The following is a 72,089-nucleotide window of genomic DNA, read 5'->3' on the forward strand; positions in this document are numbered from 1 at the left end:
CAACTATACAGTTATACACACCTTACTTATTCAAACATATACTAAAACATATTTACTCACTTATACAATCCTGGATACAAGTTCACAATGATCCATACAGCCACTCACACATTCACTGGCTCTTATGCACAGTTATTTATATATGTCAACTCTCACATGTACTGTGTTTTACATATGTACTTACTTTGACATGTAGCACTGAGATATCCATTCACTCACCAATACACTCATGCACACAGTCAACCGCCCATACAGCTGTTTCCACATGCACTTTTGAACCCATACATCTAGTCAATCAACTGCTCACACATCTATGCAGAGAGTCATACACCTCCCAGCCACCCACACACACACTCAGTCTCCCATACAAATGCTTGGGCAACCAATCAATAACCCATACAGTTAATCATATAGCTAATGATCAACACATGCAGCAGTTTACAGAACAACAGACATAATGATGCACAAATTAAGACAGTTTAGTCACTAACCCATGCACTCAGTGAGACACATTTAATCAGTCACTCATACAGTCAGCCATGCCCCTACTAAATCCTTCATCAAGACACTTATACATCCACTCATTCTTCAATATGTAAGACATATTTTAACTTTACAGAATTATACAGTCACTGGATGTAGTCATCAGTGATGTCATTTGAGATGTCATCAGTGATGTCATCAGTGATGTCATTTGAGATGTCATCAGTGATGTCATCAGTGATGTCATTTGAGATGTCATCAGTGATGTCATCAGTGATGTCACTGACCATGTCATGAATGATGTAATATGTGACATGATCAGCAGTGGATTGCGGGTGCGCGATATATAGTTAGTGCAACTAACTATATATGGAATTTCAATGGTTTTGTGTGAGTAAAATAAGGTTTTTTAAATGCTAATTCCTAACTATATATGGTCTATAACCTATGGTTTTTTCAGTGAATATATATATATATATATATATATATATCTTCATTGGAGAAAAACAAAGGTTAAACCTTTGCTGCAGTTAGACAAACTATATTTATTTGTTCTATACAAACCAAACATAGGGGCCGATTATGATGGCGGACGGACCTGAGTCCGTCCGCCACCATAGAGTAGGAGGGACCGTCCGCAGGGGCTGCGGCGGTCCCTCCGTGCAGATTAGGATGTGACCGCCAGGGTGGCGGTCACATCCTCAATCTTTAACATTGCGGCGGGTGCAGCTTCAAGCTGCACCCGCCGCAATGTTAAAAAAAGCATGCACGGCATTTGCGTGCACAAAGCAGCAGGCCCCGCGCGATGCCCGCTGCTTTGTCCACGCAAATGCAGGGGGGTACCATAGGTACCCCCCATGTGCACCCCCCACACCCCCGTCACCAAGGGGGCCTGCAACGGGCCCCCGAAGGCAATCTCCGCATGCTTTTCCACGGCGGAAAAGCCGCCGTGGAAAAGCATATGTTTTCCGCTATTCTAATATGCCTGGTGGTGTCTGACAGACACCGCCATCCATGTTAGGGCTTTTCCCCCGCGGTCGGAAGGCGACTGCGGCGGAAAAGCAGCGGACGGATTTTGAGACCCACCGCCATCCTAATTTGGCGGTGGGTCTTTTAGGCATCCGCGGCGGATTTCCCGCATCCTCCGGGCCGGCGGTGGCTTCCGCCGGCCTGGAGGATGCGGGAAATCCGCCATCCTAATCAGCCCCTTAATGTACACAAACATTAGAAATGCCAAAGTCAGAGTTATACCATAAATTTATAATTCACGCAACATCTTTAAATTACTATGGGCCTGATTCACAAAGGTAAACTTACAAGTTTGTGTATGTTTACACGTGTTCAGTATTCACAAAACAACTTACTATTAAAATGCATTTTTGTTAAAACTGAAAATGTGTAAACTTATACAAACATGTAAATTTGCCTTTGTGAATCAGGTCCCAAAACTTTATTTATTCCTTCTATAGAAACAAAACTTAAACTACACAAAACATTATACATTCTAAAGTTATACTTATAGCTTTTAATTTATAATTAATGCAACACCTTCAAATATTATAACTTGCGCTCCTCATTACACAGTTAATTCAACTCAATAGCCCAAATTCATTAACTCTAACTCGCACATTATCCGTGCACTGCTTACACCCTTTCATAACATATAATTTATACCATCTAAAATGTTAGCATTTACAACCCTTTTTTTTTTAGTTTTATATAGCGCAAAGTAGACCCAAGTAATTGGGTATCAGAGCACTTTACATGAGCCCCAGTTTAGTTACAGATGGACACGTTCATTGTTGTTAGGCACGGAGAGATTAAGTGATTTGCCCAGAATCACAGGATGTTGAGCGTCATTGCTGAGACTCGAACCTGTTCCCCAGCTTCAAAGTCGACCTCTCTAGCCGTAAGGCTATATCCTCTCCCCGGTGACATTACAGATCACATCATTTGTGAGAACAGAGTGCATGGTAGAGTGGCAAGTGATAATTAATGTATTGTGGCTACAAATTTTAATATACTGTGTGTGGAGGTGCACGAGTTATAATTATTTTAAGGTGTTTTGTAAATTATAAATTAAAGGTGTGAAGAACCGGACCTTTGGGCCTGGCGGCGCAGGGAACACCTGAAATCTTCGAGTTCACCTGCCTTGTTGCACAGAGACACGGAATACTCTGTTGGCGTAGAAAACCAAGTTTATTAGCTGCAGCTAAGCACAGTTGTCCAAGAAATACACCAAGTAGGTTCTCAGGAGACTGCCACTTTACTCCGTGGCTCACAAGCTTTTATAGCCAAAATACATCTGTACAAACATACACCCAATGCACAAAGTTTTAGCCAATCAGAAGAGTTTGAAAAAAAGGTGTTGTGCAACCAGAATGCTCTCTGCTTACATGTTGTGTGTTATCCAGCCCCCAAAGTTAATCAATACTGGTACCCATGGTTCAGTGTTGCAATGGCAGGACATGTCTGTATGCTTCAAAAGAAAGGTTGTGAAATCGGAAAACACAGGGAGAGACTAGCGAAGGCCAAAAGATAAGATATGGCAAGAGAAGAATACTAAAGGCTAACAGATAGTTGATACAGGGATTAGGTAGCCCAGACAAGGATAAGTTAGGCCAGCTGGTGTCTGAGATTGGTTTAAAAACAAGGACGAAGGGGGGTTTTCGACACGTTGCAGTCCAAAGGGCAGAGACACTTCGTTCATCGAGCAGCCTGTGTAAAGGCAACACAAAATGGCGGTGAATGTAAGATGGAGTCGAAATTAAGGAACCTCAGACCCTCCTTTTGCCACTACGCAGGCAATACACAAAGACTCACGCTAATCTGAATCAACGTCGATGATCATGAGGTCGTCAAGCTGTTGCTGCAACATCATCTTCATATTCTCCGTTTTCTGTGACATGGGTCTTGGGATACACATAGTAGCACAAAGACCACAGATTGAGGGGCCACATTGCAAACAAAGGCAACACGAAAAGATGATGGCCAAAACTACTCCAACAAAAGTCAATACCTTCCATCCCCATGTGGACAGTAGTCCCCAAAACCATCCCATCAGAGACCAATTTCCTTCGTCCTGGTGGATGGACTCAGCAATGTGGTGTAATTTAGAGATGGCCTGGTATACTGTAGGGGCGTTGTCAGGTATCTAAATGCAACAACTGGATCCGATCAATTTACAGACTCCACCACGATCTGCAAGAATGATGTCGAACACCATTCTGTTTTGTAATGTCATAAGGCGATCCGCCTGAAGCTCAGCAGTGATATTGCCCAGTGCTCCGACAGTTTTATTTACTGTTGCTTCAACTACTCGAATGAGATGCCTGATATTTCTACTATTGGCCATAGGGCCCCAAAATGGGAGGAATCCTTTAAGGAAGACTCCTACTTCTTGTCCTACTGTGTCTTCCAAAGCAATAACCCCTCTACCGTACCTTGTCTTGTGATGTCCCGAAGGAGCTGTATATGTTGGAGGGAGGAGAAAAGCCATATAACAACTTCCTGAGAAATCAGCTGGTAGCCATGTATAGGCTCTGTCATGGCAAACGAAATATGTTCCTTGAGACGCTACCAGTGGTGGAGAGGTTCGGGATGTATAGATATATGTAATGTTACAAGTGCTCTTTCCCAATTGAGCCGTAGGACTTTGACCATTTGCTTGGAGACATAGGTGACCTTGGTGGGGTACAGTATATATAGGTGGGGATCTTTTCCTTTTGGCTCTGTCTGTAAGATTAGTGACATAATGTGTAACATTCCAGTCAATGTATGCTTGTCGTTCGTCAGTGGGGAATTCCTTAAATTTCTTATAATGTTTTGACATAGCAACTATTCCTTTTATTAGTGCGTCATGACTAACGTCAATTCCATCCCTATATGGACCAACAGGATGTCGATGTTGGTTCTCATAGGCATTGGCAAACATAGAGGTGTAAGCCCAAGCAGATCCTTTTAGGGAGAAGGGTAGAACTAAATATGGCATTCCTTTATCTGTATTATGGGGTAAAAGTCCACATACCCAGCAACGGTGGTATGGATGACCAATTGATGCTGGTGTAACAATTGAATGAAGGAATTGTTGAAATACTCCATTCTCCTAATTTGCTCATGCTCTGGTAGCGTATGAAATTGGTGTGGGGAAGCAGTAGTGCGAAAAGGTATGGGCTGGGAGGTAGATATAGGTACAGATGTTGGCTGTAAAGTGTGAATAACCCAACCCACACAAGCTAATAAAACACATAGCAAAGTTAAAACACATAGTACTACGCCACATCTATTAAATAATAATTTATAATATTTCTACATTATATTCCTTTCATCATTTTATTTTAGCATAGCAGAATCCATCTTCTAGATATTGCTCGTCGCAGTCTTCCTTCTTCACTTAGCCATGATTATTAGCCGTCCTATGACACTGCAAGTCCCGCAGACCTATTGCCACGACTCGGGTCACTAACTAAGGCTCTTACCACGACCCTGCAACCTAATTAGATGGTCAATGTCACAAAAAGCACACAAAACAACAACAAAAAAAAGGTTCCCTAATTGTCCTTAGTTGCTCTAGATCTCAAATTGTATCTAGTTTTGTTCGGTACAGTCTGATCCTGGAAAAGTGTCTCTGGATTAGTTGTGTTCAATCTCAGATGTGGTGGGATAGCTTCTTGCAAAACGTCATCATCTTCTTTCTCAGACTGAGTCCATTCTAGGTGTGCATCACCAAAAGGTACAAACCGGGAGACCCTCTCTCCTTCACAATCACCTATACCTTCGCGGACCCACTGATTGAAAGGCAAAGGCAAGGGCACCTTTTTGCAGTGCACACCATGGATCCAGTTCTTTCAACTTTCATGGCTGTATGTGTCGTCAGCAGGACTTGCCATGGCTCCCGCCAGCGAGGCTCCAAATTCCTCTTCCTTTGGAAGTTTTTCAGACACACCCAGTCGCCAGGTTGGAGGGTGTGCCCAGGATCCGAGGAAGCCTGCGGCAAGGTGTCTTGTACCTGCTGATGGAGAACACGCAATTTAGTGGTGAGGTCATGCAAATAGTCAATTAACATTGGGTATGTCAGAGTACTTCTTGGGTCTAGGGACACCCCAGACATTAGCCGGGCGTCCGAACACGATCTCATATGGGCTAAGTCCCACACAAGAATGAACAGTTGTTTGAGTTGACAAGAGGGCTAAAGGTAAAGCATCGGGCCAGGCAAGACCTGTGCTGGCATGTATCTTCGCAAGTTTAAGCTTGAGAGTGCCATTATAGCACTCTACCAAACCCGCTGACTGAGGGTGGTTTGCCGCATGGAATTTCTGCTTAATACCAAGACCTGCACATACTTTCAGCATGATTTGACCCACGAATTCACTCCAGACAATTCGAGGTAAACCAAACCTCGGGAAGTATTCTTTCAGAAGGACCTTGGCTGTAGACAAGGCAGTATTATTCTTTAGGGGCTATCCATCTAGAAAAGGCACACAACACCACAAGGACATACTTTAGGTTATTGTATCTCTCCATATGAATGTAGTCTATCTGCAATACCTCAAAAGGATATATTGGGGGAGCAAAATGGCCTGCTGGAGTTGGTGTCCCTCTTCCTGGGTTGTGCATCAAACAAACAATGCAATGTTTAACAAGATTGTCTGCACATTTAGGAATCCCTGCATTTTGCCATACCGGAGCCAAAAGCTTGCATATTCCTTTCGCACTGATGTGGGCTGGACCATGCGCCATAGTTACTACTGGAAGTACAAAGGCGTTTGGTAACAGCAAACGTTGGTGTTCCGACAATTCTATCCAACACCGCGTCGCATTCAACATTCCCGTACCATCTCTCCACTTACTCAATTCTTTTTCTATAGCCTCTTCCTGAATCATTTTCATACTTTCTATTGTGTCCTCACACATTCCTCCTTGACTGACCCATCTAGCAGGTCCAGCAACATACATATGACTCGTCACATCTCTCGCTGTCTCTTTCGCTATCTGATCCGCAAAAGCGTTTCCTTCACACACATCATCAGTGATCCTCTTATGCGCACTACACTTCACAATTGGTATCTGAGTGGGTAAAGCAAGTGATTCCAAAAGGTTATTCACTAACTGACCATGCTGTATTTTAGTACCATGTGAGGTAAAGAATCCTCTTTCCATCCAAAGGCGGCCAAAACTGTGGGCCACCCCAAATGCATATTGGCTGTTGGTGAACACATTCACTCTCTTCCCTTTAGCCAATACACAAGCTCTAGTCAGAGCTATCAATTCAGCTGCTTGGGCTTAATTCTGCCTAATGCGTGCTGTCTCCACAATTGTATGCAAAGTGGTAACAGCATAGGCTGCAGTCGTTTCACCATTGGGGAGCTTAAAACACGAACCATCCACCCATAGGATCCCATCCGGGTCCAGGAGTGGCGTATCTTTTAAATCAATCCTACCTTTTGTCTCCTCCTCTGTATGGAGAAAACAATCATGTTGCTCTTGAATGTCTTTCTCTACTGGGATCGGTAACAATATAGCTGGATTTAGGGTATTACATCGCTTGATGTGCACGTGACTAGCCAAGAGCGTCAGCTCATACCCCGATAAACGGGCGCTCGTAAGATGTTGAGTTTATGTCCTGTTTAGAAGTGTACCCACTGCATGTGGCACCATGACAATAAGCGTATTGTCTAGCACCAATCCAGCAGATTGGCCAATAGAAACTGCTGCTGCTGCTGTAGTTTTTCAGACAACTAGGTAATGCTTTCGCTACAGGGTCTAACGTAGCCGAAAAATAAGCACACGGGCGTTGCTTGTCACCAAATTGTTGTGTCGAAACTGACAACGCGCAACCTTCTCTCTCGTGCACATAAAGTGTGAATGGTTGCTGTAATCCGGAGTACCCAACACAGGAGCAGAACACAAGGAAGTACGCAAATCAGTAAAACTTTTCTGGCATTCCTCTGTCCAAGGGAGAGGTTGGGGTGTATCTTTAAGGGTAAGTGCCAACAAAGGTTTCGCTAACAAAGAAAAATTCGGAATCCATTGTCTACAGTAAGAGGTAATGCCCAAAAAGGTACGCACCTCTCTCTCTGTGCATGGTACAGACATTTGTGCAATTGCTTGGATTCTTTCTGGGGTCAATCGCCCTCCCTCCTTCGACAAGAGATGACCTAAGTAGGTAACCTCTTGGCGACAATATTGTAATTTAGAGGGCGAAACCTTATGATGAAGGTCAGACAAGTGATGCAACAGTGAAACAGTAACTTGTTTACAAACGTTCTCCGAATCAGCAGCAACTAACAGATCATCTACGTATTGAATAAGGGTGGCACCTGGAGGCAAAGTGAAAGCATCGAGCTGAGTTTTCAAAGCCTGACTATAAATGGAGGGACTTTCACAATAGCCTTGAGGTGCACGCTTGAACCGGAAACTGCGGCCTCCCAAAGAGAAACCAAAAATATCCCTACTTTCCTCAGCAATGGGAATGCTAAAGAAAGCATTCTTAAGGTCAATGACCGAAAACCAGGCAGCCGAAGCAGGTATCACTGTCAATAAAGCAGTGATATCTGGGACGACAGGAAACTGGGGTACAACAATCTTGTTGACCTCCCAGAGATCGATCACAAAACGATAAACAGGTGGCTGGGAAGAGTACGTTTAAGGACAAGCAAAACAGGACTATTGCACACATTTCCTCTAGTCTCTTCAACCACACCTTTCTCAACCAAATCATAAATGATAGCCATCAGCGCTCTCTCACCATCACTCGAAATTCTGTACTGAGGAATGCGTGGTAACCTAACATTAGACTTGAGGGTGACAACATAGGGTGGAATCTGCAAGAGACCAAAATCATTGGGGCCTGCAGCCCAAAGAGTAGCAGGAAGGGAACGTAATTCAGAAGGGAGTTGGTCTCTAGACAAATATGTCGGGGAGGTCAATCTCTTACCTAAAGTAAGATGTACACCAGTAGGAGAACAATGCAGGGTCGCATACAGTCTTTTTAACAAATCCAAACCCAATAAATTCTCACCACAACCAGTTGTTAAAATAAGCGGAGCCTCCAAATCATAAGGACCAATGGAGATAGGCAAAAGACAAGAAACTGGGTTACGAATGGGGACGCCAGAAAATCCTACAGAAACATTTGTTAAGCCAGACAAAGGTGCCCCAGGGAGTTTAGAGTGGATGATAGAACTCTTCGTTGCACCAGTATCTAAGAGAAATATCTCTGACACACCAAGCGCAACAACATCAACATAAGGCCCATTTTGGTCCACTGGAACTGAAATGACTCCCTCACTTTGTCTACGGCTGTCCGAGCTAGAGTTAAAACCCTGATTCTCATCCTCCATATAATAATCGTCATTATAATAATGGGCAGACTGAGTATTTTGCTGATCAAAATAATTCATGGAATGTTTAGGCGGAAAGGAACGTTGATCCTGGGACATTGTACTTCGCCCCCTCCCCCTAGGTGTTGGCTGGAAGCCACCTCGGCCTCGCGGCCCAGGCGTACCACCAGCACGCTGCAATAAAATCGGGCAATTATTCTTGAAGTGACCTTCTTCCTTACAATAGGCACATTGATTTGGACCCAGTGGAGGCCGTGGAACAAAGGGCTCAGGTTTCTGAAACACCTTCTGAAACTGGGGAGTCGGCTGAAACTGGCGCTGAGCAGGACGAGGAGGATAAGCCTGTTGCAAAAGAACCTTCGTCTTTAAATCTTTAGTCTTTTTATCCAATTTGTCCTTCTCCTCCTTATCCCTATTTTCGTAATATTGGCAGTAGCCAATATCTGGTGCTGAAGAAGAAACAGCCCATGAACTTTCGGAATCCTTTAATTTATTAGAGAGTTCGGGAAGCAAATTAAATACAAATTTATCTACGAACAATCGCTGACCCCCCTCTGTGATCATATCCTGACCACTGTGATCAAGAAACGTTTCCTCAAAACGAGTAAAGAAGTCGGAGACACTCTCATCCTTCTTCTTCTTACAGGCAGCTAACTTATCCCAATTAACTCGCAGAGCAGGCATGATAGTTTTCATTGAGGTGATTATTCTACCAGGAAGTTCTGCAACTAAATTATCGGGTTTAGCACCACCCACTTGGAGTCTATCAGCAGCCAGTATAGCATTCCAATCACCTCCTAATTCTTGGGCGGGGTCCTCTTTCCGAATCCTAGCCCACAATGGTTGTGGGACAACATTTCCCATCAACATATCTATGTCAGCCAAATTCATAATACAAGCATCAACAGTCTGAGATAATTCTTTGTAGTAACCAGCAGGGTTTTTACGGGGGTCAGGTAAGGACTGTTTAAGGGCCAGCACCTCAGATCTCTTCCAAGGTACATGTACCCATATACGTTGGAAGTGAGCTGGTATAGGCTGATTACCATCCTGGGCTGCAACCGCTTCTCTCCACACTGGGGGAACCTCTCGCATAGGGTAGTGTTTCAGTTTGCGCCTAACAGAAGGATCAGGTTCATACAAAAACCGGGAAAAGAACATTGATCTAAAACTGATAAGTGTCTGTACAGCATTCTCAACCTCAGGACCCACAATAATTCCTTTATCAAAATCAGTCCTAATATCCAGCAAACCCTTGGGAGCTAAACCCAATCCCGTAGCCTCCCATTCCTGACCTAAAATGCCACACATGGCGTCAAAAACAAATCTCTGTGTAGGGGCATCCCACTGCTCAAACGTTTCCATGATATCTTGCACGGTATACTCGGGACCCTGCATGATCCATCTGCGAGCAAGGAGATCTAACGCATCTCGTTCTTTGGAATCAGGAAGTAAACTACGGGTCTGCCTACGGGGAAGAACAGGAGTCAGACTTACTGACCCAAAGAGAGGAGAAAAGAGATCAGAAACAGTCTCAACCATCCGCTGACGGACAGAAGGGGAAGTTGGCAGAAAAATAGGAGATAAGGTATGAGACGGAGCAGGAGAAGAGGCAACAGCTAGAACGGAGGTCGAGGGCAAAGGAGACTGAGGCAAAGAAGTCGGAGGCAGAGGAGCTGGAAGCAAGGGAGCTGGAGGCAAAGGAAATGCCGGGAGTGGTAGTGCCACAAAGGGCTGTGGTGGAGGTGCAGGAGCTGGAGCTGGTGGGAGAATAACAGGTTGCTGGATGAGTAACAAAAGCGGGGGTGCATTAGCACCTTGTACATAGGGCGGGGCGATCTTAACAAGTGAGACATTAAAGGATCCTTCTCAAGATCAGCATCGGGATTTGGGGAAGAAGTGGCAGCACCGGGTAACATTTATCAATTGCCATGCGATGTTGCCTATCTGAGATCTCTATCGCATGATTTATTTCATTATCTTTAAACTGTTGGGCAGCCTGTATAACAGTCATGCCTCTTTCTTTCCTATCTCTTTTTGCCAGTTTAATTTCTTTCTGTTTGGCTTCCTTGCCCAAAGGCGAAAAGAGTCAAACATAGCCGGCCAGGCTTTTCTTTTAAACAAAGTAGCTTCTAATTTGTCTAAAATATCAGGCTCAAAACTACCATTATGTGGCCACTGTAAAATACCATCTTTCTTCGTATAGCGGACCCACACTTCATTAAAGGTGATGGGGCCTAAACCATGTTTAGAGTAAAGCTCATAAGTAGGAGTTCCAGCCGGAGGAATTGGACAAGAGTCCTCCAGTCGGGAGTCCATATCGCAACAAAAACAACACCATTTTTGAAACTTACTGAAACTAGGCATCGTGACTTCACTGGCTTCCTACAAACAACAAGGGGCTAATCAAAACAGCACAAACGTACTCACCCCTTGGCTTCGAAAATTGAATTGTCGAATCTAAGAACCCAAAAACAAAGAAGTGGGAGCTACCCACCAGTACTTAAACAAATGTCTTCTCACGCCAACAGAGGTCCGTCTAACGTCTCGCAATACCAGTCATCACCAAAAAGGGACCAAGGCAGGGCGGCAGTCAGGGCAGCAGTCACCAGCAGCCGTTGGAAAGGAGAAGCCACACTTCAAAAGACCATTGGTCCACTTTTCGACATACAGGGGTCGCTGGTGTGGGGGCGCCTCCTCTGGAATTTTCCTGCGGGGCTCCTCACGATCCTTGGGCTCAACCGCTACCTCTGAAGCCGGCCCACGTTGGGCGCCAATTGAAGAACCGGGACTTTGGGCCTGGCGGTGCAGGGCACGCCTGAAATCTTTGAGTTCACCTGCCTTGTTGCACAGAGACACAGAATACTCTGTTGGCGTAGAAAACCAAGTTTATTAGCTGCAGCTAAGCACAGTTGTCCAAGAAGTACACCAAGTAGGTTCTCAGGAGACTGCCACTTTACTCCATGGCTCACAAGCTTTTATAGCCAAAATACATCTGTACAAACATACACCCAATGTACAAAGTTTTAGCCAATCAGAAGAGTTTTAAAACTAGGTGTTGTGCAACCAGAATGCTCTCTGCTTACATGTTGTGTGTTATCCAGCCCCCAAAGTTAATCAATACTGGTACCCATGGTTCAGTGTTGCAATGGCAGGACATGTCTTTATGCTTCAAAAGAAAGGTTGTGAAATAGGAAAACACAGGGAGAGAATAGCGAAGGCCAAAAGATAAGATATGGCAAGAGAAGAATACTAAAGGCTAACAGATAGTTGATACAGGGATTAGGTAGTCCAGACAAGGATTAGTTAGGCCGGCTGATGTCTGAGATTGGTTTAAAAACAAGGACGGAGGTTTTTTTTCGACACGTTGCAGTCCAAAGGGCAGAGACACTTCGTTCATCGAGCAGCCTGTGTAAAGGCAACACAAAATGGCGGCGAATGTAAGATGGAGTCGAAATTAAAGAACCTCAGGTGTAAGTATAACTTTAGAATTTCTAAATTGTGTGTAGTTTATGTTTTGTTTGTATAGAAGGAATAAATAAAGTTATAGTAATTTAAAGGTGGTGCAAATAATTATAAATGTAAGGTGTAACTACAACTTTTGCATTTATAATGTTTGTGTAGTTTAAGTTTGGTGTGTATAGAAAGAATAAATAAAGTTTCCTAACTGTAACAAAGGTTTAACCTTTGATTTTTCCCAGTAAATGTTAATGTTTTATTTAATAAAAATGCGTTTCAAATTCTAGAGTCCAGTGCCATTGACTGAAGTGCTGTTAAGTGAAGTGTCATACTATAGAGTGGAGGAGAGTGTGGTATAGTAAAGTGTTGTAGAATGGAGTGGAGTGCAGTGGAGTGGCGTAGCATAAAGTGGACTAAAGTGTAATAGAGTGCAGTGATGTGTTGTATAGTAAGCCTGGGCGGAGTATGCGGAGTGGTGCTCCGCGTAGTTCCATGGAGTTAAAAAAAAACTCTGTGGAACTATGCTCCACTCTGCCTCAGGCCCACATACCATTTTTTTAAAAGAAAAAAAAACTTACCTTGTCTTCCATGTTGTCTGCGGGCCCACTCCTCCTTGCTGTGGTGTCTCCTCTCTCCTGGCTCTCCTCCTTGCCGTCCTCCTCCCCCTACATTTTACGTCTTGCACATGCGCAGTTCAAGAAGGACATAAAACATAGGGGGAGGAGGAGGACGGCAAGGAGGAGAGCCAGGATTCCCAGGAAACACTGCGGTGAGTAGGAGGGCGGCCTGCAGACGACATAGAAGACAAGGTAAGTGTGTTTTTTTAACTTTTTTGGGCTGTGGTTCAGGGGCTGAGTGGCATACTCCTCCCGCCACAGAGTCGGAGTTTTACCTCAACTTCGCATTCCCTGCGGAGCGCGGAGTTGGTAAAACTCTGCTGGCGGAGCGGAGTACGCTGCCCGGGGTTATTGTATAGTACACTGGCATGGAGTGCACCAGAGTGAGCAGGCGTAGTGTCAAATTGAGTAAACTGCTGTAAATTGGAGTGTTGTCTTGTACAGTACAGTGAAGTGATGTATGGTAGAGTGTTGAAAGTGGGGTAAGTGGAATAGAGAGTTGTACAGTATAGTGTAGGGGCATAGAGTGGAGTACAGTGTGGTATAGAGGCACAGGGTGTAATAGAGTCTTGTAGAGTGGAGTTGCATAGAGTAGAGTGTGGTAGACTGGAGTGGTGTAGAGTAGAGTGCTGTATAGTGCCATAAAGTGGAGTAAAGTGTCATGCATTGAAGCAGAGTGGAGTGGATGGCATAGTGTACAGTGGAGTAGCATGTTGCAGAGTAGAATTGCGTTGAGGGAAGTAGAGTGCACTGGTGCAGCATACAGTAGAGTAAAGTGTTGTAGAGTGGAGTTGTAATTAGTACAGAGGAGTGGACCGGCGTGTTGTGGAGTGTCGGAAACTGTCTTACATTGGAGTACAGTAGAGTGCCACAGAGTGGATTACAGGGTTGTACAGTGGAGTGGCGTGGCATACAGTAGAGTGTGGTAAAGTATAGTAGAGTGAAGTGGACTGGTATCGACTGTCATAGAGTTCAGTGGCATACAGTAGTGTACAATGTAGTGTCGTAGAGTGCAGTAGTGGAGTACAGTGGAGTAGAGTGGTATAGTGTCTCTTAGTGTACCGTATACTAAAGTGGGGTGGAGCGGCATAAAGGGAGTTATGTAGAATGTTGTAGAGTGGAGTGTCATTCAGTGGTATAGAATGAACAGAGTGCTGTGCACTGGCATTTACAGGAGTACAGTGTTGTACAGTGTAGTGCTATAGAGCGGAGTATGGTGTGGTACATCGGAGGGGTGTAGACTGTTGTTGAGTGGGGTACAGTGCTGAGTGGAATACAGTGGAGTGGTGTGGAGTAGAGCTCAGTAGAGTGGAGTGGCATACACTGTAATAGCATAGAATTGAGTGGTGTAGAGTGGAGCAGCATACATTGGAGTCGTATACAATGGACTGGTGTACAGTGGAATAGTGAAGTGGCGTACAGTGGAGTGGTGTAGAGTGGACTGGCATAAAGTTTAACGTCGTAGAGTGGAGTGGCGTTACAGACAATGGAATAGTGTAGAGTAGAGTGGCATACAGTGAAAATGCACTGGCGCACATTGGAGGGGCACTGACTGGAATAGAGTGGAGTGGCGCGGAGTAGACTAGTGTACAGTGGAATGGTGTACAGTGGAGTGGCATAGAGTGGAGTGGCGTAGAGTAGAATGGCATACAGTTGAATAGCGCACAGTGAAGTGGTGTACAGTGGAGTCCAGTAGCGTGCTGTGGTGGGAGTGCTGACGGGCGCTGACGTGGGACGAGGAAGGGGCTGGGTGGAGGGTAGCAAACTATGGATTACGGCCGATTAGAGGTAAGTAGACATAAATAAGTAAAACAAATTTTGTTGCACGCGCTGCATCGCCAAATGCAGTGCGGCGTGCGCAACGAAATTCCTTTGATTTATTTATACGTTTACTTACCTCTAATCGGCCGTAATCCGTAGTTTACTACCCCCGACCCTGCCCCTACCCCGCCCCACGTCAGTGCCCGGCAGCACTCCCACCATTGGCCGCTACTGGTGGAGTAGCATGTCATAGAGTGGATTGGAGTGGAGTGGTGTAGTGTGGCATGTTGTAGAATAGAGTGGACTGGCGTACAGTGGAGTTGCATAGACTGGAGTGATGCAGAGTTGAGTAGCATGTAATAAGATAGAGTGGAGTGCCATAGAGTGGAATAGTGTAAAGTAGAACGGCGTAGAGTGGAATGGCATAGAGTGGAGGGGCTTACAGTGAAATACTGTAGATCAGTGGTTCCCAAACTTTTGACTCCTGCGGACCCCCATTGAGTCACCACTGGAAGCCGGGGACCCCCGCGCAATTCATAGGATTTAAAATTCAAACATTAAAACAGTAATTCCGAAAAAAAAACACACGTGTGCACATGAAACAAATATTCGGATTAGTAAGTATTTTAGGGGCATATTTACAAGCCCCTATCACCATGAGGACGTCACTTTTTGCGACGTTCCCATGGCGACAGGGGCTTCGCTTTATTTACAAAGCAGCGTTAAGCCACTTAACATGGCTTAACACTGGCTTGTAAATAACACCCCCTTTCACCCAATGGTTAGCGTGAAAGGGGTGGGCAGTGGGTGTTGCGTTGGGCGTTCCGCCGCAACACCCATTGATTTTGACACTGCCCCCTATTAACAAGGGCAGCGTAAATGGGAGGCAGCGCCAAAATTAAGACTGGGAAAACCTGGTCTCAACTTGGCGAAACAAGGAGAAATGCTTTCATTCTTCTCGTTTTTGCGGAAGGCCTTCGATTTGTTTATGTTCAGGAAGATGACTCTTCCTGCACATAAACAATCTTTTAAAAAAATGACATTTTGTAACTTCCATGTGTGCTGCATTAAGCAGCACATATAGAAGTGACAAAACGGCATTTCAAAATTGTTTATGTGCAGGAAGGGGGACCTTACTGTACATAAACAATTTTCCCCTGCACGCAGACACCTTTGCACTATGGTGCAAGGGTGCCTGTGTTCACGCCACAAAGTTAAGTTTAGCGTCAGCATAGGGAAAAAACACAGGGCTGATTCATATTCTTGTAAATAAAGGTGCAGCCCTGCGTTTCTGAAGTGGCAGAGCGAATCGTAAAGCAAAGGAGGCTAACCACTCTCTCTGACTCTTCTGTTGTATTTTATATTGAAAGAATTTGGAAGAAATTAAGAAAATTGATGGGAAGGTTGGTGCTGCATCTCCGTAACTAACTTTTAAATGGTTGGTTTTATTTCGCAGGACGAGACTCCTGCTCCTGCCAGGGCTAGACTGGAAACCCAAAGCAGCCCTGGCAAATGTTTTCAGACCAGTCCCCATAGGGTGCACACCAAGTGCAGTGAGTGAGCCTGACCACTACAAAGAGGGTTTTGGGATGCTCCCCCAAAAAACATTTAGGAAACAATGGTGCAGTCTACAACACAGTTATCATTACATATTGAATTGTATTAGCTTTTAAAGAATAGTAAATTAAGTCCTTACTATGCACCAGAATATGACAATCTTTTTTGGGGTTCTTCAATGATTCCCCAACTATCACCCTCCAACAATACCTCTCATCTCTCCATAGCCCCTCTGTCACATGTATGACATGTTTTATAGCATCTCTCATACCATTGTATGAGAGAGAGCACTTTATATCACACACATATAGAGACAGTGAATCATACATGTAAATCAGTGTATAGCAAATGTCACATAAGGCAAAGGAGACTACAAGGTATAGAATTCACGTCATTCATACTGGTAGGCATTTTTAAATAGTGCTTGGTCTGGAAAAGCACAAACTCAGGATTCAGAAAATAACACAGTGGTTAGCATTGACTTTAACAATAAAAATGTAGTTCCACCCAAATAAACATTTTTAGCAGTATCAGGATAATGAAAGACTGGGAAAAACATGTCACTAACTTGTACCTTGCAGTTTGCAAGGAGCTCTTTCATAACAGTTTATAGGTCACTGTGCTAGATTTTGATTGTCACTTATGAACTGCACAGTACCAGTTTTTTAAAATGCATTATACATGTTCTTTGCAGTAGGCATGTTAACCTTCTGTGCTACATTAGATACTTCAAAGCTGCCACTGGACAGACCTCTCACCTCTCCCCAGCAGGTACATTAATCACTGGTGTTATCTTGACACTTTTATTGTTGTTTGAAAACTGCTAATTATAGAAGATACTTTCAAGTGCTTTTAAAACTGCTGCCTGCGGACCCCCTGGGAATGTGTCACGGACCCCTGGGGGTCCGCGGACCACAGTTTGGGAAACACTGCTGTAGATCGAATGAGCTATAGAGTGGAATGGCGTAGAAGGAGTGGTGAGCAGTGGAATAGTGTAGAGTGGAGTGGTGTAGAGTGGAGAGGTGCACAGTGGATAGGCATAGAGTGGAATGGCACAGTGAGGTGGCATAAAGTGGAGTGATGTAGAGTTAAATATCATTGAGTGGAGTTGTGTAGAGCGGAGTGGAGTAGCGTAGAATGGAGTGACATGCAGTGGAATAGCGTACAGTGGAGCGGCATAGAGCGTAGTGGCGCAGAGTGGACAGGCATAGAGTGATATACCGTACAGTGGAGTGGCACAGAGTGGAGCTGCATAGAGCAGAGTGGAATATAGTGGAGTTGTATAGACTGAAGCTGTAGGATAGTTTCGCCAGCCTTCGGGGCTTCCCCCTACCTAGATACAAGGTGAAGAACAAGGGAAGTTGTTTTTCCTCTCCATGGGTAAACAACGCTATGGTGCCACCTGTGCGACACAGTCAGATGCATTTTAATTTCACCTCATGGATGATTTCTCTCAGTGGTGCAGCAAGGGTGCTGTAGGCTGTAATGGAATCAAGCAAATGACCCCCATGCCGTCAGTTGCGTAGCAAAAACATCATTATTCGAGTTCAGGGGTCTTTTACACAGCTCCCTGGGCCCCGGTATGGCTGCACAGGGCCGGTTCTAGGATTTGCGAGGCCCTAGGCTAAAAGGGAATGTGGGAGGCCCCTCTAATGTAGATAAGTGGCCCCTTGCAAGGAGACCATTCACAGACACTGTGGGAGGCCTATTGTCCAGCATTGTGTCGGCCCCCACAGGTTTTTTGGGAGAGGTGTGGCGCCGCGGCCAGGGCGACTGACGCTGGAATCTGGGGACCACGGTTCGATCCCCGGCTCCGGCGGCAGGTTAGCCCAGCACCATGTGACTCTGGGCAATAGCTCGCTTAATCTTCCCGATGGCCCCCAGCGCCTAGAGACCCTTACGGGGGATTGTGCGCTTTACAAATGTGGACTTTACTTCTTTTAACTTTGAGCCCACAAGCATTTCTCACACCTTCAGTCCGATAGGTGTGAGAATTGCTTCTGGGCTCAAAGTTAAAACTATGGGGGCACCAAAATGATGGACAATGGGCCTCCCACAGTGTCTGTGAATGGGTCTCCTTTCAATTGAAGGGAGCGTCTCCCTCCCTTATGTATCCAGATACCATCCCTGAGATGCCAAGGGAGGGAGGCCCCTCCATTTCAAAGAAAGGTAACACCTTTCTTTGAAATGGATCGCCAGGGAACCGACAGGTCACATCACCAGTGCGTGGCCCCACGCTGGTGGGCTGAGTGCGAGGCCCTGGGCAGCTGCCCACGCGCCCATGCCTAGCGCCGGCCCTGCGGCTGCACCTTCTGCGCCACTGATAGATACACCCTCGCACAGTACCTGAATCACCCAATAAAACAGGCTGTTAAAACTGTAACTCTGCTTGTTTTCCCCCCTCCTGACGTATATCTTTATTTATTGCAACGCAGATGCTGCTGACAGGAAAATCTTGGCATAAATCGCAGGCCACCTTGAAAATAATGAGCCGCGCTCCCGGAGCAGTTACTGCATTAGGATGTTAAACACTGCTCATCTCACCTAATTTTACCTCAGACTCCGCTCTGAGTCCCTCCGCTCCTTCGGTCACCATCATTACCTCCGCACGCCCCTCAGAGCCCCCGTACGTGGGCAGAGCGGGGTTAGCAATAATACGCTCTGTTTGTTAGTGTAATCTCGGCGAGATGGCGCAGTAGATTTGTGCGCGCATTTGCATTCGACTGTTGATTGCTCAAACCGCGTCAAGCGCGAGCCAGTGGTTAGAGCCGCGCGACCCCCACAGCCTTATGGGTTATTATCAAAGACTGACATCAAAGCTGATGATGGCTTTCCCAAATGGCACCAGGAAGATGGCCTTTTTTGATTTTCTCTTTTACAGTCTGGGCACAGAGATAAAGATAATTGCAATGAAAATATGAGCGGGCGGGAAGCCGGGGATAACATTATGTGAGAAATACAGCGGGTCTTTGTTACCGTTCGCTCACCCTCTAGCTGCGCGCGGTTCCGTTTGGTTCCCGGCCACCGCGGTGGTGCTTGGCCGAGCATCCAAGTGCAAGCCGCAGTGAACGCCAGGTCCATTGATCTCGCATTATATGTGTTCAATAACAAAATCCAGTGTGAGTGATTTCCCCGGGGAGGTTCCCTGAGGGGTAAATGTTCTCAAATTATTTCAGGTTTGTTTCCCAAAAGGCCAATGTAGAGTTGGTAGTGAAGCGAGGTTTCGTTTTTCCACGTCCTGGCCATGCTTTGAACAGGTCCCTGTTCTCAGGATTAGAAACTGTAAGTGCCCCGACTCGTGGTTTTAAAATACATTTTCTTGGCACGATATTGCAGAGTAGAAAATATACATAGTTCTTTGACAGTATTTACGTTGTATTAAAACACACCCTCACCTATATGCTATTTTATTGAGGGATTTCTATCCGCATTTTTAGACGTGTCAAGTTAATTCATGTGTTATTTATGTGTGACACTTTGGGTCAGGCCTGGCTTTTTAGTCATCAAAGTTTTGCCTGTTTGCATGTTTGAACCCGTGTTCACAAATTTCAGGTCAGGGGTAGAAAGCGCTATAAAATTGCAACTCCAATAAAATGCTCAAAAAGTCCCAAAACGGAAAGCCATGCTTGTTAAAAAGTCAAGGCTAACTTAACGTGCCTGCATGAGATATGGCCACGTCAATTCAATTCGATATAACTTTATTCGATCTAAAAGCAATAGACCATAAAAGTACATAGAAAATGTTAAGCACTCAAGAAATTTAAATAATTTTTCAGTAAAAACAGGTACAAAAATAAATGTATAAACATTACAAACTTTAAAAACACATCGAGAAGTGTGCCAGATATCCATATTTTGGGTGAGCAAGGAGATACAAATTAAAAGTCACGATTCAACGTGCGTTATAATATTGTTGGTGGGAAGTGCATTTAACGCATATAAAGGGGAGATAGAAAGATGACAAAAACCTCAAAGTAGGGTCCGCCATGTACTCCCAATATCCCCCACTGATATGTAGTATATGTGCCTAATCTATAGGAAAGACCACACTATTAATAGTAATTCTAACAGACTAGCCCATCACATGTGTCTCGCCCTAAGTACTGCTTTCAAAAAAGCGCAGACTGTCATGATAATTTCGGGAGAGCACAGAGATTGTAAATGGAAGAGGGCTGGTCTACAGCAGCGAAGGCCAAGCCTCCTTAATAAAGGTCTCAAAAAGTGCTTTCGTGCTCCTGTGCAAATTACAGAAAAACATAAAGTGCATAAATGATTGCGCATTAATAATTATCGCAAGGGCAGGAGGAAACTAAGTTCCCCTCGGAATCAGAAAATATATTTTTTTAAAAGACAAGGCTAGCTTAATGTGCCTGCATGAGATAGGGCCACTTGAAGATTAAAGTCCCGGAAGGACATTTGGGAATGCAAACCTTCACATAATGAAATAAGGAAATAAGGACACTTTTAGTGACTCTAGGTCAATCACATCAAAACAGAGAGAAGCACATGGCGTGAGCTAACCTGAGCCGTTGTGAGTGTGAAGAGCAAAATAATGTTTTGTTTACTAAAGCAGGGGTACTAAATTGGAGATGACGGTTTATGTTTACATAAGACATTATTGCTCACGTCTACGTTTCTCAGTGATTTGAGTGATATACAATACTGTTACCCAATTTATGGTACTCATTTTACCACCCTCAGAAGAATGGATACCAGAGTCCGCCCTGCTAAGACTCAAACCTATGAGCTTCAGATGATGTGAAAAGAACAGTTCTATTCTCTGGCGTAAATTCCAGCGATCGTTTCTAAATGATTTCTACCTGACCCAGTTGTGGCAAATGGGGTTTGGATATTGGGTTCCGTGGGCCGTACCACAAACAAACAAGGCGTAGTGTGTCCATGAAAGTATAGGAAACCCATATATTGTGCAAGGGTCTTTCACTAGGGGAACTTGTCTCAGTAGTCATAATGCACACACGCACACACGCACACATCCTGGTTTTTCCTTTCTGACCAGGTGCAGGATAGTCACACACGTAGGTTACGAGTCTAGGATCCCATAATTTAAATGGATACAAAGTCGAAACCGATGAGTCTCAGAGTACAAAGTGCTCCTCGTTAAAATGCTTATATTTGATGCAGGTGTTAAGCATCATATGGGGTCACATGGCAGCACCAGGTAGACACAAGCAGTGAAACACACACACACAGAGGCAGAGGAAGAGATGGGCACGTCTACATGTGGCCACAAACACTAGATAGATTACTTACAGAGAAACATACATATAGAGGCACACAAAGCAAACACCTCCTGTTTCTGACCTGCTCAGTCTAGCAAGGCTCCCGCCCCCTCCATCCTGCCAATCATTGGCAGTTGATCCTGCGATGGCTGGCGAGCTGCATGGCTTGGCTGCTATCCTCCAGCTTCCTTGCTCCAGAGGGCGCAGCCAGGGTAAGGACAGGGAGAAATGGCAGAGGACAGTGAGGTAGGGACAAGGTTACACCCTGCGGCTACGCATGTTGAGGTATGAGGTAGTCCAGATCAGGAGCAGGCACACTGGAGGTGAGGCTGGTGGGGTGATGCTGAGAAGGGTGTGGGCCCAATGTTGTGAGAGCCAGGCGGACTTGTTGCTTCCAGTGACTGGCAGATATCCATGCACATGAAGAGCCTAGACCCTAACATTCCTGTGTTGGTCTAGCCTAGAGGGGGAACAGACACTTGTGTTCCTGTGTTGTGCTACGTGTGTGTATATATACACACATAAGCACTCTCTCTCTCTCTCCCCCCTTGGTAGTTGCAGGGCCGGCTTTAGAGCTGGTGGCGCCCGGTGCAACAATGTTTGTTGGCACCCCCAATGCCCAACTCCACCGCAGATTCCTTCAACACCACCCTTTAACAGTGCTCAAGCCTCCATAACCACTCTCTCTCAAATGTATATATAGCATTCTCGCTCAGATGCATATATAGCGCCACTCACCAGTATAGGGTGTCAGAGCACTTTGCGTCAGACACACATTAGACAGATACAATAAATCATAGGCGTGTAAGTCAGCGTATAGCAAATGTTACATAAGACAGAGGACTCGAAGTTGTAAGATTCACGTCATCAACACTGGTAGGCAGGATAGCTAAATAGTGCTTGGTCTAGAGAAGCACATACTCAGAATTTAAAAAGAAACACCATAATTAGGGGTTCACTTTAAAAATGAGAATAGATTTCTGCCCAAATTAATCCTTTTTGCAATAGTCTTCTTTTCTCAAATCTATACTTTGCAGCCTGCATGCAGTCTTTTGATAAAAGTTAATAGTTCAGTACAATTACAAAGTGCATAGAATGTCAATAGGTCCATGGTTTACTGCTTTTAAAAGAGACATCATTTTGTTACTTGCAAATAATAAATTAAAATCCTACTATAGGATTTGAACGTATAAATTGGAAGCAACAAAATGATGTCTCTTTTAAAAGCAGTAACCCACTGACCTATTACGTTCTATGAACTTTGTAATGTGCTCGGTACTGGTTTTCTGCAACAGGCATATTAACCCTCTGTGCTATTTTAAAGTGAGTCAAAACCCCAATTAAACAAAACTCCATGGGGCATATTGTCAAGCAGTGCGTTAAAATTATCGCCGTTTTAGCAGCAGAAAACTGCCGCTAAAACGGCGATAATGGGCTTGATAATATGCCCTGGAGAATTCCAATAGAAGCCCAGGTTCACACCAGAACATGGGTTTCTATTGGCCATTTTATCGAGCCCATTATCGCCGCTTTAGAGGCAGTTTTCTGCCGCTAAAACTGCGATAATTTTTAACGCCCTTCTTGATAATATGCCCCCAAATCTGGAACATTAATCACAAGAGTTATACTCACATTTGTTTGTTGGCTGGAAATTACTGGAGGAAATGAACGTGGCAGCAGGTGCTTTAACATAATAAAAAACTTGAAAAAACGGCGCCCCCACGGAAGTCAGCACCCGGTGCTGTAGTTGGGTGAGAGAGGAGTGTTGAACAGTTTGCTTACACATCTTCTTGGTCAGTTATTAAGCTTTTAAGGCCCATTCTGTAGAGTGCACTCACATTGCGCACGTGGGTAGCAGATGCCTTGTCCTCCACCGATGTGAGTGGTGAAAACAACAGGGAGTTTTGGGTGTTGTGGATGTGGCTGGTCGGGTGCACATTTATATTGGGCACAATACTTTTGAACTACGCTACAGGAGTGTTCTCCATCTAGTCCATTTAAGCATTGCACTTCCTAACAGGCTCTTTTGTGATTCTTGCCCAAAAAGCGAAAAGAAAAACATAGAAGGAAAATTCTTCAGGCCGTAGAAGCGTACCAACTGATGCCAATAACCACCAATAGATCATATTCCATAATTCAATTGGGAACACCTTGAATCTTCTTTGTTGCAGTTTAGTAGATATTTAAAAATGGACCTGTCGCCAGCTCGTACCAGGAGAAACCATTGGTAACTGAAACTGACGTTTTCAACATCTCCCCCACAAAGCTGATCCTCTTCTTACGTTTTGCTCGCAGTTCAAGCCACTGACAGTGCTCATCGCAGCATCAGGTGCAGTCTTCTGGAAGACTGTTCAATTATTCTGACTTGTCAACTGTGATGTGATGCATGAGCCTTCTTAGTGCATGTACCACATGCTGGTACCATTATACATGCAGGGAGTAATACTGTTTGGTCAATTTAAATGACTCACTGCAACTCAAATATGTAAATTTATACATGCATATATTTAAAATGTAAATCGGGAGACACTTCAATCTGTCACTGAGATATGTTCGGGAAATTGTATTTTTGGGTGGGGGTGATATTTTAACTTCCCAGTAAACTGGTTTAATTACACTACAGACATAGGGAGAAGTGTTAAATACAGACAACGGCGTGTAATCTCTTTTGTGACATGAAAGGGTGTTATAAAGACAAGGGAAGGAATATAAGACAAAGGCAGGAACGAAGGAAATGAGAGAGTGAGAGATGAAGGAGTCAAAAAGGCACAGCAGGCGAAGGAAAGGAAGGTTAAAGCATGGACAGGATGTGGGACTCTAAGAAGAGATGGCGGGAAGAGCGGGGTGGAAATATGGAGGGAAGAAGAAAAGTAGGGGAAGTGGTAGAGAAGCGCGTGAGAGAGCCAACAGAAGCAGAGCAGAGATTGGGGAGGAAGGATGAAAGGGCATGAAACGCAGGATGTAATGAAGGAGGTAAGTGAGTAAAGGAGAACCTAGGTGGTGGGAGAGAATGAAATGAGGGAGGAGAAAACAAGAAGGAAGGGAGGAAGAAGGAAGGAAAAGAGTTAGAGGTGAGTAAAGGAAGGAAAGGGTAATGAAGTGAAGGGTGGAAGAATTGAAATCGGAAAATAAAAAGTGAACGAACTGAAAGGAACTAAACGGAAGGAGAGAAGAGAAGCAATCTATTAAGTAAGGGAGGAAAAGGTGGCAGAGGAAGTATGAGGAAGTTGAGAGTAGAGGAAGAGAAAGGAAAAGGAGACAAAAGGAAGGAAAAAAGGGTGAGGGAGGAAACGAGGAAGGTAGGAAAGGGGAGTAAAGGAATAATGAAAGAAAAGAGTAGAGGAGGGATGGAGGAAATGCAGGATGAAGGTACGAACTGAGGAAAAAGGAAACTGGGAGTGATGGAATAGAGATAAAGAGGAAGGCATTGAACAGGTGATAGAAAAGGAAGAATGGGAAATAAGAGTAGAAATAAGGGAAGAAAGAGGAAGGGTAACAGAGATGGATAGGTGGAGTAAATAGGATGGAGCAAGGCAATGAGGGATGAAAGAGAAAGTAGAAACAATGGATATAAGAAGAGGGAAGTCAGAAGGGTTAGAGCAATGGAATGAGGGGGAGATAGAGGAAGAATGGATGTAAAGTACAAGAAAGTTCAAGGGAATTTAACTGAATGAGAGGAAGAAAGGAAGAAAGAAAGAAAGAAAGAAAGAAAGAAAGAAAGAAAGAAAAAAAAAAGAAAGAAAGGGCAATTAAAGATTGAATGCAGATAGGGAAAGAAGGAGGCAAGGAAGAAGGAAGGAATGAGTAAAATGCAGGAGATAGAGGAAGGATGGGAGGGAGGCAGAGTGGATGAACAAGGACGGGGAAGGACGGAGAAAGGGAGCCTTGCCCTGTCCAACCATTTCATGCATGGCATTGACACGTGGACCTTGCACGCCTTCCAGCTTTATTTTTGCCCTCTCCTGGCTAATGGTCCCAGTATCTATCTTTAGACTTTTTTTAATGCATTTATTATCTTTTGTTTCTACCACTTTTCCTTTCATGTTGCACCATCTTTTACAAATTATTTGTTTGTAAAACAATTTTCTAACATTGCCTCTGTGCATCCCTGCGGGAAGTTTTTGCGTGGTGTAGTAATGAATGAATAAAAAGATTTATAGAGCGTTCGGCTACTCTGACAGAGTGTCCCAGGGCTAGAGTTGAACAAGCTCAAATTGCTACATCAAGCTTATGCCAAAGAAAACAGATAGGCCTTAAGTGCATTGGGATGTACATCACGACACAAGGAAGCCCATTCCATCCCTTACAAGCGAGAACTGAAAAAAGAGTGGCCCCCTCATCTGGCTTTCCGTAAGAGTGGCACTCTAGCTTGGAGCGCTGACGAGGACCTAAGGGGGATGCAGGCGCGCAACACCCATTGGGCTCACGGGGCTTCAGCCCTCCCCCCCCCTCCTGTCGTGTGTGGCAGCCCGGGCTGACACAGCTTCGCGGGCTGGCGACCATCTAAATTGCAGCCGCACCCGAGTACTTAACAGGTCTTTAAAAGACCATTTACTTGTAAATTAGCCTTTTGTTGTGTTTTCACCCCTTCTTTCAGTCACTCCGTCTATGGTTGGAAGAATTAGCCCCTCCCCACCGAGATATTTTTCAGCCCCCCCCCCCCCTGAAAATTGGCTCTAGTTGCCCGCCTGGGGGGATGGCTTGGAAGATATTGTCCAATTTGTCAGATATTGAGGGCCACTTTTATAGAAGACCTGATGAACAAAAAAAAAGCCTTAAAGCAAATCCTTTTCCTAATAGAAATGCGGTGCAATTCATATAGATGTCTAGTGACCGATACCCGTCTGTGAATGCCAGAATCAGGTGTGCAGTCACATTTTCTTCTTTGAACCCATTTATCGAGAGCGCACAAGTAGAGTATGTTCTTGTATTCCAACCTAGCAATTATTAGTACATGGACAGCTGTCCTACTGGTAGATAGAGGAAGATGATCTAAACAATTTCCAAAAGCCAAAAGGATGTGAGAGTGAAAAGAAAGCTTGTTGTCAATCCTGAATCCAAGATTCTTAGCTATTGACGTTAGAGGTGATGGTGGGGGGGGGGGCAGAAAATCCTTCGGCCTGCAGTTGTGCACCCGCTGCTTGCCCACCTGCCGGAAGAGAAGAATCTGTTTTATCAGCATTACATTGTAAATGGCTCTCTTGTAGCCAGATCAGTGCGTTTACCAGGCATGAATGAAAGGTGGAGCCTATGTGTGCTAAATTGGGATCACCTCAAAGGGTTCAATAAGTTTGGCAAGGGGTGCCATATAGATGCTAAACTATGTGGGGCTGAGCAAAAAGCCTTGAGGCACCCCAAACCTCAATTGCTTGCTGGCCGACTTATGAAGCGCGAGCCAAATATCCTGCTTTCTTTCATCCCAAAAAGATTTAATCCACAACCAGGCCTACCCATGATGCCCAGCTCAGCTACCTGATCTAGAAGAATCAGATGGAAGACAGTACTGAATGTTGCTGATAAATCAAATATTATAAGGGCAGCATCTTTACCTTTGTCCAAGGTAAATTTACTGACTTCAGATTCCTCAAGTAAAGCTTTCTCTTTACTATGCTGTGCATGAAGCCCAAAGGAGTACGGTGTAATAGTTGAGTCTCTTTCAGAAGGCCGGATAGATAAGCACTAACCAAATTCTCCAGCACTTCAGCACAGGCTGGGAGAAGCAAAATAGAGCAGAAATCTGACGAGATCGAGGGGTCAGTGGGCTGTTTTTTCAGTAGGGGAAATACTTTTGCTCTATTCCATCTAGGAGGTACCACCACAGAGTCAACAGAGCTATTAGAAAGCTTAGTGAGGAAAGGCATAATCCCTTTAGCCGAAGAGGCCAGGAAAGCAGTTGGGCAAGGGTCATTAGGAAAACCCGATTTCCATATTCTAAGAACCTATTCGGTTTGTATCGTAGAGAATGGTCAAAATTTGTTGAAGCTAACTCGAGCCTTCCCTGCAGGTTTGGGTGCGTGCGAAATAAGGTAAACAGGCCTAATTTCGAATCCTGCAGCAGGTCATTGTTCATCTTATGAATTTATTCTCAAATGTAGTGACTAATTTCTCGCAAAGATCCGCTGAGGCTGGTATGCTATGATTAAAAGTCTTGGGGTTCATAAAAAGTTTAGTGATATTAAGGATATCCTCAGGAAAGTTCTCAGCCTTGCTAATATGGGCCATATAGAAAGCTTTATTAATTTCCCTATGCTAATCTTTCAGAGCTGACCTATAATGCTCCTTGATGTTCTGACAATAACTTGAGGTCATTTATGCTCCAACTGCTTAACAAATTTCTTGAGCATTACTATCTCCGTTGTAATCTAGGGAGCTCAGGGACCTCTTCTTTTCGAAGGAACACTTCTGGTTGGGGCCAGAGAATTAGTGGATGAAGTACCAAAGCTTTAAATTTCTCAACATCCGGGATAGTATTGCCTGTGAAATGTGGTAAAGCGTTCTCTGTGTATTTTGAGAAATCATATGAGTAACTTTACCCCATACTCTGGTTGCCCCCTGCTTGTTTATTTCAGCATTGATACCCCCACCATTATAGTCCCACAGAATTGGAAATAAGAAATGGTCAGACCAAACAAGAGACGTCAACTTCCCTACAGACAAAGGGCGTCTTCAAAAGCAAATCCAGAAAGCAGTTCCAGAAACTTTCAGACCCTAAGTTCAATTGCCAATTTGGATTTGAGCTCATAATTGAAGCCCTCAAGCTTAAATGCTACTTGGGCACCCTGTTGTGTCCCCCCTATCCCTGGCCAAGGCTCAAAAGACCAGGCAGACTCACCCAAGGCTTTCATTTTCCGTAGCCACCCTCTCAAGGGCATCTCAAGATGGAATGCTATGCCCAGACAGTCAATATATGTATATATTCACTAAACAAAACCATGGTTACAGGTACGTTATAGTTAGGCATAGGTTTCCGTCATACAAAACCAGTGAAATTCCCCTGTTATAATTATTGAACTAACTATAACTCACGCCCCTGCATTGCACTGCTTATGACCTCACCTAGTAAATCACTCACAAGAGGGTCAGTGACATCACTGATGACATCTCAAATGACATCACTGATGGCATCATCCAGTGACTGTGAGAGTTTAAAAACGTTTATGAGTGTTAAATATATATACCAAGGTGAATTGGTGAAGCAGTCGGTGCATGAGGGCCTGTTTGGATGATAAAGTGGGTGCGTGACTAACTGTATAAGTGAGTGATTAGGTGTCTCAGTCAATGTATGGGTGAGTGACTGGTTGTGTGAATGTCAGTCTGTCAGTTGGTGTCTAAGTGGCTGTATGTGTGTGTGAGTGGGTACGTGAGTTTCTGTATGGGTGTGTGATTGGTTGTCTGGGTACCTCTGTAGGTGTCTGAGTGCATGTGTGGGTGGGTGAGGGTGTGTGTGACTGCCCATATGGATGAGTGAGTGGGTGAGTTAGTGGCTGTATGGCTTAGTGAGTGCATGTGTAAGGTGCTGTATGAGTGAGTGAGTGTGTGTATGGCTGTGTTAGTGAGTGAGTGCATGTGTCAGTGCCATATGGGTGAGGAACCGGGTATGTGAAAGGAAGTATAGGTGTGTGATGGGGTATGTGAATGTATGGTTGAGTGAATGAATGTGAGAGAGGGTGTATGGGTGAGTGTTTGCTTGTGTCAGTGACTGCATAGGTGAGTAAGTATGTGTTGGTATCTGGATGAGTAAGTGAGTGAGTGTGTGTGTAACTGTATGGGCGAGTAAGTGGCTGTGTGACTGACTGTAAGGGTGAGTGAGTAGGTGTGTGAGTAGCTCAATGGGTGACTTACTCAGTGTCTGAGTGCCTGTATGACTGGATATGTCACTGGCTGTATTAGTTAGTGAGTGGGTGTATGAGTGGCTGTATGGGTGAGTGAGTGGATATGCGTGTTCATCTATGAATCAGTGATGGCTGTGTAAGTACTGGCATGGGTGGGTGAATGGGTTTGAGAATCGTAGTGTGGACATTGGAGTGAGTGTATGAAAGGTTATATGGGGTGTGAATGGGTGTGCCAGAGATTATGTGAATGATGTCATTAGTGATGTCATTTGTGATGTCATCAGAGATGTCACTGACCATGTCATGAGTGGTGTAATGTGTGAGGCGTAAGCAGTGCATTGCCAGGGTGTGAGTTATAGTTATCTCACTAACTATAATAGCTGAATTTCAATGGTTTTGTACGAGTGAAACTTGAGTCTAACCATAATGTCCCTGTAACGTTTTTTTTTCCCAGTGAATTTCTAAGGTTTTTAATATTCCATTTCCTAACTATAACATCCCAGTAACCTTTGCTTTTTATAGTGAATTTCTAAGGTTTTTTAGATGATAATTCCTATAATAACATCTCTGTAATCTTTGTTGTTTAAAGTGAATTTCTATGTTTTTGTAAGTAATATTTGTGTTTACAGAGTGGTGGATAAAGGGGGTGGGCCTCTAACAAACTCTCAGGAATCCTGCTGTGTAGGATTTACAGGAGGTACCAGGAAGGTTTCTTGGCCCCCTAGGTCCTTCAGGAGAAAAGTGAACTTTAATTCCCCCAACCAGTAGTGCACCAGGAGCTGCGTTTGAGGAGTGGTGCAGAAAGGAGGCGTGGCCTCCCCTCCAAAGACCTCTTAGCAATCCTGCTGTGTGGGACTTACTGGAGGTAACAGGAAGGGTTAGTTGGCCCCCGAGGACATCCTTGGGAGCCAACTACCCCTCCTGTTATCTCCAGTAAGTCCCAAACAGTAGGATTGCTGAGAGGTTATCAAAGGGCACGTCCCCTTTGTGCACACCCTGCAAATGCACCTCCTGCCACTCTACTAGTTGGGGGATGCTGTGCCCTTGGCTCCTGATGGTCCTTGGGGGGCAACTACCCCTCCTGCCACCTCCAGTAAGTCTCACACAGCTGGATTGCTAAGAGGGTGTCAGAGGCCACACCGCCTTTGTCCGCCACTCTGCAAACACACCTCCTGGCGCGCTACTGGTTGGAGAAATAAGTCCACTTTTGTCCTGCGGCGCTCAGGAGTAAGTGGAACTCATTCCCAAACCAGTAGTGCGCCAAGAGGCACGTTTGTAGGACTTACTGGAGGTAACAGGAGGCCTTGTGGGCCCCCAAGGACCAGGGGGTCTTCGTCCCAACCAGCAGCGTGCCAGGAGGCACGTTTGTAGAGTGGTGGAGAAAGGGTGTGCGGTCTCTGGCGAGTTGCTGGGCTTTTTTATTAGATAATGGGGGCTGTGTAGCCTCTCTTCCCGGGGCCAATTTCGTCCCCCAGGATCCCATCCCCAGGATCCTGCCCCTTTTTTAGAATTTAGAGAAGAAAAAAACCAGAGGGGGGGCACCAAGACATTTTCTTTGGGGACCGGGGGTAGCCTGAAGCCCCCGCTTGTCCCTGCCGGCTCTCCGCATCCTGCCGGAGCCAGCATTGCTTTTGGACATAGGGAGTTTGCTGAACCTGCAGCTCCTGCATTCCAAAAGCAATTCTGCTCCGCTTTCAACAAGCAAGAGCAGTGTTTGCTATGACTTGGTGAGAGCAGTATTGCTCCCGCCAAGCCTTAGCAAACTGCAGTGTCCCGGTCATTGGCAGCATGCGACATTGCTGGAGCCAGCCCTGGGGGTGGTGGCGGTCCCCAGGGCCATCTATGGCTTCACAAGGGGGGCTGTATGCTACCCTCTTTCAAGTATTTAGCCCTGGGGAGGAGTCGGTCTCCAGGGCCAGGGGTCAGCAACGGACTCCCATAATTATTCTGTTTGTGCCCCGGGGAGGTGGCGGTCCTCGGGTCTGCCTGTATTCTTTTTAAAATAATGTATGTGCCCTGTGGAGGTGGCGTTCCCACGCGGCTCCCCCACATATTATTACTGTCCTGGGCCAGTGGCGGTCTGCAGGGCTGCAGGGGAGGCCGTGGGGCCTCCCCCTCATTCCTTTAAAAAAACTGTTTGCCCTGGGGATAGGTCAGTCCCAGGGGCAGCGGGAAAGCCCGCGGCTCCCCCGCTCGTAATTTTCAATGTCTGCCCCAGGGATGTAGTAGTTCCGTGGGCTGCGGGCATGCCGAGCAGGCCCCCCCCCCACATTTCTATTGTCAGTGCCCCAGGGAGGTTGCAGTCCCTGCGGCTTTACAAAAGCCTAGGAGGGGTGCCCCATGAACCCCCCTCCTTCATTATGACCCTGCATGGTCCTGGGATTTGGTCCAACCCGGGGCTTCATAAAAAAGTCATGCAGGAGCCAGCACGTCCTTGTTTTTTAATATGATGCTCCCGCCAGTAATTTGGAGCACCATAGCAGGGAGTAGATTTAAGAATGGATGCACATTCCCATCATTGTCTCTATGTGCTGAGACCCCACTGTTCCTGCAACAGCAGGACTCAATATTGATCCACTGTGCTTTATTTTATTTTTTAATTTTGCTTTCCAACGTTCCACTCTTTTTGCCCCATTTATGATTCAATAAAATTGACAGAGCCTTCTGTTACCAATTTTTTATTTCCAGATGGCCCATGATGATATGTATGCTTTCTTGTCACTTCCGCTTTCCACTCATGACCAAGACACTTTTGTGTTGAAACTCGTTGCGCATGCTACTCAATTACACTGAATTTGCAATTTCATGCTGGGTGTGTGAGTGTTGCTGCCGACGTATTTTGTCCCACAATTGCATTCAATTACATAGATAACTTGTTGATGTGCACAAGATTTTTTGTTCAATCTTGATGGTATTCCCATTGGGTTCTTTGATGGAGCTATTGTTTTTTCCAATTTTACACGCCTTGCACAGATGACATTTTTTGAAAATGTCAGCTGTGCAAGGAGTGTAAAATCAACACATGTTAACTATGTAATTGAATGCAATTGTGGAATGAAATATGTAGCTAAATTCAGTTCCGTTCGCGGAATTTGCGGAATTTGGGTAATTTCGCGTTCCGCGGAGAACGCAAAATTGCCCAAAATTCTGCATTCCGCGACTTCGCAAAATTATTTGCTTGCTCGCGTTTTCAAATGAGTGTTCGCAAGATATTTCCCCCCAAGTACGCAAGCAGCGATTGCGAACAGTAAAAAAGCATTGCGAACAAGCAATTCCAGGTGTTCGCGGAATGTCTGCTTGTTTGCGGAGATTTTTTACCGTTTCGCGGAGATTTGCGTAACGCGATTACGCAAATTCCGCCCACCCCTACTTGCTATACTTTTTGCTGTGAGCTTTTTGATTCTTCATATTTTCTGAGAAAAATGCATTACAAGGTTAAAAGTGAATGGTAACATAAGCCCTTAAAAGTATTCAGACTTGGAACTCAGAGCTTGGTGATATTGCATGGGAACTGTACATTGGTGGGCTCCTAAGACAGGCCCTGAGTAATGTATGGCTGTGTCATGTTTTCAGAAAGAGTCTGGAGTGTCACTTGCTGTCATTTGCTGGAGCATACAGCGTGAGTCCGGGCAGCCTTCCTAGTTGGAGGTGAGTTGTTTTAATGATTAGCTTGACTCTGTAGAGGGAAGAAGGGAGAAGTCGTGTTGGTGTTAAACGTCACAAGCTCATCAGGGTGTAGTGTGTGTGTTGTGAGGGAGCCTGAGGGTCTGGCCTGTCTTGATAGCTTCTGGAAAAATGCCTTGTCAGATGGAGACATTAACCCTACTCAGTAGGAGTATGAGAGCTTTCCGGAGATGGATTTAAAGAAGAACAAGGGTAAACCACATCTCATAGAAGGTGACTTTGAGGGAGTTAAGGGTGTAAGCAAGGTCTGCATGAGACAAGGATTTGAAATATGACCAGTGTAGGATGTAATGAGAAAGGTTGTGTGTCACAATTGTGGTGTTGTTGATGTTCCCTAAGAGGGTCTGCATTTTTTCCTTGAATATGAGATTGGTGGTATATGAAATTTGGGCTCGGCAGGTAAGGTAGACAGTTGACTTAGTGCTTGATTAACTTTGTTAAGAATGTTCTGCGTGACGGATTGCATATGGTGAACTGGCTTCAAAGTGGATGCAAAGAAGATATGGTGAGCACCCAAGTGAGCAAAAAGAATGTCTTGCTGAATGTTATATTATATCAATCAATCAATCAATCAATCAATCAATCAATCAATCAGGGTTTTGTAAAGCACCCTACACAGCTGTTAGGGTCTCAAGGCGCTGAGGGGATGGTGGGAGAAGCTCCGTTGGGTCATCCGAAGAGCCAGGTCTTGAGGTCCTTCTTGAATTGGTGCAGTGTTGGGCTTCGCCGGAGGTGAAGGGGGAGATCGTTCCAGGTATTGGCTGCGAGGTAAGAGAAGTACCTTCCACCTGCTCTGGTCCTGTAGGAGCATGGCACGGTCGCTAGGAAAAGATCGGCTTAGCGGAGGTTCCTCTTGGGGGCGTGTGAGATGCGGTTGTTGTGGTATTGGGGTCTAGTGTTGTGGAGGGCCTTGTAGGCGTGTGTGAGCTACTTAAAAGTTATTCTTCTTTTGACAGGGAGCCAGTGGAGGTCGTGGAGGAGTTGGGTGATGTGGCTGTGCCATGGGATATCGAGGATTAGTCTTGCAGGGGTGTTCTGGATGGTCTGGAGTTTATGGAGTAGTTTTTTGTTGATTCCGGCATAGAGAGCTTTGCCGTAGTCCAGTCTGCTGGTGACCAGTGCGTGAGTGACAATTTTCCTGCAGTCGAGGGGGGGATCAACCTGAAAGTCTTGCTTAGTATGTGGACGGTGTTGAAGCATATGGAGGAGACAGCATTGATCTGGCAATTCATGGTGAGTGATGAGTCTAGTATGATGCCTAGGTTGTGTGCATGGTCCGTAGGGGTGGGTGGGTTTCAGAGGGCAGGGGGCCACCAGGTGTTGTTCCATGCAGAGGGGATAGAGCTGAAGATGAGGACTTCTGCTTTCTCCGAATTGAGTTTCAGGCAGCTGTTCCTCATCCAAGTTGTGACGGCTTTCATTCCTTCTTGGAAGTTGTGCCTGTGCCTGGTGATGTTGGGTGATGAGAGAGAGGATGAGCTGGGTGTCATCGGCATAGGAGACGATGTTGAGCCTGGGTTTTCTGACGATGGTTGCGAGGGAGGCCATGTAGATGTTGATGAGGGTTGGGCTGAGGGAGGATCCTTGGGGTACTCCGCATCTGATCACTGTTGGTTCTGAGAGGAAGGAATTCTCTGTGTTCTATCTGCACCTATTATTTGCACCCCAAATGTACCCAAAATTCAAGTCAATTAGATTAACCCTGGACATCAATCTTACCCTCAAAGGACATATTTTAAAGTTACATAGAACCTCACCCTCAAGGAATACTTGCTAAAATAACAGAATGCCTGGTACCAGCTCACTCTTCTAAAGAAAGTGAAACTGTTTGTTCCAGAAAGCCATTCCAGAACTGGTGTTCAAGGCCATGTACTTTTACATCTGGATATTGGTGAAGCCCCCCTGCTCCATGGCTTCTTAGAATCCATAATACCCCCCCCCCCACCCTCCTCCCCTGTTTAAGGGCAGTTTACATTTCACAGCATGTGTCATCCAGAGAAAATATGATCACATCATCCTCATCCTAATGCATCATTTCGGACCATCAAGACCAACACCCACACTTGTCTTGCAGCCAGGACACCATTAGAATGTAAACTAAGAAGTGTAAAAAAAGTAAAAAGCAATGCAGCAAGGCTTTTCCATGTATGCATCTTAGATCTGTAACAACAATCCAGTCCAGAGCGGCTTCAACTTAGGAAACAGTTGAAGACACACATCTTTAAACAACACTAAATCACAATGTAGTAACACTACACTTCAGCTCAAAGAAATCAGCTATCTCTTATTTCACATGTTGACTGTATGTTTACTTTTTTTTTAAAGACTGTATATTTACCTTTGACCCTGTACAGTTCTCCACTGACATTTGCCAGATTTGCTTCATTCAAATATGACATGAGTTCATTTGAGTCATGTTGAGTCACGTACATGGGGAAGACCTCTGTTTTTGTGTGAATCTACCACTGATACCATAACATTAGTATCACCACTAACACCAACATCACCAATAACACCATACCCCTAACACCAATGCTACAACAACAATACCACCAATAACAACAACAACACAACACCAACACTACCTTCCACAATACCAGCAACACCACCACCAAAAATACCATCACCAATACCATCACCACCAGTGACACTGTCAATACCAACAATACCACTTTAAATGCAACCGACATCAACAAAATCAGCACAAGTACCACCACACTCTCCACCAATGCAACCACCAACAATACCACCACCAGTGCCACCGTCACTGCAATTAATACGACCCCAGTGGCAGTCAGTACCAATAATACCAACACCACGAACAATACCACCACCAATGCCAATACTACTGCCAATAACGCCGCTAATAAAACCATCATCAATGGCACCATTCCACAACCACTAGAATCATCACCACACCAATACCACCACACCAACACCAATACCATGCTACCACCTCTATCAATAACATCAGTAGCACCATCACTTTATTAATGCCACATCACCACCACTAAAACCAATATTAATGCCACCACCTATATCAATGACCAGGTCTGCTTTAGTATGCTGTTACATAAAAACATAATTTCTGCATGCCATTGTTTGGAGATCTTTTGACTTTTTCAAACACTTGTTTTGCTTCTTGTGAAAAGTGTGCAAATGTATGGATGTATATATGTATGCATGTATGTATGGGGTATTTCTGTAGCACAAACCAGGGCAAAATGCAGCATATCACTGTGCAGGGTCAAAGACCAGAATAAAGTCAATGAGTGATTGGAGGGGAAGCTGTGTTATGGATGGTTAATGTGCTGTGATGTAACATTTTTTAATGAGGTGAGTCTTAAACTCTGTCCTAAATGTGAGCAGCATTGGAGCGATCCTGATAGAGACAAGGATGTTATTCCAGATCCTCGGTGCATTGATGGGAAAGGCCTGCTGTCTTTTTCTTTTCTTTTTTACACTTCTTAGTCTGTAGTCTAATGGTGTCCTGGCTGCAGTGTGTCAAGAACCACCAGAGATGGTGTACTTGGCTGTATGATAACCAAGGGTGTTAGTTGTGAGGGCTTTGTAAATGATGCTGTTGGTTCTGAAAATGATGGAGGCCGGCACAAAGAGCCACTACAATGCTGTGGTGGGTTGCATGTCCTTAAGGGATGCCAATGTGGAGTTTGGAAGGCAATGGAGCAGGGCGTTACCACCTTCCCAATACAAATGTGTGAGGGCTTGAGCAGCAGTTCTGTAGTCATTTTCTGGAAGCAACGGTTTCACTTTCATCAGAAGAGATAGCTGGTACCAGACCATTTTTTGGCAATGCATTCCTTGAAGTTGAAGTTGGTGTCCAAGTTAATAACAAGTGACTTGCTAGTCGGTGAAAGTTGGGGCTCCAAGCCATCGAAGTTCATGTATTGGTGCCCGGTTTGTCCTGTTTCTTGTTCTTGGCAAATAACTGGTCTTGTGTCTTGCTTGAGTTGAGCTTCATGAAGGCATTGGTGATTCAGGTCTGGATGACATGCAGGCAGTGTTGAGGTGTTGGATGTCTGCAAGCAGTTGAGACTTTTAAGTTCAGATGTGTATCATTTGAATATTGGAGAATATTGATGTTGTTATCTGCAAGTAGATCACCAGAAGGCTCCAGGTTGAAGTTGACGATGACAGGACGCAGTATGGAACCCTGGTGGACTCCGCAGGTTATAGGAACTTTTGGGATCAGGAGGTGACCATCTGAAGAAAATAGGGGCATATTATCAAGGAACGGAGTTTAAAATTATTGCCGCTTTAGCGGCAGGAAACTGCAGCTAAAACAGCGATAATGGGCTTAATAATATGCCGTAGAGAATTCCAATAGAAGCCCATGTTAACACCAGAACATGGGCTTCTATTGGAATTCTCAAGGGCATATTATCAAGCCCATTATAGCTGCTTTAGCAGCAGTTTCCTGCCGCTAAAGCGGCGATAATTTTAACGCCGTTCGTTCCTTGATAATATGCCCCTTGGCCTTATAGCCCTTCTGCCACAGGCTATTCTGGTTTTAAAGACTTTCTTTCTCATTATAGACCCTTACCTGCGACCTGGGCCAATAACTCAAGTTCAGGGCCTTTAACAACGGCTATAGCCCTTGGCAGTGGGCTAAAAAGCAATAGCATGCTTAATAGAAAAGGAGTCCTTCAATCCTTTCAGATCCTCAAATTTTCTTCAATATTGGTGAGGTCAGGATATTATAGAGTGTAACAAATCACAGATACCATGTGTGCTCACCTGAGAGTCCTTCAAAGTATCTGTCAGAATATTTGCATCCCTGAGAGGGATGACTCCAAACAGAAGATGTCTTTTTTTCTGCTTCTATTCATGAGCAGTCTGTTTTTTTCTTACATAATTTCATTATTCTAATCTGTGAGACATTTGAGCTGCTACATTTGGCTAGTGAGCGGAATGGCAAAGTACACACCCTCTGACTTTCATCTGTAATGTCTCGCTTCCAGAGTAATTATGCTCTCTTACCTCCATATTGGCTGTATTTGTTCTGTTAATCACGTCTTATTTACAAAACGGATGCATAGGCTTATTTAGCATGGACGAACAGCGCAAAGACAATATCAATGCCAATCAAATATTTCACATTGGGATGTTGAGATATTCGTAGGGCTTTATTATTTTACATCCTAGGACTTGCAGTTCTACATCCATAATGAAACAGACATTGGCAACGGTAGTAAGTCTGGCTTGCATTTTCAGCCGTCTCTAAAGCTTTTAATATTAGTTTGCATCAGAATGCAGATCGGTATGAGTAAAAAACACAGTGCTTGTTCAAAATCTCACACCTTATACAGAATAGGGCTCAACAGCTAGCTTCAATTTTTTTCTTCTTTCAAAAACAGTAATGGTGTTGTAGGATGAAAACAGCAACACATTATACAAGATGGAGTTGTGTTGGATTTATCTGATGATTAAACTTACTCAGAATGCTTCGAGCTCAATCCTGGATGTAGCCATAGTGACCGAAATGCAATTATGTACAGGTTATGCAAAGATAGTGAACTAAAATTCTCCCAGATTCGCTCTACAAAGGACTTCAAATTGTTTTCTAAAGTATTCTAATAGGTGTTTAATTATATACACCGTCAACTTAAATCATAACAGAATACCTTGGCACAATATATGCCACTTATATGAAACAGTTTTCTGCGGATTTTCAGGACTTATAATTTTGACATAAATTAGCATATATTTTCTTTGTTCTAGCTGCCCTGATCTGATATCACTTCTGAAATGCACATTAAATTAACATTCTTACCAGAAACTGGTGGAACATTTCAGTTCTAAATGCATACTATATTCAGCACTGGGTACAGCGTGCTTGGTATGGGTTAAATCTCTTGCAGTGAACACTCTCGAGAGACTCCTAACGTGACCCTTGACCTTCATTCACCTGTTCGGCCTGTGCTGAGCCAGTGCAGTTCCAGGCCTTAATGGAAAACACACTTTGGAGGTTATGACCTTCTGTGGGGGGCTGCAGACCCCATGAAAATGAAGAAAAGTTCCCACCCTTTGCCTGGGTTTACTGGGAGTCACGGTGATTAGGGGGTGAGAGAGACCTGCGAGCAAGAAGAAGTGGGGGCATAGAAGCGCCTCCAATAAAGAGAGGCATTGACTTGATAGTGGAGAAGAAGGAACATCTGTAAATTCGCTATTTTGTCTTTGTCTGGCACTGCACAGACGCGGGTTACTCTGCTGAGACATCGGCCCCACAGGGAGGTCACTTCATAATCACCGCAGAGGTCAGACGAGGTCATATTCAGAAACTCTAGGGTCGCACAGTGCAGGGGCTGAGGTGCTCCAGAAACTGCTGACAAGGTGGGCTTTTCCAATTACACGCAACTCACTCCTTCTTTAAAGGATAGGTTAGGCTGATGTCATCGCCGCCTGACCCCTTGGCACTCAGAAGTTAGCGTGAAACGAGGGTCACTTGCCCCATGGCAGATGCCCGCATCATTAAATCCAAGCCACCAGGGAGGAAACTGACCTGGATTTACACTCGAAGCACATCAAATCTGAAGACTGCTCATGATTGTCGAAAATAACCTAATGCCAAAGTCTTATAGGGACGCGAACAGTGCCTTATTTTTTATTTATTTATAGGCATTCATATAATTTCACACTTTTGCCACAAGAAGTACCCGCAGCTAGTAGCAATCTGCACGGGAAATCTACTTTGAAAAGCTCATGCTGCCGTGCTGCCGTGAAGCCCTTCATGTGGTCGTGTGGTTACTTAGGAACATTAGACTTGAATACCAACAAGCAGTGGCAAAGGCAATAGGTCTGTCTTTAGTGTGCCACAGTTTGTAAACAGGCATTCCTGAACCTGTTTACATACGTTTCGTGAACAAAAACAGTTTAGCACATTAAAACCTCCACTTTTTGTTTTGCCAATGCAGGGGAAAAAAGTAGCAAAATATATTGCTTTCTGTATAGACTGCATATAGGAGGCAAATAATTGAAAGTGACAAAAGAGTAGGATGATTGCACTTTTTAGGAATGAAATAGTCCCTCATGTGCTCCAAACGAAGCACTTCCTGGAACGTGGAATGATAAACCAAATAGCCAGTAGCATGAGGTGAGACATTAATATTCTTCTGGGTGGAGCTAACGCGTGCTCCACCCAGATGAGTATATTGTAGCATATTGTAAACAACTGGTAACAAGATGTCATGCAGAGAGCTGTGCCATCAAGTTTTGGGAAGTCAGGGTCCCTGAAGTAGCGGAAAGCCACAACTGATATACCCCCAGATTCATCAAAGTCCCGTTTTGCAAGTCCTTAATAGCGATTTTTAAGGAATCGCTATTAAAGACTCGTAAAACGGGATGCATGTAGAAATCGCAATATTTTTTGCAATTTCTACTGCTTCCTTATTTGCGATTCGGTAATTGCTAATCGCAAATAAGGAATGGCTTTCCCATTAATTCCTATGGGCCTAAAGGCCCATAGGAATGAATGGGGAGTCATTCCTTATTTGCGATTAGCAATTAGCGAATCGCAAATAAGGAAGCGATTTCAAGGGTGCCAGGGTGTCCAAAGGACACCCTGTAGCACCCCTGAAATGGTATGATATACTGGTGTTGCGCACACACATGTCCAAAGGACATGTGTGTGTGTAACATAATAATTAGAAAAATGCACTGAAGTGCATTTTTCTAAGTTTTCGCTATTTACCACGTAGTTTGACTTCGCGGTAAATAGCGGCCCCAGATTGCGAATTCGCAATTTTAAAATGGTTCATGAATTTCATTTAAGGAATCTCAAATTGAGATTCTTTAAATGCAATTTTTCGCAATTTAGCGATTTCTACAAATGCGATTTTTGCATTTGGGATGATGAATCCCAAATGCAAAAATAGCGCTCGCAAAGGGCTAGATTCTCAGAATCTTGCCCTTTGCAAGCCCTTTTGGGCTTGATGAATCTGGCTGATGGTTCATTGTAACCATTTGTGCGAGGCAAATTAAATGTTAAGAGTGTCCCTGGCTAAAATGCTGTCACATGACTCTACTGGTAATCTCGAAGCATTTGCTTGTTTGAAATGTTTGACGTCTGCCAAAATGCTGTCTGGTGTTCCATAGTGTTGACGTATTGGATCCACATTATTCAATGGTGGAGCAAGTACATAAAATATAAAAAGAAAAAATCTGGCTTAGTCCTGCACCATATGCAGGCAGGACCCAACTCTACTTAAAAATGTAAACAGTTGAAGGTACTTGTGTTTGCGACCGGGAAAATTGTTTTCAGATGTACAAAATGCTAAATGCGATAATTTGTTATCGAATCGCAATTTACGTTTGCGATTCGGTATTTAGAAGGGGCGTGTTATGGGTGTCCCTTCCACATACCAAATCAGTATGGTATTTATTACTGTTTTGGGACCAAATTCCAGTTGCAAAAGAGTAATACTTTACCGCCGTTATAAAAGTGTTGGAAACCCATTTGCAAATGGGAAGGCATCTCCTCTTGGGACCCCTTCCCCTTTAAGAATGTTAAAAAATATTTTTAAGATTAGGCAGTGGTCACACAAGACCAACCACTGCTTACTCTTAAAAAATTAAACTTAAATGTTACATTTTATTCATTTTAGAAGCATTGAAAAACAAATATTGCTTTATTTAAAAGCAATCACAAACATGGAGGTCACCTGACCTCAGCAGGCCACCATCCTTGTGATTGCTGCGATTCCTATTAGGTTGCAAATTGCAACCTACCTCATTAATATGCATGAGGTATGTCTATTTTTGAACCAGTAGGAATCACTAATGAAACTCAAAAGAGTTTCATTAGGAATACCGATTTCCTAATTGGGATTTAGAGTTCGGCCCAGTTGTAGAATATGCGTTGTTTCAAGTACATGAGAAATTGTTTTAAATAAAAAAACAGACTGAAACCATTAGACAATAACCTGCTGCAGTGTGTAGCTGCAATCAACTGTTATTATCTCCAAGTCGATTCACAAGGGACCCAAAACCTGATAGATGCAGCAGTATAGTAACCATTTGTAAGTACTCAATTGTAATGTCCACAGAGGGCGCGTGAAACCCCTATTCACTTGTTACTCTAGTCAGTGAATTTTACCCATTTGGGATTTCCACACAAGGTCCAAGCTACCATCTCAATTGTTCTGTTCATACTTGAGTACGCCAGTAGTCTCTACCATGGATCAGCTTTAACGAACATGAAAAGACTACAACGGATTCAGAACCCGGCTGCCAGACAAGTCTTGCATATCAAACCGTGAGACCACATCTCTGCACGCGGCTCCCGATCCGGGCCAGAATTCAGTTTAGGTCCATGTGCCTGGCTCATAGAACCATGTGGAAACCTGGTCCGGCCATTTCACACTCCCTGGTCACCCCCTATCAACCCTAAAGAAATCTTCGTTCCAGCTCAGCCTTCCTCGCCACCACCAGGAAAGTCCGTTGTGCCAAGTGGGGTGGACGCTCTTTCTCCCTGAATGCCTCAAACCTCTGAAACTCTCTGTCCCCCTCCCTGTGCAGTGAGCCAAACTTACTAGCCTTCCACAAGCTTCTCAAAACTCACCTGTTTCGCAATGTGCCCTAATTGATTTGCCTTCCCCATGCGGTTCATAAGCGCTACGAGGCCTCAGGGTAGAAACGCGCTATATAAATATAATTGTATTCATTCATTCATTCTCATCTCCCCTGCCTTGAAAGCCCTGCATTGGTTACCGGTTGCCAGAAGATCCACATTCAAGCTGCTTTGTATCACCCACAAAGCGATACATGGTATGGGACCCCTCTTCACCAGGAATAAAGTTACCAAACACATTCAACAAAGGAACTTCCACTCTAGAAAAAAAACATGGGTGACACATCCTTCTCCGTTCAAGCAGCAAGACTATGGAACTCTTTACCCCCCAACGTAGGATCCACGGACAACCACCTTACCTTCAGAAAACTACTCAAGAATTGTCTCTTTCCCACATAAGCACCATACGCAAACAAAAATATACAGCATATCCTTCTGTATATAAGCATTTATTTGTCCTATAGATATGTACCTATATATGTGTATTGCTTTGTATAAACATGTAGAATAGTCATGTTTTAAAAATAAATAAATACATTTTTAAGTACAACACTTGAAACCCAGAGTTAATCTAATGCATCTTTAATCTACATCTACATATACTTATGTCCTTCATGCATCTATATACCTTCCATGTACTTGGATCAATATAGTTATTACTTTTCTCCACAAAAAAACATATTCAATGCACTACCCTATTTCTCGCCCTAAAACTCTATCAATATGTTTAATCTACATAATCTTGCTTTATGAATCTATATGCTTTCAATGTACTTATGAATCTATATATGTTCAAAAGACGCCATCCATCACGCTCCTTCACCTCGGGGGCAAATAACGTCGGAACGAAACCACCAGTATGTGCAAATCTTTTCAGCGCTTTATTTGTGCATAAAATTCCAGCCAGCAACTGTCATGACGCGTTTCGCCTCTCGTAGAGGCTTGATCACATGATGTGTCACAGACATAAATGAGGGTATATATAGTGTAATGATTAATTCAAACCAATTACAGCTGTGTGCATTATTGAAACAATAGTAATAATGAAAATACTGCCCAAAAAAAGGAATATTAGCAGCAAGCAGCAAATTTGGGGCATGGTGCCCAACATCATATAGAAATATACTTTCCAAATGTTAAGAAAAATATATACTATATACAAAATAAATACATATGTAGAAAAATAGACAATTTGTTAACATTCATATTTACATATTGTTAAAAAACCAATTAAAAGAAAGTCATATTTACATGTAAACAAGTATTTCATATAACCTCAATATTTACATTGATCTCGCTGCACTGGTATAGAACCTGGTGAGGACATGGGGAGGAGTGGAAAGTTCTAGATCAAATACTATCCCGCCTCGCAATCCCCAGTCCCCTGCCCTTGGTCTACCACAATTCTAAAATGTCAAAGTTAATATTATAATGCGCAGCTGTTAGATATACAGATATCCCTCATAAGCATACTGGGAAAACTACCCAAAGTGAATAAGTGTGAATATTATTTAAGAAATGATAATAATTTTTTGATTTCAGTAGGGGATTTAAACACTCAGCTTTATGGTCTTGGCTTTATCTGATCCCAGATGTTTTAACCAAGAAGAGTTAATACCCAATCACTCATGTAGACTGATGTATATTGATTTAAACCATTCTCATTATAAACAAGTATACATGTCCTCACTGGCATTGAGGCCTCCCGGGGCCTTGCTATTGAACTCCAGAATGTATCTTGTCTCCAGTAGCCGCAATTTAGCATCTCTATTGCCTCCTCTTTTGAGGGGCGGGATTGTGTCCACTAAAAAGTAGACCAATCCATCCGGGTTGCTATTATGGATCTGCTCAAAATGTCGTGCTACAGGGTAAGCTGGATCTTTGCCTGAAATAGCTCGAAGATGCTGCAGGATCCGTTTGTGGGCGGGCAGTCGGGTACTGCCCACATAGCATAGCCCACATGGACATTGCAGCACATAGACTACGTACTCAGTTTTGCACGTGAGTCTGTGCTTGATAGCGATAGGCTTGTCATGGAAGGGAATGGAATAGTGAGTTTTACTGATACCTTGCCGGCAAGCCTTGCAGAAAGGACACTTTTTAAAACCTCTACTAAGGTCCCTGAAAGAGGCTTGTCCAAAGTGCTGCTTACCAGGGCATTTGCCATTGTCGAAGACCTGCGGAAAGTCAATTGCGGCTTACTGGGGACTAGATTGCCTATAATTGGATCTCTCTTCACCAGATTCCAATTTCTACTAAAGATCTTACGGATCTCAGCCTGTTGAATACTATAAGTGACAATTGCCCTCGTTTGTATAGATTCGGCATTTGTCGCAATAACCAGTTCCTTGCCTTTCAGGGCTAGTTCCCTAGGGATATTTCTTGTACGCTCTATAGCACTGTCCACCAAATCCGCTCTATATCCTCTCTCTAGAAAGCGGCTCTTACTGTCTTTTTGTGCTTTGTCGCATTCATATTCAGTACTACATAGCCGTCTCATGCGCAACATTTCCCCATAGGGAATGCTGCGTATGAGGTGTCCAGGGTGCTGACTGGTAGCGTGTAACAGAGTATTCCCTGAGGTCTCTTTCCTGTAAGCTCTTGTCTCCAAAGCATTATTTTTGATGTAAACTTCTACATCTAGGAAGTTTACTCTTTCCTTGTGTATTGCAGATGTGAACTCCAAATTATAGTTGTTAATATTTAGTTTGCAAACAAAATCAGTTGCCTCTTTCATAGGCCCGTTCCATATAAGGAATAAATCATCTATGGACCTACAATACATGACTATGTTGTTATTCATAATGGCTTCGTGGTCCCCCATGAGGACCCGCTCCTCCCACAGTCCCATGTGTAAACACGCGAAACTGGGGGAAAAGCAGGCCCCCATGGCCACTCCCCTTATCTGCTGATATATTTGGCCATAAAACAAAAAATAATTCTGTTCAAGACACAATTTCAGCATGCCAATAATCATCTTGTTGTGGTGTACATAGTTCATGGGGCGTTTGTTTAAATAGTGTTCAACTGCTTTGATCCCATTGCTGTATCTGATGGAAGTATATAGGGACTTCACATCTAAAGTCATCAACAAGTATTCTTCACTCCAAACCACGTTCTCCAATTTGGTTAAAAAATCAGTTGTATCTCTCACGTATGATTTAAGTTGTATCACCCATTCCTGCAGAAAATAGTCAATATATCTTGAAATGTTCTCAGTGGAACTACCAATTGCAGATATGATCGGCCTCCCGGGTGGGACAGAAATGTCTTTGTGCACTTTTGGCAACATATAAAAGGTGGGAATAATTGGATAGTCTTTTTTCAAAAACTTAAATTCGTCCTTCGAAATTAATCCACCACTCTTCCAAGCTATTAATTTGGAGTTCTGATCATTCCAGGCGGTTTTGATTGCCCCTAAATTACTTTTTTTGTAGCAAGATTGATCCCCCAACTGACTTTCTGCTTCTTTTATATAGAGGTCTCGCTCCCACAAAACAATGTTTCTGCCTTTGTCGGCTTGTTTGACCACGATATTTTTGTTCTTATTCAGTTTCTTTACTAGATTTTCGTAGTTTTGATTTTGTCTATAAGTAGCAAGATGTTTTTTGTTTGTGGTTGTATATAGTTTTTTCAAGTCCTCTATAATAAAGTCATGATAGACATCCAAATTGTCGTGGGGCATAATTGGAAGAAAAGTTGATTTCGCCTTGAACGGTGTTGTGCCAATCTCTGTCCCTGCCCCTGTCAATGGGGTTTCCATAAGGCTGACATCTGCCCCCTCTTGTTGTAATGACCATATTTCATTAAAGGAGGATGCATCGCCTGCAGTGAGGGAAGATGGACTTTGTCGTTGCACGTTCTTTGTTTTTTTATATGGTTGCATCCGATGATGTTTGCTCAGCTTGAGTTTCCTTATAAATCTAAACGCATCCATGCGGGTAGTAGCATAATCAAAATTTCTGGGGGGACAGTATGACAGTCCTAATCCAAGGATAGCTACCTCCTTCTTGGATAACACCATATTTGTTAGATTTATAATGGTCTTAGTCCCGGAGTCACTCACTATGTTTTCTTCCAATTTCCGCGTTTGTTTTTCCTCATGCCGCCCCTGTTTGATCCTGCGGCGTTTGCGCCGTTCGAGCCGCTTGCGGTTGGCTCTTTGGCGCCTTGAGTGGCATTGGCATGTGGTTTCTTCCGGGGTCTCAGAGTGTCTCTCCGATTCTCGCACAGGCAGCTGACTTCCTGAGCGAGGGATAATTTGGTAAACCCCAACTGCTCTGTCCTTGTGGGGTTGCCTTCTGCATCACTCTCAGCTGCTGAGCTTAAATCAATTGATGAGGCTGACGTAGACGCTGTCCCTTGCACCTTTTGGGTTGCCTTGCCAGCTCGTGCCTTTATATTATCTTATCTGCGGGCAAAAGTAAAAACCCGACCATTTAGATAGTCCAGTCTATCTCGTTCAAATTTGAACGCCTTGCGTTTCTTTATGATGTCCTCTTCCTTTTCCAGGCGCTTCTGCATATCCTCTCTCATCTTTTTAGTGATATCGTCACTATTCATTGTTTTAAGTTCCTCCTCAATGGTGTCAATTTCAATTTGTAAATTCAATCGATCTTTTTCTGCAGATTCTACCAGAATTCCCATTAATCTGGCAGAATGTTCCAAATTAGCTGCTGCCCATCGCTCGAGCATTTCTGGGTCAGGGTTGTCATAGCTTGGCGCCAGAGTTATTCGCAGCCCCCTCGGGACGCGACCAGCTTGTAAATAGCGAGTCAGGGACTTATTCTCCCACCATTTGGCTTGTTCTCTTTTAGTCAGTTTCTCAAGTTTGCGAAATAATTCTCTGGCTGTCGGATTTGTATTTAAATTTTCTACACGCTGAGTGTTCGATTCCCCACCCCCATCCGGGGGCACAAAAACCAATTCCGATGCTTCCTCCCTTCGTCTCAATACATCACTAGACATTGTTGCATACAGTGGCTTTTTTATCACGTGCGCACCGCACAGAAAAGCCGGTAACTATCCAAGTCCACAATATGAAATGAAGTTACCGTGCACACTCCCCACTGCGCTTTGCGTAGGCTTCTCCTACCTGAGCCAGGCTGCCCGCAGATCCAAAGAGAAAACAATCCTCGATGTGATGCCGGCTCCTTTAACCTCAAGCGGCGTGTGCCTTTCGCGCAGGGGCTCTCGCGGCTTCCTCCTACCGGAGTCAACGTATCGGTTCCGGGTAACAGAACCACAGCTTCCTGCCGCTTCTCGCCCAATCAGGGAGGGGTTTCGTTCGCACCACGGAAACTACTAGGTGCTGGTTAAATGTTCAAAAGACGCCATCCATCACGCTCCTTCACCTCGGGGGCAAATAACGTCGGAACGAAACCACCAGTATGTGCAAATCTTTTCAGCGCTTTATTTGTGCATAAAATTCCAGCCAGCAACTGTCATGACGCGTTTCGCCTCTCGTAGAGGCTTGATCACATGATGTGTCACAGACATAAATGAGGGTATATATAGTGTAATGATTAATTCAAACCAATTACAGCTGTGTGCATTATTGAAACAATAGACATAATGAAAATACTGCCCAAAAAAAGGAATATTAGCAGCAAGCAGCAAATTTGGGGCATATATATGTATTACTTTCTTCTAATTCAGCATATCTAATGCACTACCCTATTTCTCACCCTATCAACCGCCAATATATCTTTGCAGAGTCCCCTGCTTTCCACCTGTCGCAAGGCTGTCTTCTCTGCCAGTGCCCATTTCATTGGCTCAGTTCCCCACCTGCTCTGTGGGGGTGCCATAGGGCATTTCCAGTGTGGTGCTATTGCCCTCCTGGCAACTACATGCCCCAAGTCGGTGAATCTAGAGACTGCTTTTCGAGGCAAAGCACTGGGACCCAAGACTAGCATGCATCTAGAAAGCTCCCGTATATTTGCATGTACTTTCGTTCGTTTCAGGTTATGGGCAACCCTGTCCCAGAAAAATTCTATTGTCCACACCTTGTACACAAAGTCAGCACCTACTCTCCCACATCTTGGGATTGACATATGTTGTGCCTAATATAATTAGTCTGTGTGGGGTTAGGTATGTAGTGTGGAGATGGTTCAGTTGTGTACATTTAAATCTGGGGTTTCTTGACACCCTAAGGGTGTATTGTAATGATGCATTCCATTCTTTGTCTGTCAGGTCTTTCTCAAGGCCCTGTTCCCAATTGGTACGAGCCCTGTCCATAGACGTCATAGGCATTGATAGCATAGTCTTATACAGCCATGATATTAATCTCCTTCCCACCTCCAAACGTGAGGAGCATCTGCAGGGTGTTTTGAGTCTGGTGCCACCGATCCCATTCTCCACAAATCCCTCGTTGCAACCATGAGTGCTCCATATGTCAAAACTGGAGCACTGCAAGTTATAAATGTCCGCAAAGGAGTCAGAGCTCCAGAGCTCTCCAGTGGAGTAGCAGTCTCCCTCACTGCAGATCTCGACCCCCTTCAGCTCTCCAGTTGTCGGGTTGAGAAGTGTCCGCCCTGTAAATGTGGGAGTTCCACCAGTGGTAACGCAGGGGTGTAGAGGGGTTTGTCCTTTGTCCATATCTGGAGCGCCGGTGTCAGCAAGTAGGGGTACTCTGTTTGTTGGGGCCCTCAGTCTGCCCAGCAGAAATGCTACAAGGGTTCCGTTACCATCTGCCTCTTCTATCGTGCCCTGTTCTTCTCTCTGATCCCCATCTAGCCATCAGGCCACCCACTGCAGTTGCCTCGTGGCATAATAGAACTCAAGGTCAAGTACCCCCAAGCCCCCCACCTCCCTAGGCCACTGTGAGAGACGCAGACAGATTTGTTGGCTCCCCTTGTCCCAGATCAGTTCCATTTGCAGTGCAGCCATTGCTCTAAACCAGGACAGGGGTAACCATATTGAAGTATCACAAAGAAATATAAGACGCTGTGCAGCATGACCATTTTGGTCAATGCAACCTGCGCCATAAAGGGGAGATATAGCGTGCTCCAAAACTTCACTGTGGCTCTCATTGATTGCAGCGCCAACCCCAGATTGCCGTCACAGATGTCCTCGCCTGCATGATTTAACTTCACACCCAGATATTTGACCATGATTGCTTTCCATGAGATCCCTTGTCAGTCACCGTGTCCTGGGGATATCTGCATAGTAGGGTGCACAGGGAATGCACATGTCTTACTTAAGTTTGCCAAAATCCCAACACCACCCCAAGGTCAGTCAGCATTGGTATGCCCCAAGGTATTCCTGTGCGAGCATCGCACAGAAACAATTGCATGTTGCCAGCATAGAGTAAGATTTTGTGTTATCTCTCCCTCAGCATGACTCCTCAACCCTGTCCCTCCTTCTGAATACTTGCTGCGAAAGAGGGTCAATCATAAGAGCGAATAATAGGGGCGACAAGGGGCATCCCTGTCTGGTGCCTCAATTAATCTCAATGGGGCCAGGGATCAGTCGTCCCATGCACACTCTGGCCCATGCGCCCACATACAGTAGTATCATCCATAGTGCCCACCTCTCACCTTGATTCTGTGCTGAATGCCTTATGTAAATCAATGGTAAGAACCACTGCAGAAGCATGGTAGTGAGGGGGAGTCTTTTGCAGCACTTGAAACAGGTCACTTATTTTAAGGGATGTGTTTCGGGATGGGCTAAACACCTTCAGATCTGCGTGGATCAGAGTCTCAATATAAGGCTATAACTGACTTGATAGGATCTGGTTTGTCATTGAGAGCTGCCTATATGAGGCCAATCTGTAGGATCTTTCTGTGGTTTAGGGATGTACATCAAGAGGGCCTTCCACATTGTATTCGGGAGGTGAACTCTCTTGTATGTCTCTGTGTACATAGCCGTCAGCCTGGAAGCGAGAACTGTAGCATACTCCTGGTAGAATTCCACTGGAAGACCGTCAGTTCCCGGTGTTTTTCCATTGGCCATCTCAGACACCACCTTCTGGTTGTCTGACTCTGTAATGGTTACCCCGAATGCATCTTTATCTTCTTCTGGGAGTTGGACAGTGTCACCTTATCAAGGAAAGCTGCAACGGATCCATCTGTGATGTGCTCCCGGGGGTCAATATAGCTCTGCATAGCGTCGCGTGAACACCTTGTGGATATCCATATGCATGTGCTTCATCGCTCCCCCCTCTGCACTAATCTGCACAGCAGGGGCACCTTGGTTCTGTGCCTTCACTAGCCATGCCGAAGAAACAATTGATGAACGGAATGCTGGACAATGTAAGCATTCACGCCCAGTCACAAGGATCTGGGTTAAATCCATCATTCTTTTGCTCACCACACCAACCCAGTTTGGACCCAGACATATGCAAATCAGTCTTGACCCTTTTCCGTGTGGGAACAGTATAGCCCAAACTGCCAAGCCAGGTCCTCCCTGTACTGGAAACAAGCATCCAGGGACCGGTTTCCATTGGGCGCAGTGTCAAGACTGATTTGCATATAGCTGGATTCAAACTGGAATGGCATGGGGAGCAAAAAACCGATGGATTTAGGGCCAGATCTCTCTACTGGTATGAATGTATGACATTGTTCTGCATTCTGTCCATCAATTCTACTTTTTGCATTCACTAGCCATGCCAGCACCCACCCTGTCTTGCCAGCTTCATTGTGTGAGACATACAAGTACACCTGGTGTGTTTCTTCAGTGGCAGGTACTGTTCCTGCTTCTCCTCCTTTGCCTAGATGTTGCGGCCCATGGGGTAGACCGCTCCAATTGCCTCATGTGTCCCTCTAAGTGCAGGAGGTTGTTTTTTAGGGATCTGCACACCCCTACCAACTGTTGCATGCAATGTCCCCTTATGACCACCTTAACCACCTCCCAGTCTATATGAAGATGGTTAGTGTATTGTTGATTATGTTGGAAACATTTGCCAACAGCTTCTGCAATCTTATCCTGAAGCGCTGCATCATGTAAAAGTTAATGGGGTAAAGACCGGGATAGGCACCCTGCACCTGCTCCACTGTACTCGAAGAAGTAATGGGCTGTGGTCAGAAATAGTTCAGGATAGGTATTCAATGGATGTGGTGGCTGTGCCCAGTGTGTCTGTGCCCAAATGGGCATCTAGCCACATGTGTAGGTCATTCATCAGGTTAAAGAATGTGCATTCCCACTGCCCAGAATATCGAGTGCGCCACAGGTCATGGTCAGGTCATGGTTCCAGAGCTTCAACCATTGGGAGGTGGGGATGGTCTGTCTATGTGTGGATCGGCCACACAGTTATAGTCGCCCTCCAACAACGTAGGCAGACGGTCGTCCTGAGTCAGGGACTTGGTGATAGGTTAGAGGAGTTGGTATTGACCAACACTGGGGCCGAAGAATCTACACAGAAGCTCTTGAGGCTGCTGAGTCTTCCGTGTATGAGTACCTGCCACCCGTCTATATCTATGTAGGAGGTGAGGACCTCAAAGGGGGAACTTGGTCTGACCCAGACTAACACTCCCCTAGCGAATGCTGAGCATCCTGTGGCAAACACGTGTCCTCTCCAGCACCTCTTGCTATTTTCCACCTCTAGGTCACGATTAGTCTGTGCCTTCTGTATAATGTAGGCCTCGGACCACAACAGGTCTGGGCTGGGCCCAGGATGGCACCCCAGGACTCTGTGGGCCGCTCCAGTGAGAAAAAGCGGGACAGTCCCCATGAAGCGACTTCCGTCACGTGTCCTCTCCAGCACCTCTTGAGCTTTGGAATCTCAGTGCCCATCATGTGTGTCTCTTGCAGAAGTGAAATGCCCTCTCCTCCTCCATCGCAAGTAAGCCTGTATCTTAAACGGCTTTCCAGGGGACCCTATTTACCGTGCATTCCAAGTCAGGGTGGTGTATCTACCTGCTGCATTTATCATGTGAGTGAGGTGTCATAGTTAATGGGGGAGGCCGTATGAGTGCTTTGAGTGTCAGTCATCCATACGACATGTCAGAACAAACAGATGAACAAAAACAATCCCCAACTCCTGCACCCTAGGGCAGTATGGTCAGCGCCAACTGTCCGAACTTTGACAACTTTACCAAAGGTTAGTAGTTAAGTCTCACTGGCATCTGTGCATGGGAGTCAGTGAGGGTGGGGATCATCCACCAATGGTCATCAGTGCCCAGACCACCAAGGCATCTGTATTACAGGCTCCAGAAGCCACAAAGGCACCCAGGGGAGCACTGGGGGCTGCACCACATACGGTGAGGACTCACTGATGGGCAGTGTCACCTCGGGTCATGCACCCATCTACCCGTGGTCCAAGGTCATCAGCTCATAATTGTTTCATAAGTTGTGCGCTAGTAGAGGGACGTCACAGTTGGTCCATTCTGATACCCCTCATCAGATGAGTCAACCATGGACCCATCTGGGTGCATGTCTTCTGGCGTGACTCCATGTGAGTGTGGCGGCATGTCACATATGGCGGAAGCCAGGTCCACTGCATCCACCTGGGACTGAGTCAGCTGTTCCCTTGGGGCAGAACAGTTTTGTCCTCACCCTCTGGTGCTGTAGCTTTGTTTTCAGTCGTACGCATCTTGGGCGTGCCTCCTTGACTGTGCGAGCCCTGTATTGTTCCAACCAGTACCAAGCTTCAAATGTTTCAGAAAAGAAATGGGCCTGTCCATCTATCATGACCTCCAGCTGCGCTGGGACAAAGAGCATATATGCCATGCCCTCTCCTCTCATTTCTTGCTTCACTTTGAGGAAGGAAGATCTGTTACGCTGGACTTGTAGGGTGCAATCAGGAAAAACTTGACTTTGCTATTTTCCACCTGTAGGTCACGATTAGTCTGTGCCTTCTGTATAATGTAGGCCTCGGACCACAACAGGTCTGGGCTGGGCCCAGGATGGCACCCCAGGACTCTGTGGGCCGCTCCAGTGAGAAAAAGCGGGACAGTCCCCATGAAGCGACTTCCGTCAACTGTCTGGTCTCAAGGAAGCTGACTATGTTCTTTCCCTCCACATTCCCTAAGAGAACTGTTACCCTGATGTTATTGCAGTGGCTACATCCTATACACATCTATCCAGCAGTGTAACTCTGCTTATGAGGTCTTTCACCTGCAACTGGAACTCCATCACTGCCGGCTGAATGCCCCCCACCGGCTATTCATGACATTTAACCTTTTCTGCCAACTTGCGGAGATTGTTTAGGAGTATGCCCAAGTCAATGGCCACTTTAATAATTTTCGATACAAGCACTTTCCTAGAAGCCTTGACCGCTGCCAAGTTCTGGTCTAGCTTATCATTTGCATGTTGTAGACCTGGAGTGGCTGGGAATCCCTGCTGCAGTGCGTCGCCTCTATGAAACAATGCAGCGTCCACATATTGATGCGGTTCGGATCCTTTTGTGGTTCTACTTCTCCACATGCTGCATCACCGTCCATTGGGTCCTACCACAGCATCTCTGGGGTTGGGCATACTTCCCCAGCTCCTGCCCAGGATCCACCAGGCCGGTACCCCAGAAGGCTCTCCTTGGCACACAGCCAGCAGGATCCCCTTGTGATGGTCTCTCCGGCGGGACAGAAGCCAGTGGTCCCAGGTCCAGCCACCCAGGAGGTCTAGGGCATCAGGGTGTGCATCCCAGGGCGGAGTGTCCTGTAGCATGGCAAGTCCGTTTTCCTTCCTGGCCAGGCGTCCTCCAGGTTCTGGGTAACTTTGGCCCAACTGGGCCCGCTATCATTACCTGCCTCAGATAAAGGGTTGCTAAGCCCCCAGTGGCTTTCAGACAGTCACCTCAGAGTCCTCAACAGGGGGGCAGCAAGCCTTATGTCAGTCTTGGGGAATGTCCGACGGACCAAGCCCGGTCTCCACAAGCCGTAGGTGCCCCCCGTGCCAACCTCCACCTTCAGGCACTCACCCGATCTGGGCAGCTCCCTTATTGTCCAGATGACAGTGTTTACGAGTCAGGCTCCACATTACTTTGTCCACGCTTGCCCCTGGCAGTGCCCCGAAGCCAAGGGATCGGCCCGTTTCAGGTCTACAGGCCCTCTCCCCATTGGGGTCTTCTTTGCCCTCTATAGATGCCTACACCACGGCGCCGAGCACTCACGTGGACCACCTCTGAGACTCCGACAGCCCCCTCAGGCTCTACTTCTCCTCTGGATCCTGGCGGCTGCCATTTTGTATCTCTGGGCCAATCAGGCACAGATCCACTCATTGCACCACCAGAGCCCCTTCCGGCACACAGCTTCTACATCTAAGGGGGTACCTTCCCAACAGAATTCCAGGAGTTGCAAGTGCGGGTTTCAGATGCCTTCAGTGCGGCAGGAATTTTCAGATGAAGGAGGGCTGAGCAGGAGCTCCAAATAAGGCTACCTTCTTCAAAGCGGTTAGCCACGCTCCCCTTATTTTCCACAACTCTTAAGCTTTACTTTCGACCTAACTCTCATAACAATCCCTCATACCATAACTATTTGTAAAGCGCACATTCACTCCATAAACAGGGCATCTTGGCGCTGAAATAACAGATGTATATTGTTACCCAACTCAATGGTACTCATTTTATCGACCTCAAATGGATGAATGGTTGAGTGGACCTGCCGGTAATTGAACCTGTGACCATGAGGTCAAACACAGGCCCCTGCGGTGGATGCATTAGTCCACTGAGCCACCAGACCTCATCTCAATAGGGTGGCAAAATATGTCATCCTCGATCACATCCTGAACACAATTTGTCATCTCTTCTCTCCCAATTAGAACAGCTATCTATTCTGTAGTTATCTGAAGTCTAGACTTTGGGAATGCCATCCAAGCAGGGGCCTATCCAACATCTGTTCCTCCATCCAGAGATGTATTAAGCTCAGCTGCTAGTCTGCTGCAGTCTTCAGGAAAATTCGACCTTACCAGGAGAATCAGATTTAAAACTTGCTGGTTCGTACTTAGTGCTATACAGGAAAATACCTTTGCTTACTTATGGTTTTACTCACCATCTGTGCTGGTTAAAAAGATCTCATTAGTCACAACATTCTTCTTCAAACCCCCAAATTAGAACCTCTGCAGCACTCTGATTTGGCCACTGCAGTCTGGAACATGTTACTTACTGCCTGAACTTAGAAGATTCAACCCTGCACTCGATCTTTCAAGGGCCTGATTTACAGTTTGGGGACAGGTTACTCCACCAAAAATGTGGCTGACTTCCCATCTACCTTAATAGAAGTGTAATTACGTGGGCGGTATAGTCAACATGTTTGTGATAGTGTAACCCATCTACCAGACTCTAAATCAGGCTCTAAGGGCCAGATGTACAAACATTAGGAATACCGATTTCCTAATTGCGATTCTCTCCTAATCACAATTAGGAAATCGCTATTCCTAATGTATGAAACTTTTTTGAGTTTCATTAGCCATTCCTAGTGGGTTGAAAATATATCTACCTCATGCATATTAATGAGGTAGGTCGCAATTTCTACTGAGGTCAGCAGACCACCATGTCTTTGATTGCTTTTAATTAAAGCAATATTTGTTTTTAAATGCAGCCTGTTTTCCTTGAAGGAAAATGGGATGCGTTTAAAAAGATAAAGTGAAACTTTGTAATTGTATTTTTTAAGAGCAGGCAGTGGTCGGTGGGACAACAGTCTGCTCTTAAAAATATTTTTTTAGCATTCTCAAACGAGGAAGGGGTCCCCAAGAAACACCTTTTACTTTGCAAATGGATTCCCACCAGTTATAAACTGGTGGTATACTATCACTGTTTTGCTACTGGAATTCGGTTGCAAAATTTTAATACGTATCATTCTGATCCGTAATTTGGAAGGAGCGCCCCTTTCAAATACCGAATCGGTATGTGGTAGCAAACGCAAATTGTGATTCAGTTACCAAATCTCAATTTGCCTTTTGTACATTGTAGAAAGCTTTTTTGCTGTAACAAATTGCCTGATTCGGCGAACTGGGCCATTTGCAACCGCAAAAAAGCTTTGTACATCTAGCCCTGTCTTTAAGGCATGTCTGGACTCCAGAGTAAACAAGCATTTATTTACATAATGTTACTACATTGACAAATCCTCTCCCTACCTCTATGTAATCCTGGTTATGTTACATTTTCTTTAATGAAAAGTACCCAGGTGAGCTATATATGTGGAAAATAGAGGTTGTGACTTTCTGTAAGCTTTCACCGCCTTGGTACTCCTCCTGGTGGCCTGATGCTCTAGGCCACCCTCCCATCCCAATGCTTAAGGCTAAAAACCAAGACATAATTATTGGCAACAGGCTGAACTATGGTGCACAGGCCATAGCTGTCGTGTCTGCATCCTTCTACACCCTCAGGATGAGAAAGAAAATCCTGCCTTTTATCCAAGCCAATTCCAAAACTAGTCATTACCACCTTAGTGCTATCCAAGCTAGACCATTGCAACATGCTCTTCATGAACCTGTAGGAAAAACATTCTAACAAATTGCAGCTAGTACAATACACTGCAGCTAGGATAGTGTTAGGACTCCCCAAATTCCACTCCATCTCCCCTGGCATTCAAAAGCTCCACTGGCTCCCAGTAAGGAGCCGCATCAAATTCAAGGCCCTCTGCATATCACACAAAGATTTGCATGACTCTGGACCTGAATCAATCATACAGAAATTTCAATGGTTTATTCACAGTAGAGATCTCCACTCCAGGGGTACCTATACCACTACAGTGTCTAGAGTCCGTAAATCTACCTGGGGCGGCAGGAGCTTTTTCACCAGCACAGCCAAGCGATGGAATTAGGAGTATCCCAACCTTATTAAACTTCAGGAAGGACCTTAAGACTTGGCTTTTTCGCAATTAGGGGCATCTCAGTTTGTGTAGCTTGAGGGGCTAATGCCAAGACACCCTAGTGTATAAGAGCGCTTTATAAGTTTACAAAATAAATAAATAAATGTACACTAAGGATTACAGAATAATGGTGCAAATCTAATCATGCAGTTTGGATTAATGAATGATGTTGCAAATCTGAACATATGCTAAAGATTAATGACGGGGGCAAGTCCGAACAGATTTAGTGGTGGTAATTCTTAACGTATTATAGGCATTTTCTTCATGCCGATGCAGAATCCTGCTTGATGCTTTCATTCGCATAATGGTAGTAATTCTTTTGCAGTTTGCAGTATCTCTTATACACTAATGTATGAGGTAGGAGGATTGTTAAACTGTGGCTTAGTTTATGTTGTGCATGGAACTCATACAGAGCCATTATTGTGAATATTGGACTCTGACAGAGTTACTCCCTGCTATGATGTACAAACAGTGGAAATTAAAACTTGTTACCAGCTCCTTCTACATAATAAAGGGAAGTGTTTGTTTCCCTCTGTTTCGCTGTCTCGCACTCAAGTCTCCAGAGACCTGAGCGATACAGTGGAATGAAAGCTGTCAGCGTCACCACCTTCTATTTCCTCCCGCAGGTCTCCACAGAATCAATGGAGACGGGAGCAGTGGCAGCTGCTCGGGATTCGAAGCGGTAGGGCGGGGGGGGAGGAGGGAGATACAAAAATAAGCACAGACAAAAACGTAAATAAAAACATAAACCGTTACTTACCTGACGCTGTGTTTGCTCCATCTTGCTCCTCTCCCAATCCTCGACTGACGCACACTTCGCAGGCTCCCTGATGGAATGCTATTCCTAGCATGAGAGCAGCACTGGGATTGGTCTAAGTGGACTAGTTTGCCTCTCATTATGAGTGGAGGGTGACCTATGACTAGCTTTACCCTCTAAGCTCCTTTTGTTTTTGAATGCCTCCCATAGTCCCTATGGCTTTTCTCCACCCCACTGTACAACACAGCCGGGTGGAGAAAAACTAAGTGTGCATGAGGGTTTGGCCTGCTGGAGACATCTGGCCAAACTGTCATGCGCACTTTGTAGTGCCCATCACTCCTTCTACCCACTGTTGTCATGCGTTGCATGGCCTCACTGCGCCCTATGACGAACATTAAAATGATAATACAATTTGTCTATTATGATTTTATTTTCCATATGTGTACTTCTGCTACCACTTGGTGAGGCAGCGCCCCTCCGCCATAGTGGAGGAGCCACCCCTTGATGGGAGAATGCAGGAGAATCTCTTCCTCCACCATTTGCCACATTGCCTGTCTCTGCTGACCTGTGCTGACATGGAATTCAAATCTGTGCTGACGCAGCTCTCAGAGAGCCTGTCAGCGCAGGGTCTCTCTGCTCTGTGGAGAGCGGGAAGTGCAGCACAGGTTGAGAGGAGGCAGAAAGGAACAAAAGGTGTAGAAGCTATTTGGGAGGAGAACAAGTATTTTAAAAAAAATATTTGGGTGGGAAGAGAGCATGGGACAGCTTCTCTAAAGAAAGGGTGGTGTATGTAGGATGGTAGGACACCAGAGATATTTTATATTTTTTTATAATTCGGTCTGGGAGGGGATGCTTGGCCTCTGGATGGTGCAGGAGGGGTGACAAGACACCGGGTGTGAGGGGCAGGGGGCTGAAACAGGTGACACCTTGTTTTGGATCACTCTCCCATGACTCTTCTACCCATGCACAGGTGAAGTGTAGGAACATACATAACAAAAAATTGGGGATGGGTAATGAGTGACATTGTCTTGTTGGCTACTTAATGTCACTGAATACCCTAATAAATATAATCGTCATCTTAATTTTGGTTCGAAGAGCCATATAAGCAAATAAGAATAAAAACAATAATTACAAATATGCACAATGAAGTTGCAAGCTCAATTTGTTATAATACAGTTAAGTAGACTGGTGTAAGTTTCAAACCAGATTACATTGTTTAGCACAAATAGTTGATGAATCTAACAGAATACCCTCAATAATATATCTGCATAATAAAACAGAGTGCCAGAAAGCAAAAACCTAAAAAAAAAAGCCCTAGGTAGTAAATATCATCTCCGTTATTCACAATTATCCATTTATAAAGCGATTTGTTATGGTATGATACATTATGCTTTGTAATGTTAACTGAGTTTTGTGAAGGGCTTGTGCTCCGTTCGGGGATTTTTGGCACTAGAATAGGACTAGGGGGCATATTAGCAAGAACCTCATTAAAATTATCGCCATTTTAACTGCAAGAAACTGCTACTAAAACGGCGATAATGGGCTTGCTAATATGTGTTATAGAATTCCAATAGAAGCCCAGGTTAGATGTGCAGGACATCTAACCTGGGCTTCTATTGGAATTCTATAACGCATATTAGCAAGCCCATTATCGCGGTTTTAGCTACTGTTTCCTGCCGCTAAAACGACGATAATTTTAACGAGGTTCTTGCCAATATGCCCTTAGGTCTCAGAGGAAGAATACGATGAATCAATAAGAGGGGTAAAAAGATGAGTCTGTAGGAGCATATCAATGCCATCGATGTCGACACCAAACTGCGAGTAGCAGCCTAAAATATTTTTATTTACCACTTACTTACCTAAGAAAGGATGCTTTTCATTTGGGCACAGAATAATATTTGTAGTTAGGGAAAGGAAATAGAAACACATTACAGTTTTTCCTTTTTTGAATATTGGCAGGTGTATAAGCCATGTTTTTCTGATCAAGATTCGAGTAGAATATAAATGTACCCGCACCCTCTCTGTTTATCCACCTTATGCCAGTCATGAGACAATATTACTTTATTGGTATTTGCAGAGGATATTTGACACAAGAGAATGTTCACAATAAAATAGCAATAAAAATGGTAAAACTTGCTTGTAATATTCTACAGCTATGTTAGCAATAATCCTAAAATCAACACTACCTGGATTCTGCAGCGTTTGCCTTTGGGAACTCAAATATAGGCATGAGTACTTTTTGAAAGTATCATCCACTTAGATTTAGAAGTTGAAATGTAAAATAGCCTGAGTCCAATTAAATAAAAAAAAGTACAAGGCCAAATAACAGAAATGTGATGAGAAAATTAATTAACTGAACTTAAGGAGGACATTTCAAATAGAATTTTTATAAGAGCTGTCAGTAAATCCAGGGAGTTGCTGACCTATCCAAGACAGATATGACACAAATACTGCATAATTATTGATTCTTCTCGCACCCCACTTCATCATTTATTTATTTATTGTCTGTCTTTCAGGAAATTGCTCTCTTGTGTTATTTTCTTGCCACATACCTTCTATTTTCCTCTTACAATCTATTTTTTCAATGTTTCCTATTTAGTTTATCCTTCTTGTCTGGGAGAGTTGTCTTTACTTTCTCATATTCAATTGTATTATCTTTGTATTTATATGGGAAGTGCAAGTGCTTTGGGTAAAAGTACTAGAAATGTTTTGGTGAGATTATCATATCTCACCAACAGACAGCTGTAGGCAAAAGTCTACTGTAGACCATACCAAAAACTAACAGTGGGCTAAGAGACCTCCCATTGATTGGTTTTTTTGTCACACTAATTTGCTTGTTTTAGCTAATGGGGCCTTGGGGGGGGGGGGGGGAGTGGCCGAACCGCAGGGAGGCTCGCCCACCGGGATTTTTGGGCCGGGTGGTGCGGTCCGAGCCCTATTGGGCTCGCATTGGGCTGTACTTGGGCGGCACGGCGGGGGGTATTTATGCGGCCATTTGCGGGAGCTGTGTCACCATTTTAGAAGGTGACACAGCTACCCTTGGGTACCGCCAGTGAGGGAACGTTTTTCGGTCTGAAAGAGGGGTTTTTGCCTGCATGCTGAACAATGACACAAAACGATGCGCGTGTCCAGAAGGCCATGCGGCTCTTGGCAGGAGCCGGCCGCATGGACTTACTCTGAGGCCCGACGGAGACCACGGCTCGGCCGCCGCGATATTGGCGTGTTCACCGGCGCGAAGAGGAAAAGTACTGAGGAACGTGATGGGTGCCGCAGAGCCAAGGCGGCCCCGCAAAGCTGGAGAAACACGGGTAGAGTGCCACGAGGCATCCCCTCTTAGATTTGTGGAAGGCAAGGGTGGGACAGTGCGCAATGATATGCGCCATGAGGGCCCGTGGCGTTTATCGCCCCGGGTGCCACAAGTATCCCAGGTGCTTGTTGGGGCTTGGTGGGCCCAGTCCAGTGGGAGGTGCCAAATCTGTGGGGGGCCAGGAGAGGTTGGGGTGTAAGGGCTGGAGGGGCACCAAGGCAGCACCTGGGCCTATAAAAGGGGGCGGTGAGGACCAGGTTGAGGGTCAAGCAGGTGACTACCGGGGAGGTAGAGGCTGGGATTCCACAGGTGGTTAAGAGCATCAAAGAAAGGGAGGGGGGTCCAGGGAGGCTGCTATGGCGGCACTGGACATTAGTGGGTGGTTAGACAGGGCCCCATGGGGGGTGAGGGACAAGTGGTCGGTGTAGGGGGGTGGGCGTAAGGGCCCCGGGGGGCAGAGTTGTGCCTGGGGGGGATAAACTTTCGTTTCGTGATCACCAAAAGTACACGAAACAACGAGAAGGGGCCCTAACATTCGCCCTCAAAACCTTGGCAAAGAAGTTGGAGGGTCCGTCCCTGAAACCATTACTAAACAATAATGTCAGCCAAAGCTCTGCCAACATTAGCATACGCCAGCGCTGCAATGCATGGAAACGACGCAGAAACCCTAAAGAGTCTAATAACGCGCATTTACAAAAAGGTTCTTTTACTTCCAAAGACTGCTTCACTAGCTCAGATGCGCTTGCAGTTCGGGCTAATGAATGAAACATTGGGTAGGTTCTACTAATACATTAAAGTACAGTATCAAATAAAACTAAATTTAGAAAAAAACGGCCTTAATGAATCCCTATGGCAGGAAATGGATCAAGATAAATACTCACCAGCACACAAATTTCTTGAACACTCCTTAAAGATCACAGGCACAAGGGAGCAGTGGAGTAAACAAATGCCTTACCAAGCATTCAAATTAATAATAAACAAAGCTGCAAGGTTCCACTCATTACTGACAGATAATGATCGTTTTCGCACAAGAAGTCATTCGTGGACACTGATCAACACCCATAAAACTTTGAAACAAGCAGCCTATTTGGACTCTACTTATTCCATCTACGTAAAGAGGAAATTAATAATGTTAAGGTTCGGACAGTTCCCTACTCTTGCGGAAGCCCCTCACTGGAAACTAAAAGAAGACGAAAACTGCCGGCATTGTGGTTATAAAAAAGAAGATTTGATTCATCTTGTATGTCACTGTAAGACATTGCAACCAGCTCGAACCAGAATATTGCGGCGAGCATTTCAGGACAGAGGCATAAGATCGTGCAGGTCAGCTATCATATGGGGACTAGACTCCAATGACCCCCAAATGAACAGCAAATTGATTAAATGTTTACGAATCCTTGAACACGAACTGAATGTTAAACCACAGTAATAATATGAAAAGCATTTTACAATTATATAACTTTCTAGGAGCTTATGTTTTTACAGAGATGTAATTTTTATGTGACGTAGACTTTTAAAATTAGGATTTGGTATATTGTTATGGTTTTAACTAACTGAACAATAAATAAACAATTTCAATTTCAATTAGTAATGGGGAGGAGTGGGGAGAAATCCCCGCCGCCCTGGGTCTATGGGCCTACAGGGGGGTCATTTGGCGGGGCCTGGAGGTGGGGGTCGGTTGGGGGGTGGGTGATGCAGGGGCTTGATGCAGGTACCCTTGGTGGCCTCATGCAGGGGTGGTATTCGCAGTTGTGCCCGGGGCAGGGGCAGGTAGGGACAGACAGGGACACTAACCTCAGCATGCCGGCCCTTCCATTTGCTTCACAGGATCAGTGAGAGCGGGGTGGTTATATTCCAGGTGAGTTGCATGCGGTTCCTCGCTACCGGGAAGAAGTGAAGGCAGGGTCCAGGGCAGCCAGCTGGAGCACGTCAAAGGATCATTATGACAAAGATGACCGGAGGTCTGACAGGGTCATGGCGGGGAGACAGCCCAGTGGGATGGAAGTGCCCACTAGGGCGTCAGTGACAGTGGATGGGCAACATGGGAATGCGGCGAAGGGCAGCAGGGCAAAAAAAAACTGACAGCAGAAAAGGTGGGACACAGTAAAATGGTCACGTCTGAGCGACAGACCGGCGGGGCAGAGGGGCCCTTCAGCGTGGCAGTGACAGTGTATGGGCAGAAGCGGAAAGCAGAGGCCACGATAGACAGATTGTTGCAAGAAGCGAGGAACACATGGGTAACAAGATTAGAAGAGGAGGGGGAGTGGGAGGACATCCCATTGGATTTTGAGGAGGATAGTCTAGAAGAGGGGGAGATAGTGGATGAAGAAAGGGGAGACATGTAATTTTGTGCCTAGTATGTTACAGGACACGGGTCCGGACGCAGAGTACACAGCTACGCCTCAACTCACTCAGCCCGCGGCGACACTGGTTAGGCGGTTGGATCCGGTGAGGACACCGACCTTGACGCCAGGTAAGAATGGAGGCCGGGTAGTGAGGCCAGCCCAAAGTGGAGGGTTGTCACAGGGACAGATGCCAGAGGAGATGAAGGGGACAGTGGGCTAAAATTGTGCAAGGGAAGATACGTGAGAGACACAGGGGTGGGTACAGAGGGGCCGAAGATGGGAAAGGAGGCAGAGAAGGGTACGTCAGGAGAGACGACGGACTACGAGGCACAGGGGGACCCAGAAGCGACTAAACAACAGGGGGCTGTTCAGGGGTCGGAGGGCCGAGAGAGCTAGGAAGTCACATTTCCAAAACTGCCGTACATGGGGTGACAAAACCGTTGGGGGCACACCTCATGTTAGCCACGAAAGAGAAAATATGGAAGGGCAAATGTGTAGACTTATTGAAGCTGCTGCATAGGGAATTGCCATATAAGTAGGAATCGGAGAAGGAGGAGCTAGAGTTATCCTGACGACCGAGAGTACCCATGACAATAGAAAACTGGACGGCAGCCTTTTTAATTGTTGCCAGTGTATACTGCGAGAAATACCCAGACAGGTCAGTGGCATTGTTTAAATACATGGATGTAGTTAGGAGGGCTCATCTAACGTATGGGAGAATGCATGTTCCCATTATGATGAGGAGTTCTGTGCCAGACTAGCCTGGGACCCAGACGCAAATTGGGGGGAGATCGACTCGGATCTCTATCAACAGACAACCGGGGCAGTAAAATTTGGAAAAACAACTTACACGGCCAGTCAATTGCCGTTAGTCTATCGCCCCTTTCGAAGCTGTCCCACCCGGGGGGTGGGATACGCCCAGAAGCCCACAGGGGAAATCCAGGGGCCTGTTGGGACTATAACAGAGGCAGTTCTTGGAGGAGTTCAATGGAATACCCATGTCTGTGCCGGAAGAGTGGGAATGGGACGCTCAGATATTCTCGGACGCCTTCCAGAGCATTTTGAGCACTCATGCCGAAATCTGCAGTAGTCCCAGGCTATGGAATACCCATGTCTGCACCAGAAGAGTGGGAATGGGACGCCGCTGGAGCAGGCGGGTTCGGTGTGTACTGGCAGGGAAAATGGTGTGCGGAAGAGTGGTGGCCTCATTGGAAGAATGGGGCAGGAACATCGCTTTTCTTGAATTGTTTCCCCTAGTTGTTCTGGTCACACTGTGGGGGCGGAGGTTAGCACACAAAAGGGTCACTTTCAGGATAGACAACATGGCAGTGGTGCAGGTGGTCAACAGGCGGTCTGGAAGGGATGACATTCAGTTCAGAGCGCAGCATCTCTCGAGCAGGGGGGTGCCTGGGCTGCAATGGAAGGAACTACATGGATGCGAAAAGGGAGTGATGCCGTCTCCATCTTCCTCAGGTGTTTGAAGACAGATCAAAGGGGGACGGGGAAGTCAGTGGCGCTGTGGGCTAGAGAGGATCCCACGATCTGCTTGGTACGATGGCGTTGCCTTTTGCGGGACGGAACAGTGAGGGAGGTGGGGAACGTTTTTTGCAATCCTCGGGTCATGAAGTGACTGCGGCACAACTTCTCTGGGTCATGAGGCGGACATTAAAATTACTGGGGGAGGTGTCTGAGGCTTTTGGCAGTCATTCTTTCAGGATTGGGGTGACTTCTAATGCAGTGAACATGGGGTGGGGCAAGGAGAGTTTGAAGCGGCTGGGACGTTGGTCATCAGATTGTTACAAACGTTATGTTAAAGCAGAGAGGGGGGGTTGGGAGGAAGGTAAGAATGTGATTTTTTTTTACGCATGTGTCTTTGCAGGGGCAGTAGCAGGGCCAGAGTCAGAGGCTCTCGCAATCTGGATTGTCAGGCATTCTTTTATGAAATGGGCGGAAAGACACAAACAAGAAAAAGGAAAAGGAGTTAATTTAGGATTGGACCCGCGATTGTTTAAAGTTAGTTGGAACGGAAAAGAGGGCTTGCATTAGCACAAGCTTTTCCCCCTGTTAAATAAGTTACTGCCTCAACATGTTTTTCCAGATGTGCTGTTAATTTACTTGGGGAGAATGATTTAGTGGTGTGTAAAGGGTTATCTCTGTTGAAACAGATGAAATGGGATTTGCGGGAGATCAAGAGGCAGTGGTCTGGGTGCTTTGTGGTGTGGAGTGAGTTTATTCCCAGAAGGCATTGGAGGGGGGTCGAGAGGCTTTTTGCCATTGATAAGGAAGGTAAACAGGGAAATTAGGGTGTTTTTCTGAGAGGCAGGTTTTGGCAGGGTAGAGCACCCAGAACTAAAGTATTCGGCAGTGGATTGCCCAGGAAAAAGGTATTTGGCAAATATTTTTTTCAGAGATGATGGGGTGCATTTGTCTCGCTTCGGGATGGAGCTATTTTTGTTCCAAATAAAGGAAGTCTCACATGCAGCCATGGATATAAGACGTTATCCTAGAAGGGGCCTAGGGGGGTGGGGGGGTCATAAAAACCGTAAGGACTATTTCTGAGGGGCGTTGGTTACCTATTTTTGGCCAGTTGTTACTGTTTCATTTTATGGTTGGGGACAGGTAGGTAATGAGGCTAGGATACGTTATACTTAGTAGATAGATTTGTAGAAAGGTAGAGAAGAGGTTACAGGGTTTAAAGGGTTAACAGTTATTGATTGAGTAGATAGATCCTTAGATAGTTTGAGATGAGGGTTCAGCGTTTTTAAACGGGCGAAAGTATTGATCAAGTTGGGGTCTGTTAAACAAATTGCAAATGTTTTTGAGGAAACCTTAGGGGTGGGGGGAGGAGGATAGTAGATGACGTTTGTATAGTTAGCTATAGTTTTGTGAGGCAAAGGCCGGGGCTATGTTTGGTAAGGTGCTTCTGTGTTCAATAAAGCGGCCTTTTTCACACTTATGGTTAGTCAATTGTGGTTTGTTCCGTGCACTGCGCCCCAATGTCTTGCCGTCCCCTTTCTGTATTTGTTCCTCTCCTGGAGCCTGGAGCCTCATATTGTGCCATGCTTTTGATTGGCTAATTTGCATTCTTCCCCTGCTAGGATTTAGGGGACTACTTTTTATTTATTCAGTATGCACTCAAAGAGACTGCATGTGTTTTCTTGCTCTCTGTTGGGTGCTGGTCAAAACCCAGCCCCTTCTTGATTCACATTCATAGTCCCCACTTGCTTCTATGTTGCCCCCTATCCTTTGGGGTAAAAGTACATGCTTTCAATTTTAATTATTTTTGGGGGAGCCCTGCAGCTGCCAATTGCTGCAAAAGCGGTTTTGCACACATCCATTGCTCCCTTGGCCCCTGCCCAATCACTCTTTCATCACCCTACTCATCTTGCAGCTGCTTTTCTGCTGCCCTCACCCTCGATGTACATTACATATTTTGTTCATTTTCTGTTTTTAGAGGGTCTGGCAACTGCCTCCGAGCTGCTCACTTTACAAATAGAGCTTTCACATTAAACACAAACACACTCACACACACACACACACCCACTGCGGTAAAATAATTACAGCCAATGACGCACTCATGGGTAAGTTACGGCCAAATTCTATATTGTGATGTCTCCCCACCCCCCCCGCACTGACAGACGCGTTTCGGCGTAAAACGCTTCTCTCAATGGACATTGAAGGTTTGGCGGTGATTTGTCAAGGGGGGGCCAAGAAAAAATTGGGGGTCCCAAAACATGTTTTTTCAATGTTAATTTCCATGGGAAACTTTAGACAAGGCTACAGGTCGAACAGGTGAACGGAATTACCCCAAATTTGGCAGGGAGAAGGGTCTTGGTCTAGAAAGCACGCTTTTGTTTATTTGGTGTAAATCGTTCAGTAGGTTTTGAGAAATATTGAAATTTAAAGATATCAATATTTGGGAATTCTGCCATCTGATTGGCTGAGGCGTTACGAGCACAAGCTTGCTGCTGTTTGGCTGCGAGCGTTTGCAACTAGGAAGTGTAGGCCTCCATTTTGTGATTCAGTTGAATCGAGTAAGGGAAAAAAAGGATGGAAAAAGTGGGAAAGAGGAGTGTAGGAGCACTGTAACCTCTGTGGGGTGGGTTGTTTAGGGTGTGCTATAGAGGGTGTTCGTAGCGAAGTCTTTACCCCTACCGGTGTGAAAGTACTGGGCTACAGAAATTAAGTGAGGTATTGGTAGTGTGTGATGTTGCTAAGGTGAGCTGGTGCGCAACTCTTGGATTGAAGCGTAAGCCCAAATTGTGTGTCTTATGCCGTGAAGTAATGTGGTGTCAGGACTAGGGTGGTTTGCGGTCTAGGGCCCGCCCCACGTCATGCACCATGTCCTAGGCATTTGTGTGGAAAGGTACATTGTTTTCCCTCTAAGGGGCGTTGGTGGTTCAATTGTGCAACTTTATGATGTTCTGTGGTGAAATTTACTTTTTATGCATTGTAATGTGCACATTGTATGGAGTTTGTCCGCCTAATGCGTTAGATTTGGCACCCTGAACGCGTCCGCGCGATGCGTGAGGTTTGGTAGCCTCACGCGAGATGCGTGGGGTTTGGCAAGCGGCTTTAACGCGTCCGCGAGATGCGTCAGAAATGGCAAGCGGTCGCTTAAAACACCGGGCGTGGTCACGTCAATGTACGCGACCACGCCCAAACCCCCTTGCTCACTATTCCAGGGATTTTGAAGGTGTGGCAGCTTCCTCCTGGTGCTGTGAGTTGGAATCAGAGTTTGGGAAGCATTTTTTGACTCTCGTTGCAGCAAGCAAGTGGTATCCAGTAGAAGGTCCATTGGAGAAGGCGAATCCTGTAGTAAGATTGCTGTGGAGAACTTGTCAGATCCAGTAAGTTACTTCTTCGAGGCTTGGGTCTCCTGCAGCCACGCCCTTCTGTTGAGTAGAGTAGGTCGTACTCTACAGGTAGGACCATTTTAAGGTTATTTAAAAGGCTAAACTTTGGCGCAATCGTTGTAAATGTGATTTTAGAATGTTTCTGGGTAAATTAAAACATTCTTTGTTTCCTTTGATATAATTCACTGAGAGTTTAGACTCAACCTTCTTGAGTTCTTCTTTGAATAGTTTTTTGGTCCCTATTCTTTACTGGCGCGATTCATTTTGCAGTTTACAGCAAAAGGATTTATTTTGCTTAAAGAAATATATTCATGTGCAGTTTTTGGGTTTAAAGATTACCGATGTAAAGTGAATATTTATAGGGTAAAGAGACTTTTGAGGTTACCAATGTAAAGCAGATATTTACAAGGCAAAGAGACTTTTGTGGCTATCATTGAAAAGAGGTTATTTACAAGGAAAGAGTCATTTAGTCTCTGGTAGCCCTGGGGTTCTAATGTGTTTTTATCAATGCGCAATTCAAGATATTGTTACATTTGATGACTTTTGAGTTTAGGCTGAAATTAAAGGCAAAAGCCTTTTTAATTTAAGAAACAATTTCAGTTATTAAAGTAGTTGCAGAGTTTTTGAAAATATTAGAAAAAACTTGCAGCTTTAACTTTTCCTTTTCAGATCTCCCTCCCTGCTGTTCCCTTCCCAACACCCTTTTCCCCCCGCTTGATCACTTCAATATTCTGTGTATTTACTACAATCAGAATTGAAGGTATCGAGAGGTGGGCCCTTATATCAACTCAACAGATCCTGAGGAAGACCTTGTCTGACAGAATAGTGAGCCCACGAATTCCTTTCCTCCCGATCTGTCTGAGTTGCCATAATGGCCACCATCGATGATTTGATGGCAGTTATTGTAAAGATGCAGGTTGATTTAAATGAAACCATGAATGCAACCACGTTATTGGCAGAAAAGGTGGAAAATATACAACTTCAGAGTACTCCACTTCCTGATGATGTTCAGGATACTGGTACTAGAGCTTCTACTAACATTTCAGTCACTGTTCCACCGCAAATTCCTTTAGCTTCTCCTGAACGTTTCTCGGGGGATCCTTCGAAAGTGCAAACATTTCTAACACAAATTGAGTTACATTATTCCTGTAGACCAACCGCCTTTCCTACCCCTCAATCTAGGATTGCGTTTCTAATTTCCTATCTATCTGGAGATGCTGCTAATTGGGCGGTTCCATTAGTTAGGCAAGATAGTGCTTGATTGTATAATTGGAGACGCTTTGTTGAGGAATTTGAGAAGGTGTTTGATAGGCGAACCGTCACTCTATCTGCTGATCGAGAACTACTACAGTTAAGACAAGGAAGCAGAGACCTCATTACATATCTGTCTCATTTTAAAAGACTAGTTGCCGAAACCTCTTGGCCAGAAGAAAAAAGGGCTGCTCTCTTTTATCAAGGTCTGAAAGACGAGTGAAAGGATGTCCTGGCCCAAATTGACCCACAACCAACAGTGTGTTCTGATTTAATAAATCTAACCTTACGTCTAGATCATCGACTCTCTGAAAGAAGATCAGATAAAAAAAGAAGCGAAAAACCAAGTTGGAAGAATGAACCAAGATCTCGAACTCCATTTGCCCATTCCGAATCAAGTTCAGAACCAATGGAAATTGGAACTCTTCGGCAACCTTTATCAAAGAAAGAAAAAGATAACAGACGAAAAAATGGTCAGTGTCTTTACTGTGGTCGAAAAGGGCATTTTGTGAAAGATTGCATGATGAAACCAAAAAATAAATCTCCTAATATCAATAAAACAGCAGTCATTGAAAGAACCGATCAAACGTCGGAAAACTAACTTGCCCAAGGTGTTTAGAAGGGGATCTCTTGGGTACCTTTGCTTACCCTTCCATAAACTCTTGTGTAACGAACTACAAAGCTCATTTTAGATTAGCAGTTCAAATACAAATAACTCTAAAAATCTGGCAAATGGAAGTTTTAATTGATTCGGGAGCCACTGGAAATTTTGTCGATCTGGAAACTGCTCAACGGTTAAGAATCATCTGTGAGAAAAAAGAAACATCAGAAATTGTGCAAGCAGTGGATGGGAAAATTTTGTCTGGAGGGCCAGTCACGATGCAAACTTCCAGGGTCATAATGGTTTGTGAAGATTCAAAGAAACAAAGGCATAGAGAAGAAGTGCAATTTGATGTGATACAAGCTCCCCAATATGGATTCATTTTAGGAATGCCCTGGCTTTGTTTACATAATCCTTTGATTGATTGGCAAAAAAGAGAACTTGTATTCCTTTCTGATTTATGTCAGTCATTTTGTTTAAACTGTTTGGAACCAACTGTGAGTCAAATAGCAACTACGGAAGAAAAGGAGACAATATTACCTATAGTCTACAAAGAATATCAAGAGGTATTCAGTGAAGAAAAGGCTGCAAAACTCCCGCCACGTCGTAGTTATGACTGCCAGATTGACCTCATACCAGGAGCTTGTGTACCAAATTGTAGAATTTATGCCTTATCAGAAAAGGAAAATCAACATCTGAGAGACTATTTAGATCAATATTTGGAAAATGGTTTTATCCGCCCCTCTAAATCTCCAGCCGCCTCCCCTTTGTTTTTTATCCCAAAAGCCAATGGGGAATTAAGAACTTGCATTGACTATAGGGCGTTGAACAATATAACGATTAAGAACAAATATCCCTTGCCTTTGATTCCGGTCCTTTTAGATCAAGTTAAGACAGCAGTGATTTACACTAAACTTGATCTTAGAGGGGCCTATCACTTGGTACGAATAAGACAAGGAGATGAGTGGAAGACCGCTTTTAAAACTCGTTATGGCTTATTTGAATATCTGGTAATGCCATTTGGCCTTTGCAACGCTCCAGCGGCCTTTCAGTTTTTCCTCAATGATGTTCTAAGAGAATTTTTGGACCTGTTTGTAATCGTTTATATAGACGATATTTTAATCTATTCGGACTCAGTGGAAAAACATGAAGGTCATGTTAAACAAGTTTTGAAAACCCTGCAAGCACATAATCTGTATTGCAAATTAACTAAATGTGACTTCCATGTATTTGAAGTAGAGTTCTTAGGAGTGCTTCTCACACCAACTGGCATGAAAATGACTGATAGAAAGATTCAAGCAGTAGCTGAATGGCCCATTCCAAAGTCTGTTCGAGATGTACAATGCTTTTTGGGATTTGCGAATTTCTATCGCCGTTTTATTGATCATTTTTCAGCAGTGGTTGCTCCTATCACTCGATTACTAAGGAAAAAGGTGAAATTTGAATGGACTCCAGAAGCTAATGATGCATTTCAGAATTTAAAGAGGGCATTTACAGCAGCTCCAATTTTGATGCATCCAGATGCAAATGAACCTTTCATTATTGAAGCCGATGCCTCAGATGTAGCTATAGCAGCCATTCTTTCTCAAAGACATCCCAAAACTGGTCAAATGCATCCAGTTGCATACATGTCCCGGAAATTGAATTCAGCAGAGCAAAACTAT

This window comes from Lissotriton helveticus, chromosome 3_1, assembly GCF_964261635.1.
Source record: "Lissotriton helveticus chromosome 3_1, aLisHel1.1, whole genome shotgun sequence".
Lineage (NCBI taxonomy): Eukaryota > Metazoa > Chordata > Amphibia > Caudata > Salamandridae > Lissotriton > Lissotriton helveticus.